Here is a 71664-nt window from a genome sequence, read left to right on the forward strand (position 1 = left end):
TCTTTTAGACAACATAAACACACCCCAGAAGTGGTCTTGAATCTGTCTGCCTTAATTTAAATCTGGGAAAGGTGAGCTCAAAAAGAATGATAATAAATCTGTCCCCAGGGGTTCATTTGTCCAAAGGAAGTGGGGGGGGCAACTCCAGTTGGATTAGGCATCTATTGATCTTTATATGGCTTAGTTAGCAATGAAAGGGATATCATCAGTGGTGGGATTCAAATATTTTACTACCGGTTCTATGGGTGTGGCTTGGTCGGTGAGGCATGGCTTGGTGTGCATGGCTTAGTGGGCATGACAGGGGAAGGATACTGTAAAATCTCCATTCCCTCCTCACTCCAGGGGAAGGTTCCTGCAAAATCCCCATTTCCTCCCAATCAGCTAGGACTAGGGAGGCAGAGAATAGATGGTGGCGAGGTCAATCAGAGGTGGTATTTACTGGTTCTCCGAACTACTTAAAGGTTCTGCTACTGGTTCTTCAGAACTGGTCAGAACCTGCTGAATACCATCTCTGGATATCATATTCAGAAGCGCCCTATTAATCTTACACAAGTTACAGAGTCAAATGAAATCCTGTTCCTCCCATTCATTTGACTCCACTCCAAAACATCTATAAGCATACTTCTCAATGTTTGTTCTCAGCTCCACCCACTGAATCTACCCACAAAAACATAAGAAAGGAAGTAGGGTGACATCAATTAAAGCTGTGGCTAGATTCTGGATGCATTTGTTGAATTTTTTTTCCTTACTAAGTTTATTTCTGAGCTGCAATTAAAATGAAAACAAGCAGTAGCATGAATTAAGTTTTTTATTTTTCACCCAAGAGCAGCTGCAGCAAGGTAGGCAGTTGTTAGGTAGGCAGTTGTAAAGCCCCCCTCCATCCAACACATGTTTTATATATGTATATGTATATGTATATGTATATGTATATGTATATGTATATGTATACGTATATGTATATTATAATCAGCCCCTCTTATAGAATACCACCCCTTACGCATCTCAGCATCCTTCCTTCCTTCCATCGGCTTACAACTTTTCTGAAAACATATTTAGCTAAAGAGAAGCTGTCCCTGGAATGTAGAGCTTATCTCACTTCCCTGGACAGACTACTTTCAAGGCCTGAGAACAGTGGAGAGCAAGAAGGCCAGCAAAATCTTAAAATTCAGAAGCTTAATAAAAGCATAAATGCTTTAATAACATTTTAATACTATAGTCTATGAAATGTTCTGACAGGCCCAGCAACCCAAGCCTCAAAAACTGCAAATGTGCCTTTTGCACACCTGCAAAACTCATTGCAATCATCAAACTTTTCACCATGCTAGTAATGAATCTTTCAGAATCCTCTAGAAAATGTCAAGTGAAAGAAAAATCAAGCTCTTTGTGACTTTATAAATTACTCCGTGTAAGTGAACCTAATCTATTCCTATGCATTTATTAATTCAATAACTTATATCAGTTGGGCTCCTCAAATGTTTCTGTCGCTGGTCTCTGTTTGGTCCAAGGTCAGCCACAAGAACCCCCATTGCTGCAATCTGTCTACAGTTCCTAATTTAAGGTCTGGAGGAGCTGAGCTGTATGAGAATGATAAGACTATTCCAATGGCTGGTTTCTCAAGGAAAAGGATTTACACGACTTAAGTTAGCAATGAAAGGGGTATCTTTTGCTCATTTTCTGAAGCACATTCACACATTTTAAATGAAACCCTGTTCCTTCAATTCATTTGACTCCACTCGTAACCCTGACAGCACAATTTTCAGTGTGTTGGTTCTCAGCTGCACCCAGTGAATCTCACCACAAACACAAAAGAAAGGAAGTAAGAGTGGCCTCATTTCAGCTGTGGCTAAATTGCATACAGGATGTTGCCTATCAACCTAAACCTCAAAAACTGTGCAAATGTACATTTTGAACCCCTGTAAAAATCATTGCAGGGGGTCAAACTTTTCACCGTGTAATTATCGATTGTTGCGATCATCTGGTGGGCTGCTCATGAGGGGTCCAGATTAGAAAAGACACAGACACAGGTGTTTCTCGGGATGAGAGAGCCTCGAGCTGACTCCAGACCTCTCTTTTATTAAACAAGGGTATGGGGCGTATCAGAAGACATGATTACAGCTATACATTCTCATATTACATTCATGATTAAAAGGAAAGCATTCAGTTACTACATATTTACCCCATATATGGGCATAAATTTCATATCCTACAATCCTTACAGTAAATCACATGATTTCTAGGAAAGCAATACCTAAAGCAAAACAAAACTTAAACAGTCTAATGATTCATGATCTCCAAATTATCTCGGTGCCAGGCTCTGCATATGGGTTCCAACCAATCAGTCTGATCTACACATACACCATGGCTACCTCATTCCCACAATCGATAAGCAAGCAACTAATCTTCTATACATTCTGAGAGTTCAGGTTCACAGATTGTAAAGGGGTCATAGTTCACACACACACATACACATACACATACACACACACACACACACACACACACCTTCTCTGAAAGTATGAATGGCTTTGATTTTGGAATTGCATGTTTACACAATTGTGAAATCTTCCAGGATGCAGATAATGAATGTGCTTATAACTTCCCGTGTTGGAGGTGGGAGAACAATTAAAAAAATGTGGTTTTGATCAATTTAAGTACCCTAACAATATAGAATATTTTAGTTGTATACAAACTTCTTCTAATCTGTTTTGCGATCACCATGATTATGCAACTGCTACTACAGGTAGTTCTCAACTTACAACTGGTTGTTTAGTGACAAAAGTTACAATAGAACTAAAAAAAGTGACTTATGACCAGTCCTCACATGTAGCAGCATCCCCGTGATCATGTGATCAAAACTCAAGATGCTTGGCAACCAGCATGTACATATGACAGTTTTGGCATGCCAGAATCAATAATTGCTATTTGTGGGGGGCTTCCGGTTTGCTCTTCGTAGCCACCAGACGGTCTCTCGGGACCGCCAGCCCCTTCGCCTGTAAAGAGCCGCCTGTACAACACAAAGGCGGCTCGAAAAACCCCATTTCCAGGAGGAAATGTGGGATAGAGCAGGTGAGTGTAGGTAGAGCTCTCCGTAGCCCCCAGGGTTTTTTTTTTTACTCTTGGGGGCGGGCGGAGGAAGCTCCCTATAGCACTCGCCGCCCGCTCCGGGCGTTGGGAGACTTCTGCCTTTTTGCAGAACAAGGCTACGAAGACAAGCTTTTTAAGATATTTAACAGATTAACTAAAGATGATGAGATTTGGATCTGGACCTGTGACCCTAAATTGCAAGTATTAATACTTATTTCGCAAAGGATATTCAACAAAGTAAAAAAGACCTTTTAAAATGGCGATTGCCGAAACTGGAGCAGGGAAGCTGAAAAGAGAAAGTCCTTCCGTTTCTTATTAAGTTACAAAGTAGCAGAATAAATGCTCCTGGCTACATTTGAAGGGATATGAGCTGGACCTGTGACTCTGAATTGCAAGTATCTCATTTATTTTATAACAATTATTGAAGAAGGAAAAGGAAAAGGAAAAAAGAATCTTTAAAAAGGGCGATTGCCGAGGCTTGAGAAGGGGCTGAAAGGGAGAGTCCTTCCGTTTCCTATTGAGATACAAAGTAGCTGAATAAATATTTTTGGCTACACTTGAAAATAAAGCTCTACTTTTGTGTTTTTTCTCTTCCTGGAGATTTGATATTGATCTTGGTTGGAAAGAAGTTTTTTTTTCTCTGCTGCCTCTCTTTTCTTTTTTTTTTAAAAAAATAGTTTGTCTGTGTTGAAATATGGCATTAAAGCCAGACAAACAAGCAATGGGGGGGGGATTCCCCCATTAACAAATTACGTGACCAAGTTTTAAAGCTCCAGTCTCAGAAAACTGATTTTAATATAATTGAATTTCTTTTGGAGGAGATTGTAAGAAGGGATGAGATTGTGAATCAGAACTTTGAAAAATTTAAGCAGGAAATTAAAGAATTAGTGCAATTAAAGTTTGATATTCTGGATCGAAAGATTATAAAAATGGCTAATGGCTTTGCAGAATTTATGATTAAGTTGGATGAAAATACTAACTTATTAGAGTCTAAAGTGGAAGAAATTGAGGACAATTTGGATAATAAAATACAAAAAATTGAAAATGATTTGACAAACATTCAAGACAATAGCTCAGAAGAAAAACCTAAAATGGAGGTTGAACAAAAGTCTTGTAATGCAGAAAATTTACAACAACGGATTGAAAGAGAGGTTCTAATGGTGCATTACAATTTTACAGAATATGCGATCAGACTCAGAGGTTTGCAGGAAAATAACAGAGATGATTTAAGGAAAATATCTTCTGAAATTCTGGCTGGGATTTTAAAGGTTCAACCTGAGGAAGTGTTTTGTAGGATTGACAGAGTGTACAGAATAAACTCCTGGATTGCAAAGCAAAGGCAATTGCCTAGAGATGTGGTGATTTATTTTACAGATAAAGAAATCAGGAATAATGTTGTGCAAAATTCCTTCAATTCTACTTTGCAATTGTATGGAAGAAAGATATGGATCTACAAAGAGCTCCCCCCCAAGATGTTAACGGAAAGGAAGAAATTTGGTTTTCTGGTGACTGAGTTAAAATACAGAAATATTCCATTTAGGTGGGATGCCCCAGTTGGCATAATATTGAGATATCAAGGAGAAAGATACCAATTAGATACTGTTGAAAAAGCGGAAGAATTTTATCAAAAATTTTTGAAAATGAACTTAACATCTATAGGCACAATACAGGATAAGCAGAAGGAGTTGGAAATAAAGGGAAAACATCGAATTACAGAGGTTGCGGTAGACAAATTGCCTTTGGATTCTCTCGATACCCCAGCTGGATTATCTACAAATATGAGAGAAGCGGCATCTGATTTCAACGTGATGATTCACCAAGTTAAAGACAAGTATGGAAATCAATTAGCTGATATACAATTGGCAAAAAAGAAATATGAGATACAAAAACAAAACCAACAAGATCAACTTATAAAGCAGAATGAAAACCGATCAGTTGATATACAACTTGTAGAAAGGAAAACAGGATGGAAATTAAACCCACAAAAAGAAAAGAAAAAAAGAAATAGGTCTCATAAAAACAGAAATTTCTAAATTAAGCAACGGTGAAGCCAGTGATTTTAAAAAAATGAATGAATATGTGAAAAGATAGTGGAGGCGAAGTATTGGTTAATATCATCCTGAGGACAGTGACAGACCTCTGCAATGCCGTAATTTTGGGATGTGAAAAGAGCCTTAAACTGTTGGATTTGAATTATCTATTTTGGATTTCTTTCTCGTATTGATAAATATATTATAACTATTCTGAGCTACAAGGCAAGAGAGTTACGTTGGGGCATGCAGAAGATCTGGTTGTTACCCATTAGGATGATGGGAATTAATAATCCTGATGAAAGCCACAATTACAACTATATGGAATATAATCATAATGTCACTCGGGTGGTTGTTTTTACTTTTATATATATATGAGGATATTCATTACTGATGGGGGCAGATGATGACTGAAGACTTTGAACAAACTGTTGCACCAGGATGCTACGTTACCCAATTATGGATGAGGGACTCAACAATCCAGTGGAAAGACATCAAAGAAGATATTATATGGATTATAAATTTAAAGTTATTGTCTTTTCTTTTTTTTAAATAACGGAATATATACATATATATATATATATTTTAGCAGAGTGGGCAGTGGATTAAAGATATTAAGAATTGTTGTGCATGGTAATTTTGTAGGAAAGTGGGTGGAAATATGTTAGTCTACTGATGGATTAGCTTAAGAAAAGGGATGTTTAAGTGATATATTTAGGGCAGTGGAGGAAATGGATAGAGTTGAATAAATGGTAAATTAGGATTTATGGGGAAGGCTGCTTTGAAATGTTATATTAATATACACAAAGAATAAATGTTAAAGTAGGATCTATTATACAGTCTTAAAGTGGAAGGTTGCTTTGAAATGTTGTAATAATATATAGATATAAGTTTTGGGGAGGACAAAAAGGGCAGATTATTGCTAAATTGGGAGTTATAATAATATTATGCTAAACTAGAAGTTATCATATAATGTTATAGCAGACTGCTTTTTTTTTGAAATGTATGATAAAAGGGGAAAGTAACAATATTAATAATATTTTTAGTAAGTAAGGGTCAGTATATAGAGGAGGGAGTAAGGCGATGTTAAAATATTATGTAATCTGTTATGAATTAGGTTTTTGGTGTGAAGAAGTCACGGGGAGATGGGTGGCGAGGGGGGGTTAGGGAGGAGGGGGGGAAGGAAAAAAGGGGGAAAAATTTGTATTTGAAAACTTTTTCAATAAAAAAAATAATAATAATTGCTATTTGTGACCTTCCCAGCCGGAATTTAAAGTCAGTGTGGGAAATCAGATTCACTGAAGCACCATGTGATTCACTTAACAACCAGAATAATTCACATAGTAACAGTGGCAAAAATGGTCACAATTCACTTACGCTGTCTCACCTAGCAATGGACGTTCTTGTCCAAATTGCAGTCATAAGTCAAGAACTATCTGTATTGTGTCAATGACATGTTTTATTAATAATTTGTGTTTTAATTTTAGTAGCTGGTTTTTTATCTGCATCACATCTCCTACTTAATTCCATATTTGTCACAAAAAACAAACATCATCTAGAGTATAAACAAAATAAACAGCTTCCATCATCCACTATACAGAATATATAGTACTTCTTCATAAATACACTGATGATTTCCAGCACAAATTCTTGCTTCTTTGGAAGCATTATAACTAGGTATCCAGTAAAATAGAAGAACTTTCAAAACTTGCCCCCATTTAATGTGGTGTTTAAAGGCTATAACTGAAGAAGAAACAAGCAAGCTGGAGCACATAGTAAAGTAATATAAAATTCATTGCAAAACAAGCAAGCTGGAGCACAAAGTAAAGTAATATGAAATTCATTGCTTCTCCTGAAATCTCTTTTGCCAACAATTCTCATATTTCCTTCTTGTTTTACTGAGATTTGGTAACCACGTTATCGTAAGTCGGTGGTGGAGGAGAAGGATTTGGTTCAGCTGTGACTTCTCCACCTCCGATGACTTGGTAAGGCACATAAAGCACCGTTGGCTGTAACAGAAAAGAATAGTCAATACAAAAAATACTCAGGGACGCATCTGTTACTCTAGGTAGGAGGACTAGATTCTCCAGTTGTTAGTTTTTAACTGTGATGCTGGCAGTCTCACCAACAGGCTGAAATCCTTGATAGCTCAAAGTCCTGATAGAGAATTCTTTTTTTTTTAATTGCAAAAGTTTTACAATTACATTTTCACCCCACTTTCCCCCCCCAACCCACCCCTCCTCCCCACCCTAACCCCCCCAAACCCCCGCTGACCCACCCCCTCTGACTTCCACAGAATATAATCCCATCGAAATCCCTCTTTTTTTATAAAAAACTTGAACCCCTCAAACCCCCTATAATTTTTTCTCTCTTCACAATTCATACATTTCTATTTCTATATAACTTTCAATGAAAAACAATTTGATACTTCCTAACTTGGTATTTTTTTTGCACATAATCTATCCATTTTTTCCATTCCCATTCATAAGTCTCTTGTGAGCGATCTTTTAAATATGCTGAAATCTTCGCCATCTCCGCAAAACTGGCCATCTTGAAAGTCCATTCTTCAATAGTGGGTAAGGCTTCATTTTTCCAATATTTACCTATCAGTAATCTCGCTGCTGTTATCATGTACAATATCAACTTAGTTTCATCCAATGTAAAACCCTTTACTATACCCAATAAAAACAATTGTGGAGAAAATTGAATTTTTTTCTTCAAAACATTCTGCATAACCCACCATATTTTTATCCAAAAAGCCTTGACTTTCTTGCAATTCCACTAAACATGATAATATGTAGCATCTAGACTATCACATCTCCAACATTTTGGCTGAACATTAGGATACATACAGGATAATTTCTTGGGATCTAAATGCCATCTGTAAAACATTTTATAAAAGTTTTCCCTCAAATTCTGCGATTGCGTAAATTTAACATTCTGAACCCATATTTTCTCCCATGTTTCCAACATTACTGGTTCTGCAAAATTCTGTGCCCATTTAATCATACAATCTTTAACCAATTCAGTTTCTGAATCCCTTTCTAACAAAACATTGTATAGCCTTTTAATATGCATTGGACCTTTCTCTTTTATATGTCTAACCAATTCTTCCTCATGCAACATAATACCAGTTTTTTGGTCCTCTTTCCATCTCTGTTGAAGTTGATTATATTGTAACCAGGTTAAGTTAATCCCTTCATCCAACAGTGTCTCTAATGTCTTTAGTTGCCATCTGCCCGCATCTGTAAAAAGAACTTCTTTATATAAAAAACCCCCGAGTGACATTATATTTGTATTCCACATAATATGACCAAGATCCAACCATAGCGGTATTTTATAATCCCATTTGAATCGGTGCTTCTTCCAAACTCTCATCAAAGAGTCTCTAAGTATATGGCTTTTAAATACTTTATCCACTTTGTTGTCATAAAATAAGTAAGCATGCCATCCAAATTCAAGATCAAAACTTTCTATATTCAGTATTCCAGTCTTTTTCCTTCCAAACCAATCGCTTGCTTGAGTCAAAGCTGCTGCTTCATAATATATCTGTAGGTTTGGAAGTTTAAGGCCTCCCCTCTCTGGAGCATCTTGCATAATTTTTAGTTTCACTCTCGGTTTTTTCTCATTCCAAACAAACTTATTCACTCCACTTTGCCATTCTTTCAGTTGTTTATCACTTTTAAGCACCGGAATCATTTGAAACAAAAAAAAGAAATCTTGGCAAAATGTTCATCTTAACTGCTGCTATTCTTCCAAGTAACGAGAGCTGCAGCTTTTTCCAAGTCTCCATATCTTTTCGTACATCTCGCCATAACACCTCATAATTGTTTTGAAATAATTTCATATTTGACTCTGCCACCTGAATTCCTAAATATTTAACCTTTGGTACAATCTCAAAACCTGCCATCCTTTCAAGTTCATATTTTCGATCTTGTGTCATATTTTTAACTATCATCTTAGTTTTTTTCTGGTTCAGTCTAAATCCTGATACTGTACCATAATCTTTTATAATGTCTTTCATCTGGATTATTGATTCCATCGGCTGTGAAAGGGTAACAACCAGGTCATCTGCAAATGCCCTTAGTCTGTAATCCTCTTGCCTTATCACTATACCTTTCAAACTGTTCGAATCCCGTATTGTATTCAACAAGACTTCTAGTGTTAAAATAAATAACAAAGGGGATAACGGACAACCTTGTCTTGTTCCTTTCTCAATATTAAAATCTGTTGTTAAATTTCCATTAATAATAATCTGTGCCTTTTGCTCTTGGTAGATTGCTGATACCGCTTGTATAAATTGATCCCCAAAGTCCATCTTTTTCAAAGTCTTTAATAGAAAATTCCAATCCACTCTGTCAAAGGCCTTCTCCGCATCCAAAAAAACCAGCACTGCAGGGATCTGTTTATTCTTCTCAAGATATTCCAATAAATCTATAACTTGCCTTACATTGTCCTTCTTATATCTACCCTCTATAAATCTCGCTTGATCATCATGAATCACCTTTTGAATTACTGGCATCAACCTGTTGGCTAGTACTTTTGCATAAATTTTATAATCATTATTCAGAAGAGATATTGGTCTATAATTCTCCGGTTTTTTAGGACCTGCTTGCTCTTTTGGTATCAAAGAAATATAAGCTGTTTTCCATGATGGGGGTATTTTACCCCCTTGTTGTATATTACAAAATAAGTCTCTAAGTTGTTCCACCATTTCTGCTTGCAAAGTTTTATAATACACTGCAGTCAATCCATCTGTTCCCGGAGCTTTGGCAGTTTTCAGTTGTTTAATTGCTGCAATTATTTCCTCCACTGTTATAGGATGATTCATTCTTTCCTTTTGTTGATTAGTAACTTTTGTAACTCTTTTGTTTTCTAAATATTTTTCTATAAGTCCATTCTGTATGTCATCTTTAGCATATAATTTAATATAATAATCTACAAAAGCTTCTTTAATTAATTTTTGTTGATGAATTTCTTTCCCTCCAGTATCAATACAGTCGATAGTCCGCATACTCTGTTTCTTCCTTAATGTATAAGCCAGCCATCTGCCCGGCTTGTTGGATGTATTATGCTTTGCGTATTGTAAGTTTGTTGCAACTTGATCCGCCATAAACATTTGGAATTGATCTTTCAAAAGTTTTTATAGCTCCACGTATTCTTTCATCTGCTGGATTTTTGATAAGTAACTGTTCTTTTTTCTCTGCTTCAATTTCTAATCTTTTCTTTTGTCTATTCAGTTTATGTTTAGAATTCATATGAATGAGTACCCCTCTCATATACGCTTTACTTGCATCCCAGACAATTTCAATAGGGGTACCCTTGTTCATATTAATTTCAAAAAATTCTTTCATCTGCTTCTTAAGTTCTATTATATTTTTTTCATATCTAAATAAATTTTCATTTAATCTCCATGATCTTCTCTCAATTTTCCCAATCTCAATTTCTATCCATACTGAGCTGTGGTCAGATAAAGTTCTTGGAAAGATTTTAGTTCTTTTTGTTTTAACAAGTAAATCATTTGATAATAAAATAAAATCAATCCTTGAAAAGGATCTGTGTCTATCAGAAAAAAAAGTATAATCCAAGTCTTTTGAATTGTGTATTTTCCAAACATCTTTTAATTCCAGATCTTCTTTCATGTCAAAAAAAGTTTGTGGTAGTCTAATCCTAGACTTCGCCAGACTTATTTTATCTAGTTTAGAGTCAATTATTCCATTCCAGTCTCCCATGATCAAAATAGATCTATAATCCCACTGCAATATTTTAGTATGCAAAATTTTATAAAAGTGATCCTGTTGTTGGTTAGGAACATAAATTCCAATCACAAGAATTTGACCATGTACAGTATGCAGTTCAATTGCTACAAACCTACCACCTTCATTCACTTCTATAATTTTAGCTGATAATCTTTTGTTTGTATAAATAACCACACCATTCTTTTTTTCCAAATTTGAAGCTATAAAGTGTGATCCTAATTTGGAGTTTATCAAGTATTTTTGATCTTGCGTTCTAATATGAGTTTCTTGTAGACAAATTATATCATTATTAAATTGTTGCAGATATGTAAATATTTTCTTTCTTTTCTGTGGTGAGTTCAGTCCATTCACATTCCATGACAAAAACTTAACCATCATGCATACTTTTTTGAAGCGACAAGCAGAATTGCCGGATGTCTTCCGAGGCCACCGACTTTGCTCTCCCCATGGCTTCACTGTGTTCTGTAGTACTCTTAGCTCCTTTTTTATATTGTTGTGCCTTAGCTCTTTCTTGCAATTGTTTTTCTTTGAGTTGTTTTGAAACCGCATGAGTTATTCGCTGGTCTTTAGCTTCAGCCATACGAGCCAGAACCAAAGCCACATCTCTTGTAGTCAAAATTGGAGAGGATTCTAACAGGGGCTCCTCCAGAAAACCTCCTGTAGCACCCTGCACTTCTATTGGATCTAATTCGGCCTGCTTAAGCTGCACTTCCAACTCTTGCTGGGGTTGCTTCTCCTTATCACTCTCCTTTATCTCCAATACAGTAGATGAACGTGGAGATGGTGATCTCTCCTTAAAAACAGTATGGTAAAAATGTTCCGCCTTTTCAACAGTATTCAGTCGATATCTTTCCCCATGATACTTCAAAATTATAGCCATTGGGGCATCCCACCGAAATGGTATCTCTAATTTATTTAATTCCTTTACTAAAAAACCAAAGTCTTTTCTATCTTTCAGCATCTTTGGGGGTAATTCTTTATAAATTCCAACTTGAGTTCCCTCCACTTGCACAGAGGAAAGAAAAGATTTTTGCAAAATATCATTTCTCATTCTTCTGTCTGTAAAATATATCACCACATCTCTTGGTAATTGTCTTTGTCTGGCCACCCACGAATTCACTCTGTAAATTTTGTCTATTTTGTAAAAAATCTCATCAGAATTAATTTTTAACAGCACAGCCAAGGCATCAGCACAAACCTGTCTCAAATCTTGCCGGTCACTCTCCCTGATACCTCTAATTCTTATAGCAAATTCCATGGATCGGAATTGCATCATCGTAATCTCGTCTTCAACTCTCTGCATTTTATTATCCACATTAGCAATTTTAAAATCAGTATCCTTTATTTTGACATTAACTTCTGATTTAAAATCTTCCAATTTAGAGTCCACTTTAATAATAATTTCTGACAGGCCAGAAACCACATTTGATAATTTATCAGTCACCTTATCATAATTCTCTTTCACCAAGTTTTTCACTTCACTAATTTCCTGCTTAATTTCTTGTTGAGATTTTTGAAATTTATCATTGATTTTCTGTTGAGATTTTTGAAATTTATCATCCATTTCCTGTTGAGATTGTTGGAAATTGTCATCCAAAGCCTGAGTAATAAATTTTTTTAAATTTTCAAAGTCAAACTACTCTTCAGGCTTATGTGTGGGGGATCCCCCCCCTGCTAACTTGCTTTCCTGTTTTTTAGAAGCCATTTTGCCACGTAGGTTAGATTTTCTAAAAGGAGAAATCCTTTTTCCTTTTCCAACACCACAAAGTCCTCTAAAAAAATCCCCCAGTTTTTAAGCAAATTAGAAGTAGAATTAGACTGTAAGATCAACTTGTTTAAAAAGGGATTCCCCCCCCCCCCCTCTTCTCCTGTGCTTGCTACAAACAGCACAACAATGTAACTTGTTGGAATAGCTTTAGGAAATCACTCTCCCTTTCAGCTTGTTTTTTTTTTTATTGAAAAAGTTTTCAAATACAAATTTTTCCCCCTTTTTTTCCCCTCTCCCTCCCCCTCCCTAACCCCCCCTCCCCACCCATCCCCCCCTGTGACTTCTTCATAACAAAAAAAAACCTAATTCATAACAGATTACTTACTCCCTCCTCTAGATATTGACCTTTACTTACTAAAAATATTATTAATATTATAACATCCCCCTTTATCCATACATATCAGAAAAGAGAAAAGAAAGGGAAAAAAAAAGACATTATACTATGACATTATAGAATAACTTCTCCACTTTAAAACTATACGATAAGTCCTACTTTAACATTTAATCTTCTATATATATTACTATAACATTTCAAAGCGGCCTTCCCCATAAAATCTAGTTTAACATTTATTCCACTCTATCCATTTCCTCCACTCCCCTAAATATAACACTTAAAAATCCCTTTTCTTAGACTAATCAATCTACTAACTAGCTTATTCACCCACTATCATGCAAAATTGCCATACACAACATTTCTTAACATCTTTGATTCACTGCCCACACTACTTAAAAATATATGTCTATATTTTCCATTATATCTAAATAAAAAAAAAGAAAAGACAATGACTTTAAATTTATAATCCATATAGTATCTTCTTTGAGGTCTTTCCACTGGATTGGTAGAACCAACATCCATAATCGGGTAACATAGCTTACTGGTGCAACAGTTTATTCAGGATCTTCAATCATATCTGCCCCCATCAGTAGTAAATATCTTCTTATATGTATAAAAGTAAAAACAACCACCCGAGTGACATTATAATTATATTCCATATAGTAATAATTGTGGGTTTCATCAGGATTATTAATTCCCATCATCGTAGTGGGTAACAACCCGATCTTCTGCATGCCCCAGCATAATTCTCTTGCCTTGTGATTCAAGATAATATAATATGTTTATCAACACAAAAAGAAATTCCAAAATGGATAATTCAAATCCATCAGTTTAAGGCTCGTTTCACGTCCCCAGATTACGGCCATGCAGAGATCTGCCACAAACCTCAGGATGATATTAACCAATACGTCGCCTCTTCTGTGTTTACACATAATCGTTCATATTTTAAAATCACTGGCTTCACTGTTGCCTGATTTAGAAATTTCTATTTTTATGCCACCTATTTCTTTTTTTCTTTTCTTTTTGTGGGTTTGGTTTCCATCCTGGTTCCCTTTCTACAAAATGTGTATCATCTGGTCGGTTTTTATTCTGCTTTGTAGATTGGTCTTGTTGGTTTTGCACAACAATGTAACTTGTTGGAATAGCTTTAGGAAATCACTCTCCCTTTCAGCTTGTTAACTTGTTAACGCTGGAGCGGCGCCATCTTTTCAAGCCGCTTCCGCTCGTGTTATTTTTAGTAAAATCGGGAAATCACAAAGAGAAAGAATACTTGCAGTTCCTTGGTTTAAGGATTCAGGTTTTCTTTTAGTTGGTAAAGTTAGTTTCATTCAATTTTCGTGTTTGTTGCTGCCGGTTTGCTCTGCAGGAAGCAGAGTCGTCCCACGCCGCTCGGAGTCTTCGCAAGTTGAAAGGGAGCCGCGCCTGTTTCCCCCCCAATAGCAAACTTCTGGGGACTCACAGGGGCTCAACCTGTGCCTTGCTTGCTCTCTCCTTCAAATCCTGAAGATTCTGGAGTTTTCAAGCCGCTTCTCATGATCGAAGCGGCTCTACAAACGGCGGGGCTGGCGGTCCTTAAAAAGGCACCGTCTTCACCGGAGCTAGCAAAAACCGGAAGGCCTGATAGAGAATTCTTTAAAACTATAAATTAACATGCAAATGGTTTAGGGCTTTTAAGTGACTTTTCCTGATCGAATCTGCCAGCTTTATGCCCACATTCAGAGAACATGTCTGCTCAGGATCTCCCACCTACCAAGAGGTGAGACAGGAAGCTCCTCCCAGCCTCCACCCCAGTCAGTGTTCCCGGTATGGAATAGATGCCCTTCTGAAATAAAGATGGTACCAACTGAGATGATCCTCTGGAAAGTGGTGAGTGGTAAGAGAAGTCAACTGGCTTCTCCTGAGGACCTTTGAGGACTGACTTTATTTTGTGCATTAGTTTTTATTGCAGTTTTATATTGCTTATATTTTATGTTGCTGTTTGGTTACTCATAAGATCCAACTTTGCAAATAAGCAAATAAACAAACAAATAAACAAACAAACAAACAATATTCTTGTGATTTATTCACAAAACCTATCAGATTATTAACTGAAGAAGATGCATTTCCCTACATGGGAAGTTATTTTTTGATTTCTGAAATGGCTCCAACTGATAGTGCTGTGAATTGATACAGGTACCGATAAAGGACAATATTTGTAGCTCAGGGTTAAAATGATGGTCTCTGAGCTTGCGTGTCTTTTGCAAATGTTTTACTACCCAAATAATAAACCAGCACTGATGATGTTACTTACTTTGAGTAATGAAACATCACCACGAAAACAACCAAGCTAGAGACCACCGAGGGCTCCAAGACAGGTATCTCTGTATGATGGTTTAGCTGCTTACAGTATTTTTAGAGTTCTTCTCTTTTGTTAGATCCAATCATATTTACCCCCTTCAGTCTTTGTTCTGTCCCATTTTCTGCCTCTCCAATTAATCTAAAGCATTTCTGAAAGGTTGAGAGTAGCTTTGTTATTGGTACAAAAGGAAGCCAATTGTCGTTACTGTAGAACAGGGGTGTCAAACTCAATTTCATTGAGGGCCGCATCAGGGTTGTGTTTGACCTCGGAGGGCCAGGGGCATGGCTGGGGGCGTGGTGTGGCCAGTGTGGGCATGGTCAGGGTACATGACAGCACTCAGCCAGCCAAAACAGGGCACAGAGGTTAATTACAAAATGTGGGCTTTGCTTTGTGACATCCAGATCCAGTGAGCAAGGGGTGTGAACTGCACCAAAAATACACTTATGTTTGGGTATGAAGAAATATCCCCAAAGTCAGATGCACACTAAATGTAGACTGACTTTTAGCTACACACCTTCCCAGCAAACAGCAAATTTTGAAGCTCCGGGTTAAGAGGATTCATTTTAGGATGAGTAATCACAGTTTGCATGTTGGAGGTTCCTAAAGGAATGCTGGGAAACTCTGTATTTTAAAAAACATTTGAGGGAGGGACACAGAATAGCCCTTCTCTGCCTGAGGCTGTAGAGATCTGGCACCAATCAAAACACTTTTTGTGAAGCAACTGATCAACCCTGATGAGGTAAGCCACTAGTATATGAAAATAAGAGCAAACTCCACTCCCTTCTAGTACTGATAATGTTACCTAATTTGTTAATGAAACATCTGCAAGAAAACCATCAAGCTCAGAGTTCAGCCCTGAGTATAAATAATATCTTCTATCGATAAACACTTTTTGGTTAGAGGGACTCAGAGCCTGCCTTATATGAGATGGCTCCCAGTGGATTTCATTCTAAATTTTGATATGATTTCTGTAAATAAGGAATGTAGAATTATAATGGCTAAGACTTTGATCCTTCATACTTCAAAAAAACACAAAGCTAAGGGATAAACAAATAAAAAAGAGATTTGAAAAAAGAAAAGGCTCAGGTAAGAAAATGAGTGAAAGTGTAAGAAAGGAAAAGGAAAAGAAGGAAAACCAAAAAAGAATGACTTCCAACTTTCTTTGGTACAGATATAAGTAAAAAATATATCAAACTCTAAGATTAACATTTGTCTACATTATTTCCATAATCCCATATCTAATCATCAAAGCCCCAGATCAACTTTTAATTTCAGTTTCTCACAAAAAGTCCAGTAATGGTTCATATCACTTTAATCACTATTGTTAAGGAAACCACAACAGATTTATTTAATTGTACCAAACACTAAATAAACCAGGAATGGAAAACCCTAAACTCTCATGTAGGCCCATGTTTCTCAACTTTGGCAACTTTAAGGTGCATGGACTTCAATTCCCAGAATTCCCCAGGCAGCATGAAGTTCGCCTATCTTAAACTTGCCAAGACTGAGAAATGCTGATCTACAGATAGGGATTTTTCCATTCGTTTTACTGGTTCTTACTTAAAGTAAGTTATAATCAGGGGTGGTTCTAAAATTTTTTACTACCAGTTCTGTGGGTGTGGCTTGGCAGTCATGTGACTGGGTGGGCATGGTTAGTTGGTCATGTGACTGGGTGGCCATGGCTATGTGTATAGGGACTACTCAGAGGGCTGAAAAAAGTAATTTCTGACAGGTCCTCACATTTTTGACTGGTCCTCACACTTATGACCATCCTCACATTTATGCCCTTGCAGCATTCTTAACAACCATGTCACTCATTTCACAACTACTTCTCTTCACCATGGTGACAAGGGCAAAAAACGTAAAATGTGAGGACAATTGTAAATTCGAGGACTGGTCAAAAGTGCGAGGACCAGTCAAAAATAACTTTTTCAGCCCTCTGAGTAGTCCATATGCACAAAAGGACTACCCAGAGGGCTGAAAAAAAGTGATTTCTGACAGGTCCTCACACTTTTGACCGGTCTTCACACTTATGACTGGTCATCATTTATGCCCATTGTAGCATTCTTAACAACCGTGTCACTCATTTCACAACTGCTTCTCTTCACCATGGTGACAAGATAGGGCAAAAACATAAAATGTGAGGAAAGTCATAAGTTCGAGGACTGGTCAAAAGTGCGAGGACCAGTCAAAAATAACTTTTTCAGCCCTCTGAGTAGTCCATATGCACAAAAGGATACAGCAATAGAGAGGGATGAAGGAAGGAGAAAATCGATGGAAGAAGGAAGGAGAGAGAGGGAAGGAAGGAAGAGAAGGGAGGAAGGAAGGGAAGGGAAATTAGAGTAGGAGTGAGAGTAAGAGAGGGAGGAAGAGAGGAGGAGAAGGAGAAAGGAAGAGGAAGTAGGGAGGAGAAGAAGGGGGGATAGAAAGTAAGAAGGAAAGAAAAGAGAGAGGTGCTAGGTTTGAGGAGAAAGATTGCTGTACAATAAAAAAGATGAAAGGGAAGAAAGCCAACCCCAAACAAATATAAAGATATTAAGATAAAGAATGAATTGTTAAATTTTAAAGAATAAAAGAGAACAAATATGAATAAATAGCAATAATTAGAAACACACATACAAACATACAATGTATTTTCTTTGAACAGAGTATTTGGCCGGTTCACAAATTTAAACAGTGTTTAGTCATTTCAATTAAATTTACAATTTCTATATTTCCTTTTTGCCATATTTATTCCTCATCTATTTTTTTAAAAAACAATATTACCCTTCATCCTCATCTCTAATCTTAATCAAAATTCAATTTTTCCCTTCTATTCTATATTATACCCCTTCTCATTGTCATCTATTTTTATATCCATCCTCACATTGGTTAATTATGTAATATTACAGTTGTTTAATACAAATTCAACATTTTAATATAAATCAATTAGTTATATAACTATCTTTCTTGTATATTAATCAATATGAACATGAATATTCCAATTATTTCCATGCAATTCAATTTCTTACAAATCAATTAATTATATTTACCAATAATAATAAACCAAATAATTTCCCCCATATATTCCTCCAAACCACAACTTAACCATTTCTGCTTTCAACACAGTATACAATTAATAGTATCTCAATTATTACAATTCCCTAGTTAAATAGAGCTTTTTTTTCTTTTGTGTTTTAAAATCTTGAATTCTCCTCTTTTGTCCTAAATTTCCCATTGTTTGCATCTACCTTTTTTGGTGAGGAAAAAGAAAAAGAAATCTCTCCCTGACTCATTTTGTCACATTGCAGCAAAGAGCCGGCTTTACTTTCAGTTTTGTTTTTTCAGCATAGCTACGGGAAAAAAAATCTGCTCCAGCACTCTTTGCAGCTAGCAAAACAGCTGAGAGCAAATCAGCTGAGAGTCGGGAGGCCGATCTAATCAACTTGTGCTAATTAACCTATGCTGAAGCTGAAAGGGGCTGTTTTTTCTTGCTGTATGCTTGCAAGGAGGTAATTGCTGCGAGGCACAGACCAAAGGGGGGGCCACCCTCCTTGTCACTTAGTCCCCCTGTCACCCCCTTTTGCCTCTAGCGCCCCCCTGCCGCCCCCCTTGCCTCTTACCGCCCCCCCTAAGGCATCCCACCGTCCCCCAGGGGGCGGTACCGCCCACTTTGGCAACCACTGGCTTAACTACTTAACTACTTAACAACCGGTTTTACCGAAGTAGAATCCCACCACTGGGTCTACCCATTTATTTTTGCAAGCATCAGTCTACTCATTTGTTTTCTTTTAACACTGATCAGCTGTAGGACGGCCCTTTGAAGCCCCGCGGCAAGAGTTTAAACAGTTTTTTTCCCTCTAGCCATCAGCTGGGACTCAGGAGGCAGCAATAGATTGGGAGTGGGCGGGGTAAGCGACTAGCGACCGGGCTGGGAACCGGTTCAGGGGCATGACCAGCCAAGCTTATTACCAGTTCTCCGAACTATTAAATTTTTTTACTACCGGTTCTTTCGAACCGGTGTGAACCGGGAGCAACCCACCACTGGTTATAACTCTTACTGGGGATCCTGAGTAGCCAATCTCACTTATTCTTCAGGGTAATAGCAAAGAAACCAGCAAATGGTCAGGTTAGGTGGAGTGCATATATAAAGAAGAAAAGTGGACAATCTTTTTTACATTCTTTAACAATGAGAATGCTAAAGCTATTATCGGAGTATCAAATATTTACCTGGTCATCCCTACAGCAAGCTGCCTGGCAGCCAAAATGAGCCAGTGGAACAGCGATGCAGAATTCCAGAAGGCTGAACAAGAGCAACACACAGGAAAGGCCAAAACTGCTATTCGGTATACTCGGTCTAACATCCTGTAGACATGTGGAAAGATAGTTGTAATCTGCTGAGAAATTAATGTAATGGTATATATTTTATTTTATTTTATTTAATGTGCTACACCATTAAAAGGAAACACTGGGAAGAACAATTGTATTGGGAAAAACAGAGACACTGATAGGTAAACCTCAACTTAAAACCACGATTGGGACCAGAATTTCCACTGCTAACCAAAGTGATTGTTAAGTGAGTCGTGGGTAATTTTACCTTTTCTGCCACTGTTGTTAAGCAAATCGCTGCAGTTAAGAGACTCATATGATTGTTAACTGAATCCAACTTCCCCACCCCTACTGTCTTTGCTGATCAGAAGCTGGCTGGGAAAGTCGCAAAGGGGATGTTGCAACTGTCCTAAATAAATTGCTAGTAGCCAACACCCCCCACCCCCCAATTTTAATCAGGTGACCGTGGGGACACTGCAGTGGCCATGCATGCGAGGAGTGGTCATAGCTTTGAGTGCCACTGAAACTTTGAATGGTCACTAAATGAATAGTTGTTCATTCAGTTATAGACTGCCTGTACAGCCTCTGTGATATGAGAAAACTGCATCAAGGAACATTATTAACATCTTTTATGTTTTGCTGAGTTGTTGAGTCTAGTCAGAGCTGAAGAAGCTTCTTGGATGAGAAATGAAAAGTCTTTACGGGAAAACAAGAAAGTCCAGTTGCCTCTTGAAAAACCACCTTCGGGATGATGGAGGAGAGAGGAGATGAATAGGAAACCTCAAGAAACAAAGTGCTAAGGGAGAAGGAGAAAGAAATGGTTAAGACAAAGGCTGGCTAGTCCAAAGAGGAAAATTGACAGGCCTCCCCACTTTCCTAAGATATCCACTGTTGATCACCTGACATTTTCTCCAAGATAACAGGGGAAGGGAAAAAGATTTTACATACCTTGAGGCTGTTGTTGGATGGGCTCAGAATAAGGGGAGAGGAAAAGACTAGTTTTATACCAGTACAGCTAATGACTTACATTAGGTGTAAATCTTACTCATGGGCTGGGGATAAGGTAAAGTTAACCTCATGGGAAAATTGGCATCAACAGGGTATAGTTAAGGGCAGCAATGTGATTTAGATTCAGCCAGTCTAAGATATATTGTTTCCCCTCCTCAATAAGGATGCAGCTTGATCTATTTTATTTACCCAACTTCTTTCCAATCATCTGTCAGGCTAGAAAGGAGAAAAGCCCTGGATGTGATACTTTTATGATTTAATACTTACAAGAAAGCAAAGGACAGCACTTTACAAAAAATGCTAAAAATTCAAGCCATTGATCCCAGGTATCAGTATGGTTCTAAACTGTCCACACTTCAGAACTTACCTAAATTTCAGTTTTCTAAAACTGGGTGGAAAATGCAAAGAAGGGATGAGGAGGTGGGGGTGGCAGGAAAACCTGGTATTGATTTCAACATGTGCAGCTGTATTCTATGCTATATAGTATTCTCAAGCATTCCTTTGTGTTGTGTGAGCACCCAAGCCCTACTGTAAAACAACCAAATGTTTACACTGTACAGTGACAAAGTCAAAAGGTATGTCTAAAACATATTTACTTTTCTTTTTAATGTCCCCCTCCCCACCAAAAAGAAAGAAACTGGAGAAGAAAGAAGAAATCTACAAAGTCCTAAGCACTTTGTACCTTGATGACCAGAAGGTTGTTTGCCCTTATTTAACAAATATATGTATATTTTAAAAATTCAAATGAAATACAACACATCTCTTAGAGACTGAGACTTATTCAAGGAAAATTTTCAAACAAAAGTCAAAGGGTCTGAGATATCCTGGCTGCGTATATAATCTCCTTCCGGATTCTGCACATGAAGCCAAAATTTAAGACCAGATTGTTTTACTTACAAGTACATTTTCAGTGTCATATACCTGGTGATATGTAATAAAAGCAGGATTGATGATCAGCTCGCATAGGTACAGGATGATACCAATTAATGCCATTACAGCACTTGTGATGTTCAGTCCTACACTAGATTTCACCTGAAACAGCAATACACCAGAAAGAGAGAAAATACAGTTACAGTGTCACTGTGTTGCAGCATAGATTTATGCAAAGCATTAAAAAAATTGGCCCCAACTATGGTAAAAACAGTGGCAAAGAAATTCTCTGTGGGTGTTAATGACACATAACCTGTCAGTGGTGGAACCAGACAACATCCACGGAGATCATAGGAATCAAACAGCAGCAGCAACACATTTTCCCACAGTGGAAATGCAAAGCCCACAACTCCATACGAAGGGTTTTCTAAAACTGTCAAATTCCTTCTTTTTCTTTCTGGATGACAGTCTCCATTGAAGACCAGGTAGTTAAAACTGACAGGAAAAATGGTACAACTTTTTCATCCCTTAACACTTTGCTTAAAGAAATCCCACACTATTTATTGTAAGACATGACATACTCTAAGCATTCATTGTTAATGTTAAATGTTCTTTTAGCTATAAAACATTACAGAGAGTCTACCAGAGAGATGGGACTGGAGAACCCTTGGAGCCAGTAGTAAGAATACTGAAAAATTTAAAATTGCTCTTTCAGTTCTCCCCTTTCAGGAATGTAGTATTTTTCTATCAAGATGGCCGTTTTTCTTCTTTTGAATCTATACTTTGTTCCTTTAAAAGACAAAAACATGTCTATGTTGCTATGAATACTCTTTAAATCAAAGAGAAACAGAGGAGAAGAATACAAGCTCTTTGCAGGAGGGCTACCATCAGCTCTCTCTTCCCTTTGATTCCCACAATGATTCTCACTCTAGTTCCACACTTTTACTCCTAACATGCTGGGCTTCTTTCTAATGTTGCTTTCATGTAGCAATACTTCTGAAACTGGACCCTCTATTGAGGAGGAGGAGGAGGAGGAATAATGTTGGAGGTCTGGTTCAAGACTAGAGCATGCAAGAAGACACCTCTGCTCAGGACTATATATACCGCTTCACAGTGCTTTACAGCCCTCTCTAAGTGGTTTACAGAATCAGCATATTGTATCCAACCATCTGGGTCGCAAAATTGAGACCAGGGGAGGCTCAAATTCTGGATGGTTGAACATTCTCTACTGTTGACCTAGAACTTTCAATGGAAGCAGGACTTGGAAGCAAAAGTTGATCAAAGAAGGAAGATTGGGGGGGGCACTTTTGAGTTTGCTTTTCTTTCCTAAATGTTGATTTAAAACTGAACAGTATCTGAAGAGAATTGACACAGTAAAAGGTCCTGAGGGCTTACAATGAAACAGCATAAAATAAATTCAAATGCTACACAGGTTTCTCACCAAACCACGATTCGAATTGTTTGCAGCTGCTACACAAAGTGATCCAGAAGAAATAAACTATGGAAAACGAAAAAGAAAAACAAATGATTGTAGTTCACTGGAAATAAAAGGGGGAAAATGTCAGAAAAATCTGGCGCCCATGAGAAGCCAGATAGACTCCAATGCAAACAAGACTTTTATAAGAATCCATTAGCCATTATTACAATGGTGCATGACTCAACAAAAATTTGCACATACTTACAAATATCCCTCCCCAAAAGGGATAACCTCCAACTGAAGAAAGGGGGGAAAAAAAGTCTGAAGAAAAGAGTGAAGAAAGCGAGACAGCGCCAAAGCCAATGTGGATCAGCCCAATCAATATTTGGACAGCCTGCGGAAGGAAAACACACAAAATGAGACAACTTCATTTGCTGAATCTGAGAAAAACATTTTAATTTGTTAGCACCCCAGGAAAGGCATCACTTTCTATCCATCTTTGAAAGGTCCTTCAAAGGAGTTGGGAGTTTCTAAATTTCCATTGCAGGTATTGACCCAAGGCCTGGTTTCCTATGGTGAAAAATCCAAATGGGGAGAAGGGGCAGTTTGAGACACCACTGTCACTATGTAGCAGACATTTCCTCCAGATTATGATCTAGTTTGACCCTCAGTGGTCAAACTCAGTGGATTTTGTCAGGAAGAAGGTCTGTAAGAATATCAAGATAAGCCTTTAAGAGAAAAATGACACCTCTCACTACAGACTTCTCTGCAGCAGGAACAGGGGTGGGTTCTATATTTTTTTTACTACCGGTTCTGTGGGCATGGCTTATTTGGTGGGTGTGGCTTGGTAGTCATCTGACTGTGTGGGCATGGCTTGGTCATCATGTGACTGGGCGTGGCTTGATGGTCACGTGTCTGGGTATGGCTTGGTGGTCATGTGACTGGGTGGGCGTAACTGGGTGGTCATGTGACTGGGTAGGCGTGGCCAGCTTGACGTCACTCATGTCAAGGGTTACGGTTAGGGTGCCTGGCCTCTCCTCGCCTCAAAGAGATACAATTTCCCTGTCTCTTCATTTACTACTACTGAACATCCAAAATATACTATTTAATCTTATGTACATATGCCATATGTGTACATACATATTACATAGTATAGTGTATAGGCACACAAAAAGATACATTATTTACTATATATACTGTATGTGTATGTACACATACACACACACACACACACATCTCTTCTAAAACTATACATATTCAACCTCACTTACTACATTTGGAAAAACATACCCAGATTCCACTTTCTGCCACACTTTTAACTATAACTTCTACACATTTAGAACATTACACACACCTTCAGATGTTCTTCCCTAACTTGCACATCACTGTTAGAGCCAGGAGAGATCATGGATTGAGTAAAATGTGGTGAAACTCACTTAACAACGCTCTTGCTTAGCAATCAAAATTTTAGGCTCAATTCTGTTCATAAATCAAGGACTATTTCTGCCTTTCTCTGCATGGCAGCCTTGTCCTAGTAAACTCCTTCTCCTTTCTGACAATTTTCCTCTCTGTTAGAGGCACCAAAATAATCCAGTAAAGTTTCCTGCTGGAGCAGGGGGTTGGACTAGATGGCCTCTAAGATCCCTTCCAGCCCTAGATTGCTGTCCTGTTTCAAAGAGTCTTCTGAAACCACGTCTAGTGCCAGGGTTTGTGTTCCTTCCTTCCTCTTCTTCCTTTCTTTCTTTCTCTCTCTCTCTTTCTCCCCCTCCCTTCCTCTTCTTTCCTTCTTTCTCTCTTTCTTCTCTCCCTTCCTCTTTCTTTTTCTCTTTTTCTTTTTTCTTTATTTTTGCTCTCTCGCCCTTCCTTTTTCCTTCTTTCTCTTTCTTTGTTTTTTCTGTCTCTTTTTCGTTCATTCTTTCTTTTCTCTCTTTCTCCTTTCCTTTCATTCTTTCTTTCTTTTTCCTTCTTGTCTCTCCCTTCCTCTTTCTTTTTTTATCTTTCTTTCATTTTATTTGTCTCTCTCTCTCTCTCTCTCTTTCTTTCACTCTCTCTTTCCCTCCCTCCCTCCTTCAAAGTCTAGGAGACTGAGACTGGGAGGCCCAAGAGAAAATGCCTGGCTGCAGTGGCGGCGGCGGCACCCAAAACAGGAGCTTCAGGCCATGGCAGGTGGAGGCAGGGCAGGGGTCGAAACGGGAGCTTCAGTGCCCCAAAACTTTTCCTGCGCAGCTTTTACCGCTGCCTGAAAGCATCGGTGGCGGCAGCAGCAGGGAGTCTTGGAACTCCCGGGGACTTTTCCTGCGCAGTTTTTGCTGCTGCAGGCATCAGTGGCGCGGGGCCAGCGGAGAGGTGTCCCGGAAATCCCCATGGCCAGGCCCACTTGCCCGCTTTCCTCCCCCACCTCCGCCTCCTTGTTTAGGGTGCTTATCTTCCACGCCTGGTCCACAGTCCGGAAGGCAAGCTGACTGTAGTTTTTGGCAGCCCCCAGCCAGCCGCAACTGCTGGAAAGCGGCTGGCAAAAAAGCCTGGGAAAAGGCTTCTTTGCCACTTGCTTTCTCTGCAGGCCGCCAAAACATACTGGCAGAAAAAGCTGCTGCTGTTGCCGCCATGTTCTTCGCGCATGTGCATCCCATTGGACTTGCAAGCTAATGGGATGCACGAGCGTGAAGAACATGGCGGCAATGAGCATAGCAGCCGGGGCAAGTGACCAGAGACTGGGGGAATGGTTTGGGGGCATGGCCAGCTGGCCACCGTTACCAATTCTGCGACCTTGGCCAAATTTTCGCCAACGGTTCACACGACCTCGTCCGAACCGGTAGCAACCCACCACTGAGCAAGAAGTTAATCACGGTCATAAGCACAAAGTGACTTCAACTGGTTTTGGCTGGAGCCAATCCATGATCAGGTTCTTCTGGAGAAATGCCCAAAAACTACACTTCTCAGAGGAAAGGGAGAAAAAGAGATCTGGCTGAAACCATGGCTGAGCTCCATTTTCTCAGTTAAAATCCAAAGCAAAAGAATGAATATAGAGTCAGAATGTTTTGCAGCAACACAAATGGAACTACCAGGAAGAACAGAGGTTTATATTCCAGAACCAGAGTATATTCCAGAACCAGACAACAGCCAAGCCAAGTTCCAGAACTTCAACATGGGGCTCTCAAGTGTCCATAGCTCTAAAACCTTAATGGATTCAAACAGGCACATAGCAATGCATGCGTACCCCAAGCACTTTGGATTCAGCATTGAGGAATGTCTCCAAAGGACCCTTTTGTGGGACTTGTTGAGGAGCACTGGTGGAAATTCTAAGTTGCTGAGCTACATACTGAGGATATGGAGTTGCTCCAGATGCCTGAAGAGCAACACTGGGCAATCCAGCAGCCGTTTGGATCATGTTTGCTCCATTAGAGGGGAGGAAAAGTGTGGTTTCACTGGCCATTCTTGCTTAGAAGTGTTGCCACAGTTAAATTACCTGCAAACAAACAAGTAAGGAAAAGTTAATAGCTTAACATCAAGGAGGCAAATTCTGGTCCTTCTTAATCTCACTTTATGAGATAACATTTGCCTGCAGTAAAACTGCAAAGATTTCCAGAAGGGTTCAGGGAACAGGGTAGTACAAAACATACACCTTTCTCAGGGATAGAAATCCTTCTTTTCCCCACCATTCAGTCAGAACCAAAGAAGCTTCTTTGTTGAGAAGTGAAATGTTTTCAAGGAAAAAACCAAGAAAGTCCAGATGCCTTTTGAAAATCACCTTTGGGACAACCATGACCTGGATGACTGTGAATCTCCATGGACATCAGTTGAGAAAAAATCAATCAGAATACAGAGAACAAAACATTTTTGAATGCAAAAGGTCTCTTTCTAATCTTAGCACCAGCTCGGATCCCCCAGTTAAATGGCATTTCCATTTGGGCAAGGTTTTATTCTACTTGCCCTCCTGTCCTGTTACTGGTAGATGGATCTAAAAGCATCAAGCATGGATGAGCATGTTGATCGTGATCTTCCAGAAAGGTCATACCAATTGGGACAGAACAAGTTACTGTGAAGGACACAAGAGCAGGATCTGTATCCCACCTTTATTTCACTGATGTGTGGAGGTCTCTTATCAGAACACAATTGGACAATTAGCCTGGGCTTACTAACAAAACTCCGGACAACCCCAGAAAAAAGTAAAATGATTCAGTAAAATCCCAACTGCCACCGACATCTAATAACGCTCCGGATTTTTAAAACTCTGACCCAATAGCCCGAATGAATGAATTTGTACAGGACGCGATTTCCTTTTTAAACTGTATTAATTGGAAGTCAAAGTTAAGCGAAAATCGACCCATCCACCCTCCTTTGAACGGTGAACTTGAAATGTTGAATTCTTGTAATTTTACACAGCGCCTTTGCGCCTATTGGGCACTTCTATCATCGCAAAACTGATTGCAAACTCTTCCCTGTCCGCTAATTCTCCCCTGAGATCCTCCCGTCTAGAAGACCTGCGGTGGCTGCGTGGCTGAGAAGACCGCGGGTGGATGGCTGCAGGGGAGAACCGGCAGGCACGGGATGGGCCACATATTCATTCCATTTTTTAAAACAAGTAATCAGAAACTACTCACGAGAACCGCTCAAGACGAGATACACCTAAACCTCAGGGGAAACGAACGCAATTTAACGGGAACAAGTGGAGGGCGGGGCTCCCCCACCTACTAAAAGGGGGGATTTACTCATAGCTTAACCAAGGACGCCTAAAAAAAAATCTTTCTTGACCCTTTAATTGTTGCAACAAATAACAGTTTGGGGCCAGAAACTTTCTGGTTGTTCAGAGATGAGAGGGAAACTGTCCAAGTTTATAAAGTCCTGTTATTCCCAGACTAAAACGAATCACTGAAATCAACCTCATCCCTCCGCATCTCTTTCGCTTCCCTCTTTCTCCCAAAGTACACAAGTCCCGCGCTTGGAGGGGCTCATTTTCAACCCCTCGGAGGCTTCCACAATCTTTGCAGGAATCTCCAGAAATAAAAAAAGGGGGGACGGGCATTGCAATCACAGCCTCCCCATCTCCCCCGCCCCACCCCCAGCTCTTTAAGTAGACCTCGTCCAGCGGAGGATTCTTTTTTTCTCTCTTTTCCCACCACCGGCGCTTTCTGTAGCTTTCGAGTTGCTTTTTTTTAGCTCTTGAACTGGCAAAGCCGCAGCGGCGTGAAGGGGAGACCGGAGGAAGTCCATCCCAGCCTCCGATTGCGCTCCTTGCGAAACTCTCCCTGGAAAAACTTCCAAGGACCTGAGAAGCCGCTGAAACATCTGGACCAAACCGTTTTGTCCAGAAACAGATGCTAAAGAAGTCCCCTCCGCCTATTGGCAGTTATATTGGGTCAATCTATTATGTTTCCTTTTGCAGTAATTTTGCACTGAACTTTGCTTTTTGGTTGACTCCTCCCCAGTATAGAGAGAATTTTCTCTTTATTAGATAATTTATAACAGAATTCACCTTCATCGGCGAGTTCTTCACTATGTATGTTACACGGGAGCGCCCTCTAGAGTCCTGATCCTCCTATTGCTGTTTTTTATTGGCCTGTTTTTCGAACGTCTATGGGGGTGATAGGATTTGCTCCCTGTGCATAATCCTAACGGTGTATTGCAGAGGAATATACTCCCAATTGTTCCCTCTAACCTGGGTGCAAGGAGGGAGGAGGAGGAGGAGGAGGAGGAGGAGGAGGAGAGTTTTGAAAGTGGGCTGGAGTGACTGATTTAACTATCTTTCAACTTTAGTGATCTTGGAATAACTTGCCTGTCCATCCATTGCAAAAACTAATGGCCCAACAAGCAGATCCCTTCATGGAGTGCTGTGTCTACAGAGGTCTGGCTCTACTACTTTTTCTGACTCTAACAAAAAGACCACTGAGCAGAAACCTGGTCACAAGGAACGCCTCACAGGGTGACCTGCCTATTAGGCCTTTTCCCCCTACCCAGGCTGACAGAAAGGTCATTTTAGAGAGGGCTTGACCTATCACTAGCACAACCTCAAGAGTGGTAGAGAAAGCAGTAAAGAATTCCCTTCCTAGAGCGACCTGCCTGTCAGTCAGACAGAAACAGAGCCAATCCACAGAGCAACTGAGAAACTAAAACTGATCTCCCCACCAGTTCTGGGTTATGCTTTTCTGCAGTCTTGGTGGGGCTGCTCTTCTTCTGGGATCATGTCTGTTCAGCTTCACAACCCCAGGTGCCCCTGGAGGGAAGTCAGCAGCCATCCTATCAGGGAAGCAATGCAAATTGTGCATATAAAAAGGGTTGTGATAAGGGAAGATGGAAAACATGATTTCCACATTGAATCAGAGAAAGCCAGTGGTAGCTGCCCTCAGCTATGGACTGGAAATGAGAGGGAGGCTGTATCATAATAATAAAATACATTCATCATATATCATAAGATACAACATTCAGTGATAATGCTAATAGCCTTTATTGTCATTGTACATCATGTATACAATGAAATTGGTTTAGCCTCTACTGGTGTAATCCATAACAAAAATACAAGACAACATGAATAGTATAGAGAATAATCCTTATACAAGTAATTGGGGGAAAACTAGTCATATGTTCCCATATGTACATGGAGTGATTGTGATTACGTTTAGGAATCTGACAGCCCATGGGTAGAAGCTATTTTTAAACCTGTTTGTCCGGCTAGCTATACTTCTGTGTCTGCTGCCCGATGGTAAAAGTGAAAAGAGACACTGGCCAGGGTGTGAATCTGTTGCCGTAATTCGAGGATCGGACTCAATAAAGAATTCAAAATTATAGTATTCAAACAAAGTATTGTTTATTTACAGCAGGCATTTTATATTCACTGAATGATTGTAGATAGAAGCGAGTAGGAGGAGTATGCATCCCCTTTTATATCACTGAGGCGGGGTTAGAAGGTAGGAGTGGTTACAGAGGAATACATTAAGGAAGGAAGAATAAATTAACCCTTAGTACTCTATGATCATATGTCTCTTTCATTTGAGAATAAGGCATTTATCCATGACAGAATCATCCCTAAGTATCTTCCTTACTCTGCTGAAACAGCGAGACCTGGCAAAGTCATCCAGTGGTGTTAGGGGGCAACCAATGGTTTCTTGGGCCAAATTAATCACTCTGCAGTGCCTTCCTGTCAGAAGCTGTTAATCCAATGTACCACACTGTTATACACTTTCTATCATGGACCGATAGAAAGAAGTCATCAGCTGTTGTTCCACCTGATTTTTCCATAGGATTCTAAGAAAATGAAGTCTGTTGAGTGTCAGCCCACATTGTTGGGGCTGTCATTCTGGTGGGAACGGAGGTAGACAGAGTATGCAGCCCACGTTCCTGCCCAGATATCTTGCCTTGCCGTCACTTGCCTCCTCCTGCATACAGACGGTGGAATCCTCTTCCTTCAGCCGTTCACAGGGCCTCCAGCTGAGTGCGGATAGGACTGCACTTGCATGGATGAGGTTAGCCAGCATTAATGGAGGCTTACCAAACCTATCCCGATCGGAACGGCCCCAATGAACCAGGACTAATTGCACTGAATTACTGGCCGGAGGAAGGCAGCTGGAGCCCTCCAATCAGCACAGGTCTTTGGGGTGGATTCTGGGGGAGGAGTAACGGGGTGAGGCACCCTAGGTTTAAAACGGGAAGGGAAAGCACGATAAGGTTAGAGCTGACAATATTTCACTGTAATTGCACTGGGTGATTGTCGGAGCGTGCCAAATTTAGGAAGATAAAACCTTAGAACATCACCCACCCTGTTGTCTGCGATTTATTTTCTTATCCTGATACGGAACCTGACATTGAGCCTTACTAACCACCAGGGACGTGTTCTTTTTCCAGGTGAGGTCTTCACTAATGAGCACTCCCAAGTATTTAAAAGAGGAAACCCTCTCCACATGCCCCCCCCCGCCCTTGATATACAGTGAGGCAGGTTCCTCTCTGTGCTTCCGGAAATCCAGCACCATCTCCTTTGTCTTGAACACCATGTGGATAACTTCTGGACTTCTTCCCTGTATGCTGATTCGTCCCCTCCAGTTAAGAGTCCCAGCACCGCTGTGTCTTCTGCAAACTTTATTATGACGTTGGATGGATTCGAGGATATGCAGTCATGTGTATACAGCGAGTACGGTTAGGGGCTGAGCACACAGACTTGAGGGGTGCCTGTGCTGAGCTTCAGGGTGGAAGATGTAAAGGACCCAACCCTTACTGTTTTTATAGTCATAAAATACTAAATAAGCAACCAACAAATCCTACTAGGATACTAAATAAAACAATGTAATTAATATAAGTAATATAAGATACAAGCAATAGTTAGTCATAAAAATATAAAATACCGTGTTTCCCTAGCCTGAGCTTTCTGAGTTGGCCAGGAAGAACATTCTTTGTTTTGCTTTTTTTTTTTTTTGACATTTTTAATAATATGTGTCCATTTTAAGTCTTGAGATACTATAGAACCTAGGAAATAGAAGGTTTCTACTGTTGATACTATGTTGTCTAGTATTGTAAGAGGTGATAGGAGGACTTTTTCTAAAATCTGTTATCATTTCTACAATTATGAGTGTGTTCAGTTCAAAATTGTTCCGGAGGCACCACAAGGCTAGTTGTTCAACTTCTCATCTGTATGCAGATTCATCAAAGAAAAGATGTAAGAGTGACATCATTTCAACTGAGCTACATTATATGCAGGATACTGCCTATTAACTCAAACCTCAAAAACTGTGCTAATGTACATTTTGTACACCTATAGAATCATTGCAGGAATCAAACTTTTCACCGTGTAATTATGGACAAGGAAGCAATGAATCTTCTCTACGTTCCTGAGTCAGTCATGCTGGCTCAGGAACTCTGAGAGCTGAAGTTCACCTGTCATAAATGGGCCATAATTGCCCCCCCCCCAGTATACCCTCCCTAAAAGTAGGAATGGCTTTGATTTTGGAATTGCATGTTTACACAATTGTGAAATCTTCCAGGATGCAGATAATGAATGTGCTTATCACTTCCCCTGTTGGAGGTGGGAGAACAATAAAAAAAAAAATGTGGCTTTTTTACCCTAACAATATGGAATATTTTAGTTATATACAAACTTCTTCTAATCTGTTTTGTGATCACAGTGATTATACAAATGCTAGTACAGGTAGTTCTCAAGTTACAACTTGTCATTTAATGACCATTCAAAGTTACAACAGAACTGAAAAAAGTGACTTGTAACCATTCCTCACAGGTAGCAGCCTCCCCATGGTCATGGGATCAAAACTCAAGATGCTTGGCAACCAGCATGAATGTATGACAGTTCTGGTATGCCACTAATTGCTATTTGTGACTTTCCCAGCTGGATTTTAAAGTGTGGGAAATCAGATTCACTTAAGCACCATGTGAGTCACTTAACAACCAGAATAATTCACTTAACAACAGTGGTAAAAATGGCACAATTCACTTATACTGCCTCATTTACCCTGTTTTCCCCAAAATAAGACATCCCCTGATAATAAGCCCATTTGGGCTTTTGAGGGCATGGCAATAAGGCCGAGCGTTTATTTCAGGGTTCAAAAAAATATAAGACAGGGTCTTATTTTCGGGAAAACATGGTAGCAATGGACGTTCTAGTCCAAATTGCAGTTGTAAGTTGAGAACTATCTGTATTGTGTCAATGATATATTTTATTAATAATTTGTGCGTTAATGTTGGTAGCTGTTTTTCTTTTCTGTAGCATCAGACCTCCTACTTAATTCCATATTTGTCACACACACAAAAAACAACCAAACATCATCTAGAGTATGAACAAAATAAACAGCCACCATCATCCACTGTAAGGAGTGTACAGTACTTCCGCATAAATATGCTGATGATTTGCAGCACAATTTCTTGCTTCTAGGGAAGTGTTATAACTATTAAGTAAAACAGAAGAACTTTTAAAACTTGCCACTATTTAATGAGGTGATTAAAGGCTATAACTGAAGAAACAAGCAATCTGGAGCACAAAGTAAAGTAATATGAAATGCATTGCTTCTTCTGAAATCTCTTTTGCCAACAATTCTCATATTTCCTTCTTGTTTTACTGAGATTTGGTAACCACGTTATCATAAGTCGGTGGTGGAGGAGGAGGATTTGGTTCAGCTGCGACTGCTCCACCTCTGATGATTTGGTAAGGCACAAAAACCATGGTTGGCTATAACAGAAAAGAATAGTGAACACAAAAAGTACTCAGTTAAGTATCTGTTACTCTAGGTAGGAGGAATAGATTCTCCAGTTGTGTGTTTTTAATTGCAATGCTAGCAGTGTCCTAACAGGTTGAAATCCTTGATAGCTCAAAGTCCTTGTTAAGGATATTATTGTTATTTGATAAACCAAACTGGTTTATCAAAAGTTTACATATCTCTTATTCATTGCTCTCAGCAACGTTTCTCTGTGTATCTACTCTGCTGGTTGGTAACACAATAACAATATCCTTAACACTGGTTATGGGCCCAGAGCCAACCATAACTAACAAGGATTGTTAAAAGCTAAAACTGAGAGTTAATGTGAATAGTACAAACTGTGTTTGTGATATAAACAATCCAAGTGAAGATGGCACTAGAACAAGCAGCAAATTTTTCCATGATAACGCGGCTGGATGGAACAAACTATGTATCCTGGTCTGCAAAACGTAATCTACTTTTGTGTAGAGAAGGACTGTGGGATATAGTTAATAATCCACCGGATGTAACAGCATGGAATCCTGCTGATGAGGAAGATGCGAAGAAATTAGCAAAGTTTAACAGAGACAATGAACGAGCTCTTTGCATTATTGGACTAACACTGGGTGACCAGCAGCTTGTCCATATTCGTGGCGAAGAGTCTGCTGCTAGGTGTTGGACCAAGTTGAAGAGACTATATGTTTGTGACTCTGTGGGTGCTCATATCTATCTCACATGGAGATTATTTAAACAACATCTTCTTAAAGGTGGAGATATGATGGCTCATTTGGAATCCATGATCAGAATTTTCCAGGAGCTGCATGAAAAAGAACTTATTTTTTCAGAACTACAACAAGTTTATATAATTCTTTCTTCCTTGAACGATAGTTATGACAACTATGTTTCTTCGTTAAAGGTTTTGTCCAGAGATGAACTGACATTGGCTGGCATAACCGGTAGGTTATTGGAAGAATCCAAAAGAAGACAAGAAAGGGATCAGTTGAGAGTGCAACAACCAAAAGAAGAAAAAATGTATTCAACTGCCTATTTTGTAAAACGTTGTTTTGCTTGTGAGGCTAAAGGGCATATAGCTAAGTATTGTAAGAATAAGAAAATATCTGTTAAGTACAATACTAGACCCAAGAAGGGTTGTAATTTAGGTATATTCAGTTCAACTACTGATGTTAACCAGGATTGTTGGGTTGTTGACAGGGATAACCCAGTATTGATGGCTAAATCTAAGTCTGTTTATAAGAATGTTAAACCACATGATGAATGTATTCATCTGTTACACCGGAGACTTGGGCATTTAAATTTCAGAACGTTAAAGAAAACAGTTCAGTTATCTGAAGGGATAAAACTACAAGCATGTAGTAAATATCTGAATTGCAATGCCTGTAGTCAGCAAAAAAGTAGGGTAACACCAGCAAACCGTGTTAATGGTTTTAAAACCAAAAATCCATTAGAGGTAGTGTTTGTAGACCTAATTGGACCCAAAAAACCTAGCATAGGAGGTGCCTGCTATATTCTGAGCATAGTAGACCATTATTCAAGATACGGATTCTGTTATCTTATGAAAACAAAAAGTGAAACATTCCAGCATATTAACAACTGGCTGCATTTTGTGGAAAGGAAACAGAAATTTAAGGTTAAATGCTTAGTGACTGATAATAGTACAGAATTTACCAACCAAAAATTGGAAAAGTTTTTGCAGGATGCAGGGATCCAGCATAAACGGTCTGCGCCGTACAGACCACAGCACAATTCGTATATCAGAGAAGAGGTCAAACATTACAAGCCATGACTAGAACTATGATGGCAGATTCTGATTTGCCTGAAAAGTTATGGGGTGAGGCTGTTATGTGTGCTAACCATGTGTTAAACAACGTGGTTCATTCCTCTACAGGAGAAATACCATTCACCTTATGGCATGGGAGGAAACCAAATCTTGGTTACTTACACACATTTGGAGCCCCAGCTTGGGTACATATTCCATCTAGTTTAAGGAGAAAGGATCAACAGAGAGCCAGAAAAATGTTTTTCGTTGGCTATGAATCAAATCATAGATCTTTTAGATTTTGGGCACAGGGAACTACTAGTGTTTATTGTAGTGCAAGTGCTAAATTTCTAGAGCACGAAGGATGGGATAAACTAGAGTGTGCAGATTATAGACATGATAACAATACTGTTAGTGTAGAGCATCATATTCCTGATGATATTCCTGAGGATTTAGATGATGTAAAATTCTCTATCAAGGATGAAGAACAGGAAGTAGGTTTAGAGGAGGTAGTTTTAGGGGAGGAGTCAGATGAACCATCTGCTGTAAGTCCTCTTTTACCTAGGAGATCTACTAGGGAAAGGCATCCACCTGATCGATACAAAGCAACCGTAGTTTGCCAGGTTAACATTGAACCTTCAAGTTATGAGGATATAAGGCTTTATCCTGAAAAGGAGCAGAATGCTTGGAAGGAGGCAATGAGTAAGGAAATTAATTCTTTAACTAAGTTAGGTGTTTACATAACTGTGAAATTGCCACCTGGTGAACAATTAATAGGTTGTAGATGGGTTTACAAAATTAAGAAAAGCATAGATGGGACAGTAACCCATAAAGCTCGTCTTGTAGCTCAAGGTTTTTCTCAGACTGAAAAGGATTTCGATGAGGTTTTTGCTCATAGTGCTAGTACTACGTGCTAGTACTTTAAGGACAATGCTAGTGTGGGCGGCTAAGCATAAATATAGTATTAACCATATAGATGTAGAGACAGCATATTTGCATGCTCCATTGAGACACACCATCTATATGAGGAAGCCTTTAGGAGTTGAAACACAAAACCACATTGATTGTTGGAAGTTAAATAAAAGCCTTTATGGTTTGAGACAATCAGGGTTTGAGTGGAACCAATGTATAGTTAAAGAGCTAAATAAGATCGGTTTTCATGAAGGTGTAGCGGAAAAGAGAAAATAATGGCATAGTATCATTTTTGTTATTGTTTACAGATGACATAGCCATAATAACCAAAACTGACAAAGAAGCCATAGATATTGTTAAACAGTTACAAACCAAATTTAAGATCAGAAATTTAGGAAATATTAGGCATTATTTGGGTTTAGATATCAATCAAACAGCTAGAGGTTATAAAATATCTCAATCTAGCAAAATAAGCCAAATGCTAAAACGTTACGGCATGGAACTATGTAAGCCAGCTAAAACGCCTATGGCAGAGGATTTTCAACAAGGTGAAATCCAAAGTCCTAAATTTAGTAAGGAGATCTACCAGTCTCTTATAGGTAGTTTATCTTATATAAGCAATTGGTCAAGACCTGATATTTCATTTGGAGTAAACCAATTAGCGAGATAAAATGCAGAGCCAACTGATAGGCATTTGTAGGCCACAAAGCGTATATTAAGATATCTGAAAATGACGATGCATTATGCATTGTATCTAGAACCTAACAATGATTTAGTATTGAGTGCATATGCTGATGCCAGTTTTGTTACTGATGTGACCACCAGAAAGTCCACATCGGGTATAGCTATCATGTTAGACAATTGTTTGATTGGCTGGAAATCAATTCGTCAAAAACATATTAGCCTATCGACGATGGAGGCAGAATTCTCATGTTTGTCACTAGTTTGTACAGATTTGATTTATTACAAGCAATTAATGATGGATATTGGTTTAAAGATGGATTATCCAATTGTAATACATGAGGACAACCAAGCTGCTATAAAAATGGCAACAAATTTAGCAGTTAAAACTAGATCTAAGTATACTGACATTAGGTATCTGAATGTTCGACAGTGTATTCAAAGCAACATGGTTAAGTTAGAATATTGTATGTCGGAAGCCAATATTGCTGATAATTTTACCAAAGCGTAAGGTGCTATAAAACATAAAATGTGTTGTGAAAGCTATGGATTAAGAATCTAAACTGTATATATTGACCTGTCCAAAGGGGAGAATGTTAGGATATGGTTTGAGCCTAACAAGTTGTTCAGGCAATATATGTGTACTGTAACTTTAATCTGAATATGTATTATGTGACTTTAAAGTTTTCCTGCTGATTCATTGTAATGCTGAGTCATGCTGTAATTAGATAATTACTGGTTGTAAACGTATTTAAGAAAGGTACTGTAAAGTCTGCAGTTGATGATATGCTACCATTGTGTGTGGAGCTTATGATATGCTACCATTGTGTGAGGAGTTGCTATCATTGTGCTATCATCGTTGGATGGATCTGCTACCATCGTGGTTTGTGAACCAGAGTGAGTTTGTTATTCTACCAACTACTGTTTGTTTGGTAAGAAGATATCTGTAACTACTGGACTGATTTAACTGGCAAAGACTTGGAATTTGTTTAAAGACTATGAGACTGTTTTTTCACTATAAAGTAAACTTTTGATAAACCAGTTTGCGTATCTCTTATTCATTGCTCTCAGCAACGTTTCTCTGTGCATCTACTCTGCTAGTTGGTAACACAACAACAATATCCTTAACAGTCCTGATAGAGAATTCTTTAAATCTATATATTAACATGCAAATGGTTTAGGGCCTGGACAATTAAAGTATCCTTTCCTGATCAAATTTGCCAGTTTTATCCACACATTCAGAGAATATCTGCTCAGGATCTCCCACCTACCTACCAAGAGGTGTGAGAGGAAGACCCTCATCCACCCAATCAGTGTTCTCTGTATGGAGTAGATGATCTTCTGAAAGATGGTACCAACTGGGATGGTCCTCTAGAAAGTGGTAAGAGAACTGAACTGGCTTCTCCTGAGGACCTTTGGGGACTGATTTTATTTTGTTATTTTTTATTCCAGTTATATATTGCTTATATTTTATGTTCTGTATTTGTATACTACTGTATTGTTGTAAACCTCCAAGGCTCCAGCTTAATTGAGGAGCAAATAAATAAATAATATTCTCATGATTTATTCACAAAAGCTATCAGATTATTAACTTATTTTAACTATTTAAAGGCCTGAAGAAGATGCATTTCCCTCCGGGGGGGGGGGTTATTTTTTTAATTTCTGAAATGGCTTCAAATGACAGTGCTGTGACCTGATACAGGTACTGATAAAGGAGAATATTTGTAGCTCAGGGTTGTTTTTTTGCAGATGTTTTATTATCCAAATAATAAAGTGGCGCTGATGATCTAATGGTGTTTTTTCAAGAGGCAACTGGACGTTCTGGTTTTTCTTTGAAGACATTTCATTCTCATTCAAGAAGCTTCTTCAGCTCCTTTGGGACAACCAGGACCTGGATGACTGAGAATCTCCATAGGCATTGCACTGATGATGTTACCTAATTTGAGTAATGAAACATCTGCAAGAAAGCAACCAAACTAGAGAGCACCATTTTTTAAAAAACGAAAAAACCCTCTTTTTTTTCCAAAAAATGATAGAATTTTGGAAAAATGTGATCAAGTGACAGAACCTTTACATTAATGTAAAGAGCCGAGGTGGTGCAGTGGTTAGAGTGCAGTACTGCAGCTACTTCACCTGACTGCTAGTTCAGCAGATCAGTGGATCAAATCTCACCAGCTCAAGGTTGACTCAGCCTTCCATCCTTTCGAGGTGGGTAAAATGAGGACCCAGATTGTTAGGGGGCAATATGCTATTTAGTATACTGTCTTTGGTGTAAGCCGCCCAGAGTCCTCAGAGAGTGGGCGGCATAGAAATATGACAAATAAAAAAATAAATAATTAATAAATAAATAAATAAATAAATAAATAAATAAATAAATATAGTCACACTACTAAAGTAAATATATGCATTTAGAACTTAGCCCTCTTAAATGAGGACATGAATTTCTGCATCACTGAATTATAAAGGGACAATACAAGGTGTGTTGTATTCATGACATTCATTCTCTAACAAAACAGAAGCTGGGGAAAAAATGCGTCATCTAATTGTCCATATGCAGAAGCCATTAAGCACTGGGTTTTTGATCAAAATTCAAGCCTCTCCTAGTTATAAATATTACTGGGTAACCTGAGTAACCAATCTTACCTATCGTTCAGGGTAATAGCAAAGAAACAAAAGCAAAAGGTGAGGTTAGGTAGAGTGTAAATATAAAGAAGAAAAATAGACAATATTCTTTACATTCCTTAACAGTGAGAATGCTATGCAATGATGCTAAAGCTATTATCAGAGTATCAAATATTTACCTGGTCAGCACTACAGCAAGTTGCCTGGCACCCGAAGTGAGCCAGGGAAACAGCGATGCAAAACTCCAGCAGGCTGAACAAGAGCAGCACACAGGAAAGGCCATAACTGATATTCTTTAGAGTAGAAAGACAAATGGAAAGATAGTTGTAATTTGCTAAGAAAATAAGGTAGTGGTATGTATTTTATTTTATTTAAAGTGCTACACCGTTAAAAGGGACTCCCAGCTGCTCCCTTGGGAAACACTGGGAGGAACAAGTGTATTGGGAAAAACAGAGACTGTACAGGTAACCCTCAACTTACAACCACAATTGGGACCAGAATTTTCATTGTTAAGCAAGGAGGTTATAAAGTGAGTCATGTGTAATTTTACCTTTTCTGCCACTGTTGATTTTATTTATTTATTTATTAATGGAACTTGTATTCCGCCCTATTTCCAATGGACTCAGGGCGGCTCACAACAATTAAAACAAAGCAAACAAAACCATTAAAACAAAAATCCAGGTTAAAATTAACAGAAATTCAATAAAACCCAGTTAAAATTCTTTTTAAAACCCCCATCAGTCCAGGGTGGCCAGGTGAAATAGCCATGTTTTCAGGCCACGGCGGAAAGAGCAAAGAGTGATAAGCAAATCACTACAGTTAAGAGACTCATATAGTTGTTAAGTGAATTTCCCACCCCCACTGTCTTTGCTGATCAGAAGCTGGCTGAGAAAGTCGCAAAGGGGATGTTGCAACTGTCCTAAATAAATTGCTAGTAGCAACCCCCCCCCCAATTTTGATTATGTGACTCTGGGGACGCTGCAATGGTCATAAATGCAAGGAGCGGTCATAGCTTTGAGTGCCACTGAAAGTTTGAATGGTAACCATTCTTATTCTTATTCAAGTTATGATGACCTAAACACAGTAGAACATTTTGGGTGTATGTTCTCCTAAATTACCCCAAGAGTCACAAGGGACAGAACCCACAGCAGTGAAAGCAAACTAATTCATTCTGCACCTGCACATTTTCCTTATTTGGGAAATATACCATCTCCGTTCCTGTAACCCAGAACCACTTACAAGCATTCAGATAGATTCTGATTTGCACCGGTTGCTTTGGAAGAGCCCTGTTTCAATGTGTGGTTTCTCCTGAATCTAATCAACTGGGGTGCATAATTTATCTTTGAGTCAACACCATAAATAACGAAGGCATCAAGTACCTAGTCCCTGTTGCAAGTCCCTTTCCTGCCCATTGTTGCCCCTGTTCTGATTTATTCTTGAATGCTATTGCCCTGCCTTCTAAAAATCCCACCTGTTACAGACTGGTTTTCTCCTCTGACTTTGCTGCCATCTATTTTCAGCATATCATCAGTCAATAAGGAAAACATCCATCACTCAGGGTACTACAACAGAAATGGGGTATCTGCTGTACCTTTCTTCCACCTTCAGTTTGGGCATCTCTCAAGTTAAATTTAAGATACATATCAAAAGACAATGGGTACTAATAGCACAAGCACTACTAATCTTCTAAAATGAGGAAGACAGCTCATGCCACAATTAGATGTATCCTGCAAGACAGAAGATCTGAAACAGACTATCATCTTCTCTGCCAGGGATGGGCAGAGAGATTAAACAATATTGTAAAGAGATTTATTTTGCTTATTTATCAAATGTAGATACTACCTATCTCACTGTCAAAGTAAATATGGTAGATGTAATTTGCTTGCCCTCCATTTCCCAATAGGAAATTTAGAGGGTCTGTTTTCTTGGTGCCTGGAGAGAAGTAAATGGGGAGAGTGAGATTCTCAGCCATCAAGGTCATGGTTGTCCCAAAGGTGCTTTTTCAAGAGAAACTGGACTTTCTTGTTTTCCTGTGGAGAAGTTTCACTTCTCATCCAAGAAGCTTCTTCAGCTCTGACTGGATGGTGAGGAATGGAAGGATTTATACTCCTTGCAGACAGCTGGTCATTTCCATCCTTTTAGAGAGTTGTTGAGGCCACCATTTAGTCAGAGCTGAAGAGGCTTTTTGGATGAGAAGTGAAACTTCTTCACAGAAAAACAAAGTCCAGTTGCAACTTGAATAAGCACCTTTGGGATGATGGAGGAGAGAGCGGATGGATAGGAAACTTCAAGAAACAAAGTGCTGAAGGGAGAAGGAGAAAGAAATAGTTAAGACAGAGGCTGGCTAGTCCAAAGAGGAAAATCGATAGGCCTCCCCACTGTCCTAAGATATCTACTCTTGGTCACCCGACTTTATCTCCAAGATAATGGGGGAAGGGAAATAGATTTTACATACCTTGAGGCTGTTGTTGGATGGGCTCAGAATAGGAGGAGAGGAAAAGATTAGTTTTATAGCAATAGAGCTAATAATGACTTACATCAGGTGTAAATCTTACTCATGGGCTGAGGATAAGGTAAAGCTAATCTCATGGGAAAATTGGCATCAACAAAGTATAGTTAAGGGCAGCAATGTGATTTAGATTCAGCCAGTCTAAGATATATTGTTTCTACTCCTCAATAAGGATGCAGCTAGATCTATTTTCTTTACCCCCTAATCATTAGTAAATCTAAATAAAAAATAATGGTGTTTAGAAAACATAATCAGAGACATAGGTGGCAATTAGATGGTGAACCAATTGAACAGGTTAACACCTTCTTTTCCAAGACTGAATTTTGGGCTTGCCATCATCAACTGAGTACACTTAGAGCAAACACCTGTTTGAATTTACTGCTTAAACTAAAGAACCATAGTTACCCAGAGTCCCTGGCCCCATTAATTAAAGTATACAAAGCTAAGGTTACCCCTATGCTCTTGTATGGAGCAGAGGTTTGGGGTCCATATTCCACCACAGTCCCAGAATAAACACAGTCCCAGCATTTGAGATGTATTTTAGGTGTAGATCCAAGAACATTTACTGCAGTAGTTAGAGCTGAATTGGGAATTCATACAATTCAGGCACTATCCAAAATCAGAGCATATAACAACTGGTGCAAAGTCAATGAAATGGAGACTAATAGACTCCCCAAGTTATGTCTACTAGAGCAAATAAAATTACAATCACGAATCTCCTGGATCACCAAACTAACAAATTTTATAAGAAGCTGTGGCTTTCTTGTCTCTTGCATAACAGGAGAACTATTCAAAAAAAAGAGCTGCCCAAACAATTAAGGCTATAGAAGCACAAAATGATATAGCTATCTTTAGTAAGCTGGGTAACTTGAAATGGCTGAGCAAATACAAACATACTTTTCAAGTAGACAGCTATTTGAAGTTACAAGTGCCAAAACATCTTAGGGAGATATTTACGCGAGCGAGATTCAAACACCTTGACACAATGGTCAGATATGGGAGATTCCATTCTATACCGTACAATGAGCATCTCTGCATTTGCGGAGCGGCAGAGGTAGAAGACCTGACTCACATCCTATTTGACTGTTGCTTGTATAGGGGGGTGAGAGACAGGTACCTTGGTCCATATACCAAACAAATGACCCATTCGGATCCCCATATCAAAACAACTTATTATGTGCAGCCAGAACCTGAAAATAACATTTAACACAGCACAGTACTCAAACAAAATGGTTCGGATGAGATCTGCATACGTGGGACTGATTAGGGTAGGTTGTAAGGGTAACACCGAAATATAACTTTATGTCATTTTATTCTATTTTATATATTTATGTATTAATTATATTGTATCTTATCCTATAACTATTGTATTTTACCTTACTCTTATTTTAACTTGTTTGTATACGATTTTATTGGTGATATGTATTTGCACCTTGTGCTTTCATATGGCCTACAGGCTAATCAATAAAGATATATCATATTTTATTTACCCAACTTCTTTCCAATCATCTGTCAGGCTGGAAAGGAAAAAACCCTCGATGTGATACTATTATGGTTTAACTCTTAGAAGAAAGCTAAGTACAGCACTTTACAAAATTCAAGCCATTGATCCCAGGTATCAGTATGGTTCTAAACTGTCCACAGAACTTCAGAACATACCTAAATTTCAGTTTTCTAAAATTGGGTGGCAAATGCAAAGAAAAGGAATGAGGACATGGGGGTGGCAGGAAAACCTGGTATAGATTTCAACATGTACAGCTGTATTCTATGCTATATAGAATTTTGCTACCGGTTCTCCGAACCGCCTGCCACCATTGCTACTGGATCAGGCGATCCGGTCTGAACCAGGAGCATTTCACCCCTGTGCTTGCCCCTTTTTAACACATATGTATATTTTAAAAATTCAAATGAAATAGAACACATCTCTTTGGGACTGAGACTTATTCAAGGAAAAACTTTCAAACAAAAGTCAAAGGGTCTGAGATATCCCAGCTGCATATATAATCTCCTTCTGGATTTTGCACATGAAGCCAAAATGTAAGACAAGATTGGTTTACTTACAGGTAAAAAGTAAGTGATATACAGTGTGTTATATGTGAAAAAAGTTTTGTAGATTATCAGCTCGCATAGATACAGGATGATACCACTAAGTGACATTATGGCACTTGTGATGTTCAGTCCTACACTGGATTTCACCTGAAACAGCAATACAGCAGAAGGAGAGAAATTACAATTACAGTGTCAGCGTAAGTCTTATTAAATGCAAAGCATAAAACCAATTAGCCCCAACTATGGTAAAATCAGTGACAAAGAAATTCTCTGTGGGTGTTAATGACACATAGCCAGTCAGTGGTGGAACCAGACAACATCCACTAAGATCATGAGTACCAAAGAGCAGCAACAAGACATTTTCCCACAGTGGAAATGCAAAGCCCACAACTCCATACGAAGGGTTTTCTAAAACTGTCAAATTCCTTCTTTTTCTTTCTGGATGACAGTCTCCATTGAAGACCAGGTAGTTAAAAGTGACAGGAAAAATGGTACAACTTTTTCATCCCTTAACACTTTGCTTAAAGAAATCCCACACTATTTATTGTAAGACATGACATACTCTAAGCATTAAATGTTAATGTTAAATAAAACACAGAGAGATGGGAATGGAGAACCCTTGGAGCCAACAGTGAGAATACTGAACATTTAAAAATTGCTCTGTCTTTAGTTCTCCCCTGTCAGGAATGTAGTATTTTTCTATCAAGATGGTCATTTTTCTTTTCTTGAATCCACACTGTGTTCCTTTGCAAGACAAAAACATTTCTTTCTTTCTTTCTTTTAAAATAATTTTAAAACAATACAAAAAACAATCACACATATATAAAAAGAAAACATGTCAAAACGTAACATATTGAACATTACATAACATTAATGGTAATTTTACAGCATTTCGTATCAACTTACGTACTTTGCTTTTGTAGTTCTCTATTCTATCATTTCTATTTACTACTCAATAGTAGAATAATCACATTACTCCAACAAATATATATATATATATATATATATATATATATATATATATATATATATATATATATATATATATATATATACATACACACACACATTATAATATTCATTTGTTCTTATCTACACATTTATATTCGTTTATATTTACCTCTCTTTATTTAATGTTGTTCAGTTACTTTAAGTTTCATCAATATTAAGTTAAACATTTCTTGTTCTGATTTCTATTTTCGAGCCAACTGTACATTTTATTTCATATTTCATAATAGTCCGAATCCTCTCTCTCTTTCAACTCCATAGTCATTTTATCCATCTCTGCGCATTCTAGAATTTTCCTTATTACAGTTTCGTCTGACAGTATATTTTTTGGTTTCCAATTTTTTGCAAATGTGATTTTTGCTGCACTAAGTATGTGCAATATAATGTATTGAAGGTTTTTATTCATTTTCAGGTACAGTATTCCTAATAAAAACAACTTATCACCTAATTGTTCTTATCACCTAAACATTCTACCATATGTGTGGACGTGCCCCATCACAAGGAAGTATTGGTGTCAAATTCAAAAATGGTTAGAAGAAATTACAAAGCAAAAAATAGATATGAAACCTGGTTTGTTTTTATTAGGACAAAAACATTTCTATGTTGCCATGAACACACTTTAAATCAAGGGGAGTGGGAGGAGAGAAAGCAAGCTCTTTGTAGGAGGGCTACCATCAGCTCTCTCCTCCCTTTGATTTCCACCATGATTATCACTCTAGTTCCATACTTTTACTCCTAACATTCTGGGTTTCTTTCTAATGTTGCTTTCATGTAGCAATACTTCTGAAACTGGACCCTCTGTCAAGGAGGAGGAGGAGGAGGAGGAGGAGGAGGAGGAGGAGGAGGAGGAAGAAGAAGAAGAAGAAGAAGAAGAAGAAGAAGAAGAAGAAGAATATACCTCTGCTCAGAACTCACAATAGTAATAGCACTTAGACTTACAGCATATACCGCTTCACAGTGCTTTATAGCCCTCTCTAAACGGTTTACAGGCTATTGCCCCCAACAATCTGGGTCCTCATTTTACCCACCTCAGAAGGATGGAAGGCTGAGTCAACCTTGAGCCTGGTGAGATTCAATCTGCCACATTGCAGGAAGCCTGCAGTACTGCTTTCTAATCACTGTGCCACTGAGGCTCACCATTACTAGTAGCAATTAAGGAAGCTCTGGTAGAACAAGCACCCACATCATGGTCATTGACTCTCTCAGGCTTTTCTCATTTTCATCATGGTACTGACAGGACCTGGAGTGTTGCAGGTTGCACATCAGGAAGGGAACTTGGCAAGATGCCCATCGCAAAATGGGAACTGTGTTGTTAACACTTGGAACAGAACAGGGACCAGGGGAGGTTCAAATTCTGGATGGTTGAACATTTCCTACTGTTGACATAGAACTTTCAATGGAAGCAGGACTTGGAAGCAAAAGTTGAGCAAAGAAAGAAGATTGGGGGAGGGGGAGCTTTTGAGTTTGCTTTTCTTTCCGAAATGTTGATTTAAGACTGAGCATTATCTGAAGGCAATAGACAATATAAAAGGTCCTGAGCGCTTACAAAGAAACAGCATAAAAGATATTCAAATTATACAAAAGTTTCTCACCAAAGTACGATTTGAATTGTTCGCAGCTGCTACACAAAGTGATCCAGAAGAAATAAACTATGGAAAAGAAAAAGAAAAACAAATGATTGTAGTCCACTGGAAATAAAAGGAGAAAATTGTCCGAAAAATCTGGCACTCATGAGAAGCCAGATAGGCTCCAATGCAAACAAGACTTTTATAAGTATCCATTAGCCATTACTACCATGGTGCATGACTCAACAAAAATTTGCACATACTTACAAATATCCCTCCCCAAAAGGGGTAACCTCCAAGTGCAGTTAAGGAGAAAAAAAAAAAGAATGGATAAAAGAGTGAAGAAAATGAGACAGCGCCAAAGCCAATGTGGATCAGCCCAATCAATATTTGGACAGCCTGCGGAAGGAAAACACAAAAAATGAGACAACTTCATTTGCTGAATCTGAGAAAAACATTCTAATTTGTTAGCACCCCAGGAAAGGCATCACTTTATATCCATCTTTGAAAAATCCTTCAAAGGGATTGGGGCTTCTAAGCTTGCAGTGCAGGTGTTGACCCAAGGCCTGGTTTCCTATGGTGAAAAATCCAAATGGGGAAAAGGGAGAGATTGAGACACTGTTGTCACTATGTACTGGACATTTACTCTAGATTAAAGCAAAAGAACGCATATCTGAGTCAGAATGTTTTGTAGAAACACAAATGGAACTACCAGGAAGAACCGAGGTTTCCGGAGTATATTCCAGAACCAGACAACAGCCAAGCTAAATTCCAGGACTTCAACATGGGGCTCTCAGGTCTCTACATAGCTCTAAAACCTTAAGGGATTCAAACAGGCACATAGCAATGCATGCGTACCCCAAGCACTTTGGGCTCAGCCTTGAGGAATGTCTCCAAAGGACCCTTTTGTGGGACTTGTTGAGGAGCACTGGTGGGAATTCCAAGTTGCTGAGCTCCATACTGAGGATATGGAATTGCTCCAGATGCCTGAGGAGCAACACTGGGCAATCCAGCAGCCGTTTGGATCATGTTTGCTTCATTAGAGGGGGTGACAACTGTGGTTTCACTGGCCATTCTTGCTGGAAGTGTTGCCACAGCTAAGTTACCTACAAACAAACAAGTGAGGAAAAGTTAATGTCTTAACATCAAGGAGGCAAATTCTGGTCCTTCTCCTTAATTTCACTTTATGAGATAATATTTGCCTGCAGTAAAACTGAAGAAAATTGCCAGAAGGGTTCAGGGAACAAAGTAGTAAAAACATACAACTTTCTCAGGGATAAAAAAAACCTTCCTTTCCCAACAGTTCACCAGAACCAAAGAAGCTTCTTTGTTGAGAAGTGAAATGTTTTCAAGGAAAAAACCAAGAAAGTCCAGATGCCTTTTGAAAATCACCTTTGGGACAACCATGACCTGGATGACTGTGAATCTCCATGGACATCAGTTGAGAAAACGTTAATCAGAATATACACAATATAACATTTTTGAATGCAAAAGGTCTCTTTCTAATCTTAGCACCAGCTCGGATCCCCCAGTTAAAAGGCATTTCCATTTGGGCAAGGTTTTATTCTACTTGCTCTCCTGTCCTGTTACTGGTAGATGGATCTAAAGGCATCAAGCATGGATGAGCATGTTGATCGTGATCTTCCAGAAAGGTCATACCAATTGGGACAGAACAAGTTACTGTGAAGGGCACAAGAGCCAGGATCTGTATCCCACCTTTACTTCACTGATGCGGGGAGGTCTCTTATCAGAACACAATTGGACAATTAGCCTGGGCTTACTAACAAAACTCCGGACAATCCCAGAAAAAAGTAAAGTGATTCAGTAAAATCCCAACTGCCACCGACATCTAATAACGCTCCGGATTTTTAAAACTCTGACCCAATAGCCCGAATGAATGAATTTGTACAGGACGCTACTTCCTCTTTAAACTGTATTAATTGGAAGTCAAAGTTAAGCGAAAATCGACCCATCCACCCTCCTTTGAACGGTGAACTTGGAATGTTGAATTCTTGTAATTTTACACAGCGCCTTTGCGCCTATTGGGCACTTCTATCCCGGCAAGATTCATTGCAAACTCTTCCCTGTCCGCTAATTCTCCCCTGAGATCCTCCCGTCTAGAAGACCTGCGGTGGCTGCGTGGCTGAGAAGACCGCGGGTGGATGGCTGCAGGGGACAACCGGCAGGCACGGGATGGGCCACATATTCATTCCATTTTTTAAAACAAGTAATCAGAAACTACTCACGAGAACCGCTCAAGACGAGATACACCTAAACCTCAGGGGAAACGAACGCAATTTAACGGGAACAAGTGGAGGGCGGGGCTCCCCCACCTACTAAAAGGAGGGATTTACTCACCTTAATCGAGGACTCTAGAAAAAAAAACATCTTTACTGACCCTTTAACTGTAGCAACAAATAACAGTCTGGGGCCAGAAACTTTCTGCTTGTTCAGAGATGAGAGGGAAACTGTCCAAGTTTATAAAGTCCTGTTATTCCCAGGCTAAAACGAATCACTGAAATCAACCTCATCCCTCCGCATCTCTTTCGCTTCCCTCTTTCTCCTAAAGTACACAAGTCCCGCGCTTGGAGGGGCTCATTTTAATCCCTCGGAGGCTTCCACAATCTTTGCAGGAATCTCCAGAAATAAAAAGAAGAGGACATGAATTACGATCACAGCCTTTCCGTCTATCCGTCGTCCCCCACCCCACCCCCACCCCACCGTATCTCTTTAAGTGTCCAGCGGAGAGGATTCTTTTTCTCTCCTTTCCCTCCACCGGCGCTCCTTACAGCTTCGGGTTTCCTCTTTTAGGCGTTTGAACAGGTAAAACCGCAACGGCGAGAAGGTGAGGCTGGTGGGAGTCGATCCCAGCCTCCGATTGCGCTCCTTGCGAAAAGTTCCCTGGAAAAGCCGCTGAAACATCTGCACCAGATCGTTTTGCCAAGAAGCAGATGCTAAGGAAGTCCCCTCCGTGCATTGGCAAAATTATATTGGGTTAACCTATCATGTTTCCTTTTGCACTAATTTTGCACTGAATTTTTGCTTTTTTGGTTGACTCCTCCCTAGTATAGAGAGAATTTTCTCTTTATAAGATAATTTATAACAGAATTCGCCTTCCTTGGTGAGATAAATTTTTGCTCTGTTGGATAGTCCCTCATTCCTTCCCTATGTATGTTACACGGGAGCGCCCTCTAGAGTCCTGATCCTCCTATTGCTGTTTTTTATTGGCCTGTTCTTCGAACGTCTATGGGGGTGATAGGATTTGCTCCCTGTGCATAATCCTAACGGTGTATTGCAGAGGAAAACTCCCAATTGTTCCCTCTAACCTGGGTGCAAGGAGGGAAGGGGAGGAGGAGGAGAGTTTTGAAAGAGGGCTGGAGTGACTGATTTAACTATCTTTCAACTTTAGTGATCTTGGAATAACTTGCCTGGCCATCCATTACAAAAACTAATGGCCCATCAGGCAGATCCCTTCATGGAGTGCTGTGTCTACAGAGGTCCGGCTCTACTATTATTTTTTTGTGACTCTAACAAAAAGACCACTGAGCAGAAACCTGGTCACAAGGAATGCCTCACAGGGTGACTTGCCTGTTGGGCCTTTTCCCCCTACCCAGGCTGACAGAAAGGTCATTGTAGAGAGAGTTTGACCTATCACTAGCACAACCTCAAGAGTGGTAGAGAAAGCAGTAAAGAATTCCCTTCCTAGAGCGGCCTGTCTGTCAGTCACATAGAAACAGAACCAACCCACAGAGCAACTACTCTGCCGGGAAACTAAAACTGATCTGACTGGGAAGTGGCTCCCCACCAGTTCTGATTTTTGCTTTTCTACGGTCTTGGTGGGGCTGCTCTTCCTCTGGGATCATGTCTGTCCAGCATCACAACCCCAGATGCTCCTGGAGGGAAGTCAGCAGCCATCCTATCAGAGAAACAATACAAATTATGCCTATAACAAGAGCTGTGTTAACCTGATTTCCACATTGAAAGCCAATGGTAGCTGCCCTCAGCTATGGACTGGAAATGTAAGGGAGGCTCTATCATGCAGATGAGTCCTTAAAGAATGATTTCAAGAGGCAAAGTCAGGAGGCTGTGTGGATGTGCTCATTCTCTCCTTAAGCAATCGCCTTGTGCTCAGGGTGAGATAGAATGTCTTCCAGCAGTCCTCATTTAACAAGAATTCACAGTTACATCAGTGGTGGAAAAGCAACCAAGTCTCACATTTACGGCCTTTAAAGGTCTATAAAGTAAGGAAAGTTGAAAAACATAAACACAGTTGTGGTTTCACTTAGAAGCTGCTTTGCGTAATGTAAAATATAAGACAGGGTCTTATTTTCGGGGAAACACGGTAGCAATGGACGTTCTGGTCCAAATTGCAGTTGTAAGTTGAGAATTATCTGTATTGCATCAATGACATGTTTTATTAATAATTTGTGCGTTAATTTTGGTAGCTGTTTTTCTTTTCTGTAGCATCAGACCTCTTACTTAATTCCATATTTATCACCAAAAAAACTCCATCATCTAGAGTATAAACAAAATAAACAGCCTCCATCATCCACTGTATGGATTGTCTTTGGCAGAACCATGACCTGGATGATTGTGAATCTCCATAGACATCAGTTGAGAAAACATTAATCAGAACACGGAGAACATAATATTTTTCAATGCAAAAGGTCTCTTTCTAATCTTAGCATCTCTTCAGATCCCCCAGTTAAATGGCATTTCCATTTGGGCAAGGTTTTATTGTACTTGCTCTCCTGTCCTGTTACTGGTAGATGGATCTAAAGGCATCAAAGTGTGTGTGTGAAGAGAAACACCGGTTGGAACCCACCACTGCTCATGCCTTAATGGAGGACTCCAGAAAAAAACTTCTTTCTTGACCCTTTCACTGTAGCAACAAATAATAATTTGGGGCCAAGAACCTTCTGTTTGTTGACTTCCGGTGGCTCCGCGTTCCCCGATTCCTTTAGGAGCTCCAGCCCCGTGATTCCGTTTGCCGCTAGAACAGCGAAAATCAGCTGTTCTAGTGGCTTGAAACTCTCCCCCAGGGAAAAAGGGGGAGAGAAGAGCAGAAGGGTCTGGGTAGAGCTCCACTACACCCCCAGGCTTTTTTTTTTAAGCTTGGGGTTTGCAGGGTGAGAGCTCCCTGAAAGCCCTTCAGTGCTCCGGATCCGGGACGATTCTGCTTTATGCAGAACAAGGGGTCGCGACCACACCAGCAGTGCAATTTTAAGGATTAAAATTTGAATCTGGATGCTGGCAGAGCAAAATCAGGAGAACAGAAAATGCAAGTATTAAACTTTAACTCCATTTAAAACAAAGAAAAAAAGATGGCGCTTAAGGGCGGCAAAAACGAAACTTATAAGTGAAAGTGATCATTAAAGCTGCAACATTGTAAAAGCTACTGGATTACCTGGCAAGAAAAAGATTTAAAGTGCTAGTGAAATGAAAAAGACTATGGTATTGACCTTAACTACTTTATACCTCTAAATTGAGTGGAAAATTATTGGATTTATTGACCTGATAGCTGAACAAACTTAAACTGGGAATTGAAATATGGCTGACATCAAGGATGGAGGATCATTACTATATGAGCCAGCAAATTCACAAGTTGGGACTGTAGAGGTTTTACAAGAACTTTTAAATTTCTATACATCTGCCATACTGGAATCAATTGAAAGGACTTTTCAAAATTATAATCTGGAGAACAAAAATGATTTGCTGGCTGGAAAAGAGGAAGGAAATCAAATTAACTTGTCTTTGGAGCAGGGAAAAGAGTCTGTCAGGGACACAATGGAAGTTACCACATTGAAAACAGAAGTTTTGGCAGAGGCTTCTATGCAGTTAATTGAAAAGCAGCAAATAGACTCTTTCCTGCAGACTGATAAACTTTATCGCAACAATTCTTGATTTTACAGACAGAATCAATTTTTAAGAGAGGAAGTGACTGATTATATGAGCAGGAAGAGTCGAAATGGAGGTTTCAAAATGAAGGAGATAACTTTTAGGAGAGAGCGATCTTCAAAGATGCATCAGTCTCAAATCTACATTAAAAAATTTTCAAAAATAAAAGCAGGGGGAGGAGCAATGCTGAAGGAGAAAGTATTATTGAAAATAATTTTACAAAAACTTTCAAAGAGACATCAACCTCAAATCCAAATTTTAAAATTTTTGAAAATAAAAGCAGGAGGAGGAGCAAAGCTGAAGAAGAAAGAATTATCGAAGAAAAAGGACTGGAAAAAATACAGAAAGAAGGGAAGAATTGAAGATTAATTTTTTGGGGGGAGGATTTTGGCTATAGGTTGAGAAGCTTAATTAAATTTGTATTTTTAAAGTTTATTCTAAGATAATATAGTGTGTTATTACAATTGGTTTTGGATATAAAAATGATAGCTTTTAAAGAGTTATCAAGGTAAAAATGATAGCTTTTTAAGAGGTATCGAGGTATTAAAATGGCTAATTAAAAATTTGAGGGATATTTTTCTGAAGGGCTTGGAATTTATATTTTGAGAAATGACTTAATGTCTTATTGATGTATTAAGAGATTTTTAAAATGTTTAATATAAGATTATAGTATTTTAAGAAGGTATATGAGATAAAATGTTTAAAGTTTTAAAATGTTTAATTTTATGAAGGATTAAAGAGGATAAATGTCTAATTTAGAACTTTATTAGGGAGGAATGTTGATTGAGGAAGAAGGACTGGAAAAAATATAGAAATGGTTAATTAAAAATTTAAGAGATAGTTTCCTGAAGGTTTTGGAATTTATATTTTGAGAAATGAATTAAGAAGGTCTTATTGATGCATTAAGAGGTTTTTAAAATGTTTAATATAAGATTATGTTATTTTAAAAGGTATAGGTGATAAAATGTTTAAAGTTTTAAAATGTTTAATTTAGAATTTTTAATGCTGAATAGTTAGAAATTGATAATTGGTTTATGAAAGAATAAAGAAGATAAAGGTTTAATTTAGAATCTTATTAGGGAGCAATGTTGAAAAAGAAAGGTGTTTGAGGGATGAAAATGAAACTTATCAGTGTTTGTTAATGCTTGTAATATTGGTAAAGTTACTGGATTATATACCAAGAAAAAGGCTTTTATATTCAGGAAGAAAGAATTTAACCCAATTGATTTTGATAATTTACAAAAGGGAGGTTGATGAATTTGTAAAAGAGGAGTTCAAGAGTGTGAGGGAGTTTTAAACTTTGTAGTAGGTTAGTATATTTTAGCTTTTGCTTGTTAAATGTTATACCCTGTTTTTGCTCTGGGAAGTGGGGGGGGGGTAGGGGGGGGAGTGTTGGGTTGGGATAAAATTGTTGAATAGATAAAGGTACAAATATAAAAGTAAATGTGGGGAAAATGTTACAACAAATGAAATGATAATATTAAGATATGATAAATATTGGAGGAGTAAGAGGAAAAAAGATGTATTCAGATGATACACTGATTGATTGATTCATTATATATTGTATGCATGTTTGTTTATAAAAAAATTAAAACTTTTCAATAAAAAAAAAGAACCTTCTGTTTGTTCAGAGATGAGAGGAAAATTATCTATGTTTATAAAGTCCTGTTATACCCAGGCTAAAATGAATCACTGAACTCAAATCTCATCCCTCGGCGTCTCTTTCGCTTCTCTCTTTCTCCCAAAGTACGCAAGTCCCGCGCTTGGAGAGTCTCATTTTCAACCCCTCGGAGGCTTCCACAATCTTTGCAGGAATCGCCAAAAAGAAAAAGAAAAAAAGAGGACAGGAATTGCGATCACACAGCCTTCCGTCCGTCCGTCCGTCCCCGCATCTCTTTAAGTGGCCCTTGTCCAGCGGAGAGGATTTTTTTTCTCTCCTTTTCCTCCACCGGCGCTCCTTAGAGCTTTCGGTTTCCTCTTTTAGGCGTTTGAACAGGAAAAACCGCAACGGCGTGAAGAGGAGGCTGGAGGGGAGTGGATCCCAGCCTCCGATCGCGCTCCTTGCGAAACTCTCCCTGGAAAAACTTCCAAGGACCTCAGAAGCCGCTGAAAATCTGGACCAGATCGTTTTAGGAGATGCTAAAGAAGTCCCCTCCGTCTATTGGCAGTTATATTGGGTTAATCTATTATGTTTCCTTTTGCAGTTCTTTTGCACTGAACTTTTGCTTTTTGGTTGACTCCTCCCTAGTAGAGAGAATTTTCACTTTAGAAGATAATTTATAACAGAATTTGCCTTCATTGGTGAGATAAATTTCTGCTCTATTGGCGAGTTCTTCTTCACTATCTATGTTACACGAGAGCGCCCTCTAGAGTCCTGATCGTCCTATTGCTGTTTTGCACTGGGCTTCTTCGAACGTCTATGGGTGTGTGGAGAACAGGTCGCTTCAATGCTATAATAGTGTTTTAGAAGAGGAGACGGCTTCTGCCCCCCTCCCCCTCTAGATGAGCTACGCTATTCCCAGAATTCATCTTTTTATAAAGCAGCTTCCCTTTATCTTTTCTAGGTCTCTTCTAGATGCCAAAATAATTTCCCTATATTATGATATTGGCTTTTCAGTCTTTAGTTCAATACCAGTTCATTTCAAGGGGAAACTAGACAGGTGTTTCAATCAATGGGATGATATAACCAGCTGTGAATGTGGCAGGTCCAGTTAGCTGACACACTATAATTCTGAATTTAAGAAAAGGCAACAGGAAACCCAAAATGTTTTGGACAAAATACAAATATGAGTTAAAGAATTCACTAGGGAACATATATTTGTCAAAAAATTAAGATTGATAGTAACAGTTATCCATGTTAACCATAAGAGAACTGGAAATGCAAAACAGACATTTTCAATTCATGAATAAACCAGGGAAATGGTTATAGTATAAGCTGCAAAGTGAAAGGAAAATTTGAAAATACAAAAGGGAGATAATGTGGGTATATAAAAAAATATCAATATTTAATTTATATAAAGGACATGTTATTCTATTGGAGAAAACAGCTGAATATCAGAAGTACTAATGCAGAGTAAAGAAAACAAAGAGAGAAAAAGTTAAAGGCAAAAGTGCAGAAAAAAAAAGACAAAAATAGAAAACAAAAGCTTCCTATGTCCTTAGCTTTGAATACAAATATAATTCCAAAATTATCTGTGATTACAAAAATGATCTTTTTTTTATTATCTATTTTTTTTCTAATCATCAAAAAGTCTAGTTACAAATACTTTTTTTTTTCTGTTTCATGCAAAAAAATCTCTAAGGGGTTTCCAGTCAGTCCAGTCTTTTCTCTAATCAAGGAAGTCAATTTAGCCTTGTCTGCAAGTTCCATCATTTTCACCAACCGTGTCTTTATTCTTGGTTACGTTAAGCCTTCCCACTTTTGAGCATTTTGTAATCTCCCTGCAACAGTCATATATAAAAAACAGAATTCCATGACTTTTTTTCTCACTCTCTGTCCATTCATCCTGAAGCCTCCGGTTTTAATCGTACCTGAGTCTTGTGAATTTGTCTAGGTATTTGTATCCTAGATTTTTGGAGCTTTTGTTTTTCCAAATAGCCAGATGATCAGAACTGCAGATTCTACCAATAAAGTTAATGTTTCAATTAAGGCTGGTATGGAGGCATCAGGAAGGAGGTTATAAAAGCTTTGTTATGGTTTTTGATCCTCCTTCTCCATAACTTGTCTTCTAAATTCATCTTCTAGGGGACGAAGGATATTTGAAAATGGAATTGGGGCATTCTTTCAATTAGTGGGTAGCCAATTTCATACAGACACATTTCATTAGCATTAGTCATTCAGGTTTATTGTACATGTACAGGAAATAACAGTATCACAAACCTATAGTGTTGGTTTTAATTATATACAAACTTTTACAAATTTCTTTGGGCTCAGAGTGATTAAGTAACCTCTACTATTGTGCCAATGGCACATTTTATTAATAATTTCTGCTTTAATTTTACTGCTTTTCTTTTCTGTAGCCTCAGCCTCCTACTCAATTCAATATTTGCCATAAAAATTAAATGCCATCCAGAATATAAACGAAGGACTAACAAGGACTCAACCATTGTAGAGATTCTTCTTCAGAAAGATGCCAATGATCTACAGTGCAAATTCTTGCTTCTTGGTAAGCATTATAACTTATCAAGAAGCATCACTTTTAAAACTTGCCACCATTTAACTTGGTACTTAAAGGCTTTTAATGGAAAAACAAACAAGCTGGAGGGCAAAAATAAAACAACATGAAATTCATTGCTTCTCATGAGACATCTGGTGCAACACTTCTCACAATTTCTTCCTGGTGTTGGTGTGATTTTTTTCCCCTCGTTATGGCTCAGTAACCACATTATTATAGGCTGGTGGAAAACGTTGATTGGGTTCACATGTGACTGTTGCATCTCTGTTGACTTGGTAAGGCACAAAAACCAAGGTTGGCTGTAACAGAAAACAATACTTATGCACAAAAATACGGATTGTGTCTTTGGGGGTATCTTACTCCAGGGAGGAGGAATAGTTTCCCCAGTTGTATATTTTTAACTTGAGCACTGTGCTTGCCTGGAATAAGCTGGGGGCCACAACTTGTTCTGCCCCAGCTATGGACCCCAAAGAATGCAGCACACACAAAGTCCGTACAAACCTTAATTTATTAATTAAGGACTACTAATGAGCTTTCTTAGTAGTTGTTCGGACACAAGTAAAGTTTAAATCAGTCTTTTCTGAACAAGAGCTGTTAATTTAACTTCATTAACAGCCGACAAGAATCCAAAGAATAATAACTCAATTCTGAGGCACAGTATTTCAGATAACCGTAATCTTACTGTGGTTGGCAGAATGCCCAGAAGCAATTTGCAGGAAAACTAACAAGAGAGAAACAAGAGCCGAATCAAACGTTTCTGGAATCAAGACACGAAGAAATATGAATGAAGTTGTTTCCTGCAAATTGCAGGAAATTTGCAGGAAATGTCCTGTCCTTCCTTAAATAGGCTAGGGGAATGGCCAATTAGCCCCAAGCCTTACTCTTGAGGAGACCACCTCCTAAGGAGCCACTCCTGCCTTTTAACAGCTCTGCGCACTCGTGCATCGAGAAGAGGCTCCTCCTCTTCTTCCTCTTCACTTATGGGAGCTTCTGGAGGTTCTGAAGGCCCTGGCTCAATCCATGCCTCTGGCACCACATCTTCTCCAGCCTCCTCATTGTCTGACTCGAGCGCCAGCTGCACAGGCTGCTGGCGCAGCACCACACCAGCCTCCTCGCTGTTGTAATCAGCTACTAACTGCACAGGCCACTGACGGGCCACAACACAACTATAGATTGAAACCTTTGAGAGCTCAAAACCCTGATAGAGAATTTCTTAAAACTATGAATTAATATCCAAAAGATATAGCTTCTAGCCATTTAAGCATCTCTGTCTGATCAAATCTGCCCACCTGGTCCAGACATAATAAGAACTGCTAAAACTATTATCCAAGGATCAAATATTTACCTGGTTATTAGCACAGCAATTTGTCTGGCACCCAAAGTGTGCGAATGAAACAGTGATACAAAATTCCAGCAGGCTGAACAAGAGCAGTACAGCAGAGAGGCCAGCGTCAATGGCATTCTGTGGAGTATAGAGACATGTGCAAAGATACAGTTGTTATTTGCTGAGAAATTAGTCCATGTATGTGTTACAGTTGCACCATTAAAAGAATCTTCCAGCTGCTTTCTTGGATTCACTGGGAGGAAGAACTGTACTAGGAAAAATCGGGACAATATACAGAGGATCAGGGAATACTAGCATCTTTATGTTTTACGGTATCCCAAAGGAAAATTACAGATATCGCTGAGAATCAAATGTGAATTAGCTGCTTATAAATATTTGCACAAGAGCACACCTTTTGAGCCTACACACACCACAAAAATCTGTTCATGTGGGATAAAGTAGAGAAGAACAGTAATTCTTAAATTGTTAGTTCTATAGATGCAGAAATTCACAGCTGCCCAAAGTCATTTGCCCAGATATGCATAGAATCAAGGAGCTTCCTCGATGACAGATGTTTAAGACAATCAGAAAACCATGATCCTCATTCAGAGGTGATCAGATGGGACTCCCTCATTTGAAATTTAGGGATATAAAATTCTTTCTACTCATAGAAATATATGAATTTTGGCAAGTTTTTATAAAAACAAGCAAACCAGACTTAAATCGCCCATTTGGTCTTTCCAATGTCAGTAGCTCTATCTAACATGCCAAAAACCAGGATAATTTTGCCTGCCGTGTAATTATTAAATACGAGGGACCCAATTCAATTGAACTCAAATAAACTTAGACTTTTAATATCATCTCAATAAGGTTGTGCTTCATTTATTGCTACAATCTTAACTTCTATGAGTTAGCTCAGGATTTTGCAACTTTGGCCTGTTTAAGTCATGTGGAGTTCAACTCCCAGATTTCCCTAGATAGCACGGATAGGAAAAATTCTGGGTGATGTTAAACAGCTATAGTACCTCAGAACAGCACGGGACAACTTGCTGTGGCCAACTCGGGGGAGACAACTTGCTGTGGCCAAATTGCAGTGACCAAATTCACCATGGCCAACTTGCTGTGGCCATAGCTAACTCACCATGGGACAATTTGCTGCAAGATTCATGTAAATCCTTTTATTTTCATTGACCATGTTTTCATCAAAATTATTTGATCTCTTGTTATCAAAGGAAATCATAACTATCAGCTTTTGTAATGCTTTGATGATGAATAATAAAAGGAAGTAGTCCCATAGTGAATTATCCTGTGTGAATTGTTACACAGTTCCTGAACACTCCTGTCAAAAGCCTTGCATTATGGGGAAATGTTAAAAGGGCAGTTAGACTAATGAGCATATGTGCTAGTTTGGTGTTTGCAAGTTATTATTAGACGTATATTTTGCCTTGTTTTTTATACAGCATGCGTTGGTATGCATCAGGCCCTTACTTCTGTTTTCCCACAGCAGCAACCTTGGTAGGTGGGTTGGGCTGAGAGGAGAAGTACATGCCTCTGGGAGAACTAGAACTCACAGCCTCCTGGCTTCTAGTCCAGCACCTTAAACACTACAATAAAGATGTCAGCCGCGCTTTATCTCTAGGCTACACTTTTATTGGGAGTGTAGCACTCCCGTAGCTCTTTATCCAGAGTTGTTGAAGCTTTACAACCAGTGCAAGATTTAAACCTGGGATATGTATCGTAATTCATTTTTCAGTAAGAATAGAGATGTACAATGAGGCTTAAGAAAAAAAGAAAGGATCTTTAGTATTGAGTTTTGTTTAAGATGGAGCCATTGCCTAGTTCTGGAGTGCAGCTCATTAATGAGTTTTTGAAAAGTGGGTAGGTCAAGGCTTCATCAACATTTAAATCTCTCTATCTATTTTGATTCGTTGCCCAACACCTAATCCTTTTTCCAAAGCCCAATGTAGTTTCCCTACCATTGGCTAAAGGCTAAAAACAATAAATGGGACCAGGTCAATAAGTAAGCTTTATGAGGGAGCAGGGATTTGAACCTTGGAGTGAGCAGGACTATGAACCATCCCTATGATCAATAAGAGAGGGCTGGCTTTCTCATGCCCAGCAACTCGGTGGTGCATTTCAGCACTGGTATGCAGCTTTTCCCTTCTCATTAAATAATCAGAATTCATAGCCATCTTTTGTATCTCAATCTTGAGGAAATAAGGGATTTTTGTAGCCTGTGAATATAAAGAATTACGCTTAATAGAAGGACTATGTCTAATATCCACACATTTTCACTTATCAGACCACTTTGCAGCCAATTCTATTCTAGAGAATCTCATCCTTAGGAAATCTCAACCTCTCTGTAAAATCCATGCATCCAGAATTTGTTGCCTTTCTGGTGTTTTCATCTTTGTTTTGAAATGGATTCAAAAGAACAAGAGGCAACAGCTTTATCATAGTTTCTCCTTCCTCTCTCCCTCCTTCCCTCTGCACCCAGGAAGGGATGAGAGGAGGGGGAGAAGATGGCAGCCCTGCCGGTGGACATAGCTTTCCCATGCAGGAGTGGGTCAGGGGCCATCCTGGTGAAAGGGAAGTGCTCACAGGCTGCAGAGGCAGCAGGCCATAGAGGCAGTGGAAGCACTGGTGAGGTGCCCAGGCTGGCTGGCACGCAGCTGACCTTTGATGAGCACTGTCTTGCCCCAGCAGCAGCACTGTTCCCACCACCAGCACCCGGCTGGGATGGGATGGGCCAGGGTCAGGGCTGAGGTGGTGGCAGCTGCCTCCTTGGTGTCTCCAGGGAGGCCCTGCAGGCCAGATCTAACCAGGGGTGAAATGTTACCAGTTCACACCAGTTCAGGCGAACCAGTAGCGGCAGGTGGTTCAGAGAACCAGTAGCGATGGCAGTGCAAGGCTCTGCCCACCCACCTGGATGTCATTACTTCCTAGTTTTAACCATGAAGTAACCTATTTTTTACCCAAAAGTCCAAAATTGCACATGATGCATGCACGCACTTCCGAACTGGTAGGGAAGGTAAATAGGATCTAACCACATCATGGGCCAGATGTGACCCACCGGCCTTGAGTTTGACATGTCTGGCTTGGAAGAATCACTACATATACAGATGACATGTAGTGATTTTTCTAAGCAGATGTATTATTTTACAGGGAGAATCTTGCCAAACTGCAAACTACCTATATGAAGCATATAAATTTGGTACTCTTAGGGAGGGGTTGTCTTCATCCTCTTTCTCTCACATGTAAGTTTCTTATTCCTCTGGAATGCAACTCCTCCCACCTCGAAATCAGGCCCAGTACATTCCATCAACGCTTATTCAAGCAAGGTTAAAAGATATAGAATTTTCCCTCATTAAATCTTATTGGTTTTTCTTTTTATTACAACAGGACTGAATGATGAGGTTTTAAGGATTTGTTAATAGATACAATAGGAAAGAAGAGAATTTTGTTTGTGTCTTTTTAGAGAAAATGATAATCTATGATGTTAAAATTCAAAGAAAGTTTTTAAACTTGGCCCCTGATTAAGGTTACAATATTGATGCTATTTTTAATATATATTAAACTTATAAAGGAGTTTGACAGGAAGCAAACAGAAAATGATTAGAAATTAATTCTTTGAGATACTATTTGAAAGGATTAAAAATAATGGTTTTAGTATGTAATTGCTTCTCATAGTTCTTAATGGAATTTTGAATGATGACTAAGTTTGAAATATGAGACTTTAAAAATTTATAACTAAGAGATAATATATGAGAAAAAAAATTGTTGTATGTTTAAAGAAAGTTATAAGTTACTGGTAAAGAAAGTAAAGGAAGATGAAGTTGATTTGTTTAATGTTAAAATATATTTTATTCAGTGGTGGGATTCAGCCGGTTCACACCAGTTCAGGAGAACCGGTAGCTAACTTTCTGAGCAGTTTGGCGAACCACCTGTTGGAAGAAATCTTCTTCCAACAGCCTTTTGTTTTTCCCACCTCACGGGGTTAATCCTGTCAGGAAGGCAGGAAGGAGGCATTTTGTTGTGTCTGTGTGTGTTGTTTCTAGCCTAATCCTGCTTATCTTTATTGCCCTGCTTAAGTGTTTTCCAAAACTGCCTCTGCGGTTAAATCTTGTTACATTGTAACAGCCATTAGTGGTTATTGGCAGTACACCCAGATTTTCTATAGCCTGAGTGGCTTCTCTGGAATTTTTTTCCCCTTGCTGGTACTTTTATTCCAGGGCTTGACTTTTTTAAAGGGAAAGGATTGTTTTAAGTTTTTTACACTGCTTTAGTGGTTTCTGGCACTGTTCTTTTGGGGTGTATTTCCAACATGGCTGAATCCCCTCCCAGCCACTCCTTGCCTCCTTTGTCCCCTATTAAGGGTGGGAGAGGGAGATCGGGGGCCTCTTTCTTCCCTGGATCAGTAATCTTCTCTAAATGAAGTGATCTGGCTAGTCTTTGGCTTCTTTGTCTGTTTGTTACCCAAAACAAGGGCTTCTGGAGGTCTTCTCCCCTCCCTCCACTGATGGGAAAGCGATGAGTTAATATTTTCAGACCCCCATTGCTTGCCTGATCAAATTAAGCAATGGCTGAGAGGCAGGATGCAAGCTTGGCACTCTGATTTTTTTACTGCCTTTCTGGGGGCATGTGATCTTTCCTTAAATCTGGATGATTTCCTCAGGATATCATGTGAAGTGAATGAGACCAGCCGGTATCTTTAAGTTGTGCAAATGGATCTAAAGACTGCTTCTCCTGGGTGGGAAAGGGTGCTTTGTCAGTTCACTGAGCACAGGAGTCTCTTCTCTATGGGGATTCTTCAGTCATCCAGGTCATGGTTATCCCAAAGTTGCTTTTTCAAGAGGCAACTGGACTTTCTTGGTTTCGAGAAAGTCCAGTTGCCTCTTGAAAAAGCACCTTTGGGACAGGAGTCTCTTGCATTGCTTTGGAGTGGCCAAGGCACATGATTGCTCACTGATAGTAAGATTTTAAAAATATAGGAGGTAGGGGTATGGATCCTCCCTCCAATTCATTTTAGTTTTCTCTCATGATAATAAGGCTTAGAAACAAGGCACTAGGCTTGAAGTTTATTTAGATATCTGTGACATGTTCTAATTTTATTGTGATACTGACAAGCTTGGGAGGGCAGAGACTTGAACCTGGTTCCCTATATACTTTGTTAATTGGTCTCTTTAGCTCAGCATTTTGTAGCCCAAATATGCCCACCCACTTTCTGGAAAGTTTAAATGACCTCTGTGCTAAAGACTTTCACTTTGTGAGCAAGAGTTGGCTGCTGATAGTTATCATTGCATTTTAATTATTTTAATACCTTAAGGTGCTCTGGCAACCTGCCTGATTTGTAATTCCAGGTATTACAAATCAGGTATTACAAATTGCAGGTATTGCTGATGAAAAAGAAGGTATTCGAACAGAATGGTTTAGGTTTCCATGATGGCTGTGACTGTCATTGATTTTCAATGTGTATTCCCCCATTTATAACCTAATGATTGGTATTTAGGGCAGCTTTTTGCAAGCAAAGAAGCTTTTTGTATTTTTGTACAGGTAACCCTTGACTTATAACAGTTCATCAGTGACCATTCAAAGTTACAATGGCACTAAAAGAGTGATTGATGATTGTTTTTCACACGACCGTTGCAGCATCCCCATGGTCATATGATCAAAATTCAGATGGTGGACTGATCTGTCCACCATCTAACTGTCACACATTTATGATGGTTGTCATCTCCCAGGGTCGTGTGATCCCTTTTGCAACCTTCTAATAAGCAAAGTGAATGGGGAGGCCAGATTCACTTAACAGCTGTGTTACTAACTTAAAAAGTGCAGTGACTCACTTAACAAATGTGGCAAGAAAAGTCGTAAAATGGGGCAAAATTCACTTAATAAATTTCTCACTTAGCAACATAAATTTTGGGCTCAATTGTGGTTGAAAGTCGAGGAGAGGTCAGGCAAAGCGAGGCAGGCATGACAAGGAGGAGTGGCTGGGAGGGGAGGGGAGGGGAGGGGAGGGGTGAGGCGGGGCTGGGCTGGGCATGGTGAGAAGAGGAGAGGCCAGGCAAGGCAAGGTGCCCCTCGACATGAGTGACATTGAGTTGGTCACACCCACCCAGTCACATGACCACCCAGCCATGCCTACCCAGCCAGTCATTAGGGCAGAGAACCGGTTGTTAAATTATTTGAATCCCACCACTGATCTTATTCCTTGTAAATTCTTCATGGATTTTTGCTAATTAAGATTGAACGATGAGGATTTATAAATTGTCATAGATTAAAAGATAAAATATGGGAAGAAGAGGTCTTTCTTCAAAATGTTACAGAATATAGTTATTAATAACTTTTTGAATGTACTTGTCTTAAGTGATTTTTTTTCTTAATATTTTTTTCTTTCCTTGTAGTTTTACTTTTTCATTTTATATTTTTCTTAATTGGTATTATTTTTATATTTTAAATTTTTAATAAAGTTATTATAAAAAAACATCCAAATGAAATAGCTCTCATGTCCTTAGAACTGAAACCTATTCAATGGAAGATTTCAAGCAACACACAAGAAGTCCCATATACTTCTCCTGCATATATAAACATTTGCATGATGCACATGAAGCCAAAATTTTGGAGCAGATTGGTTTACTTACTTTTAACCTGTAAACTTCATATGAACTCTGATCTACATAAGGAGTTATAGCCAGGTCAGTTATACATATCAGGATACCAGATAATGCCATGATAGCACTTGTGATGTTCATTCCTATACTGGATTTCACCTGAAACAACAATAAATCAAAAGGAGAGAAATTAGTGTCAACCTAGATAAAGATTATTACACCCAACTATGGTAAAATCTATCTATGTATGTGCTTAATGGTGCCTAATACATCAGTGGTGAAACCAGACAACTTCCCTTAGACTCTCCCTCCCTCCCTCCCTCCCTCCCTCTTTCCCTCCCCTCTTCCCTGTGTCCCTACTTCTCATTCCCATCTCCTTCCTTCCTTCCTTCCTTCCTTCCTTCCTTCCTTCCTTCCTTCCTTCCTTCCTTCCTTCCTTCCTTCCTTCTTCCCCCTCTAACTCTGCTATCTCACCAAAAAGTGATTTCCCACTGATTTCTGGGAATAAAGCTCCCTGCTCTATAATTTCTGAGCTGAAAGGAGGCATTCCAAGTAAGAATTAGTATGAAAGTGCCTGATTTTCTCAGAGAACTACTTCACACTCTTTGTAGCAAGGAAGAGGGAAGAGAAAGAGAGAGAGAATCAGAGTTGATGATGTTACACAGCTACAGTACCACAGAATAGCATGGGACAACTAGCTGTGGCCAACCCAAGGTAGCCAACTTGCTGTGGCAAAATTCACCACAGCCAACTATTATTAGACGTATATTTTGCCTTGTTTTTTATACAGCACGCGTTGGTATGCATCAGGCCCCTACTTCTGTTTTCCCACAGCAGCAACCTTGGTAGGTGGGTTGGGCTGACAGGAGAAGTACATGCCTCTGGGAGAACTAGAACTCACAGCCTCCTGGCTTCTAGTCCAGCACCTTAAACACTACAATAAAGATGTCAGCCACGCTTTATCTCTAGGCTACACTTTTATTGGGAGTGTAGCACTCCCATAGCTCTTTATCCAGAGTTGTTGAAGCTTTACAACCAGTGCAAGATTTAGACCTGGGATATGTATCGTAATTCATTTTTCAGTAAGAATAGAGATGTACAATGAGGCTTAAGAAAAAAGGAAAGGATCTTTAGTGTTGAGTGTTGTTTAAGATGGAGCCATTGCCTAGTTCTGGAGTGCAGCTCATTAATGAGTTTTTGAAAAGTGGGTAGGTCAAGGCTTCATCAACATTTAAATCTCTCTATCTATTTTGATTTGTTGCCCAACACCTAATCCTTTTTCCAAAGTCCAATGTAGTTTCCCTACCATTGGCTAAAGGCTAAAAACAATAAATGGGACCAGGTCAATAAGTAAGCTTTATGAGGGAGCAGGGATTTGAACCTTGGAGTGAGCAGGACTGTGAACCGTCCCTATGATTAATAAGAGAGGGCTGGTCCTCTCATGCCCAGCAACTCGGTGGTGCATTTCAGCATTGGTACAGAGCTTTTCCTTTCTCATTAAATAACCAGAATTCATAGCCATCTTTTGTATCTCAATCTTGAGGAAATAAGGGATTTTTTTGTAGCCTGTGAATATAAAGAATTACGCTTAATAGAAGGACTATGTCTAATATCCACACATTTTCACTTATCAGACCACTTTGCAGCCAATTCTATTCTAGAAAATCTCATCCTTGGGAAGTCTCAACCTCTCTGTAAAATCCATGCACCCAGAGTTTGTTGTCTTTCTGGCCTTTTCAGCTTTGTTTTGAAATGGATTCAAAAGAACAAGAGGCAAAAGCTCTATTATAGTTTCTCCTTTCTTCCTTCCATCCTTCCTCCCTCCCTCCCTTCCTTCGCACCCAGGAAATGACGAGGAGAGGGGGAGAAGGTGGTAGCGCTGCCAGTGGATGTAGCTTTCCCACACAGGGGTGGGATGGGAGGTTGGGTCAGGGGCTATCCTGGTGAAAGGGAAGTGCTTACAGGTTGTAACAGTAACAGGATTGAAAGGGACCTTGGAGGTCATCTAGTCCAACCCCCTGCTCACGCAGGGGACCTATACTAGGGATTCGAACCACCGAACTTTGGGGGCAGTGGGCCATGGAGGCGGTGAAGGCACTGGTGGCGCACCCACTGCATGGCTGGCATGCAGCTGACCTTTGATAAGCACCGTCTTGCCCCAGCAGCAGCACTGTGCCCACCACCAGTGCCCGGCTGGGATGGGACGGAATGAGATCGGGCTAAGGTGGTGGCGGCTGCCACCTTGGTGTCTCCAGGGCAGCCCTGTAGGCCAGGGATGGGTTCTAAATTATTTTACTACCGGTTCTGTGGGTGTGGCTTATTTTGTGGGCATGGCTTGGTGGTCATGTGACAATTCTTTAGGATTTAGCAGAAGTACTGGTCTACCAGGCTTTTAACTGCTTGCAGAGCTGTACCCATCTACCCATTTATTTTTGCAGGCACTGGTCTACCCATTTATTTTTGCAGGCAGTGGTCTACCCATTTATTTTTGCAGGCACCGGTCTACTCATGTATTTTTGCAGGCACTGGTCTATCCATTTATTTTTGCAGGCGCTGGTCTACTCATTTGTTTTCTTTTAACACTGATCAGCTGTAAGGCGGCCCTTTGAAGCCCCGCGGCAAGGGTTTAAACAGTTTTTCCCCCTCTAGCCGATCAGCTGGGACTCAGGAGGCAGCAATAGATTGGGGGTGGGGCCAAATAAAAGGTAAGAATAACGTGGGGGAGGTGGGGGGTGGGGGGCAGAACCGGTTCAGTGACATCATATCGTCACCACTACCAGCTCGGCGGAACCGGGCCAAACCAGGAGGAACCCACCACTGCCGCAGGCCAGATCTAAACACACCGCAAGCTGGATCTGGCCCATAAGCCTTGAGTTTGACATGTCTGCACTACTGACAGGCCCTGCAGTACTGCAGGTTGCACATCAGGAAGGGAACTTAGGTAGAAGCCCATTGCAAAAAGGCAGGTTCTAATTCTAACAGTATGAGGGTCTTGAATGCTTTTGAAAAAACAACATAAAAGAAATTCAGACACCATATACTTTCTCACCAAAACACGATTTTGACTATTTGCAGCTGTTATACATAATGATCCAGAAGAAATGAACTATGGAAAAAGAAAAAGAAAAATAAATTATTGTAATCCACTGTAAAAAGATCAGAAAAATCTGGGACCCAAGGCAATGTATTATTTTATATATGGTTATTTTTTTTAACTTTGTGAAGTCAGCCTGAATTGTTTTGGATTGGGCAGCCTAGAATATTAATAAATATTTCCTCCAACCCCTGCAAAAAGAGACCTGTATCATCCTTAAAAGAGTTTAAGACTCACAGGAAAAAGAACTTGGATGTCAGGAACTTGTAGAAAACCCATAGCAAAATGGCACTCTTTGTCTTAAATGCACCAGCCACTCTCAACAGGTTGGGCAGGGAACCCGAATACTGGAGGAACTATGCCAAGGGGAAAAGAGGGAGGAGAGAAAACTCCAAAACAGTCTGATGAAGGTGAGTATAATCAATCCTTAGGGAACGCTGGAATGAAGCAAAGTGAGGAAAATTCTGGAGCTGGTTGCTAGGATTCCATATTAGAGAAAGTCCTTCAGCTTCCACTCAGATATGCCAACTGAGAACTTGGATGCAGCCCCTGAGACACTAGAAGAGACCTCAATATTTCTGCAGCTTATTTTTTTTTAAGGAAATCAGATCACTATGTTTCCAAAGAAGGGACACCGTGGCTCAGTGGCTAAGACACTGAGCTTGTCGATTGAAAGGTTGTTAGCAGTTTGAAAGCACATAAAAAATGCAAGTAGAAAAATAGGGACCACCTTTGGTGGGAAGATAAGAGCATTCCGTGTGCCTTTGGCGTTTAGTCATGCCGGCCACATGACCACAGAGATGTCTTCAGACAGCACTGGCTCTTTGGCTTTGTAACAGAGATTAGCACCACCCCCTAGAGTTGGGAATGACTTGCACATATGTGCGAGGGGAATCTTTACCTTTATGTTTCCAAAATATGGCTTCCAAATATTATTTCAGTCTTCAGATTCATTAAAATATTTTCCTAATTTCTTTAGGCAACATTTGAGAGCCTAATATATTCTTGTGGGATAGTAATGAGTTCTCATCGGTTACTCAGATGTCTTTTTTTCATCCCCTTGGGCCATCTCTCATAATGGCCCCCCCTCTTGGGATTTCAATGAAACATGAGGAAGTCAGGAAGGCTGCAGTGCAGACAGGACTTTGATAGGTACCCTCAATAAATAAATACATTGGAAAAGTCCTTGAGACATGAATCTGCATCATAGGTACCTTTGTGTGTGACTTCATCCAAACAACATTTCTTAAAGAATGTTTACTGTCAATATGTCGATGAAGATTCTCAGTCATTCAGGTAGAGTTGCCTGGAAGTTGAATCATGGAAACTGGACTTTTTTAAAAAAAATAAATAAAAATTACATCATTCATACTGAAGAAGCTACTTGGATCAGCAGCAAAACATTTCAAATCAAAAGTTCAGTTACGACTCAACTTCCAGACATTAATGTCAATAAGTTAACTAAGAAAGTTAACATATTCACATTATGTATGTATGTATGTATGTATGTATGTATGTATGTATGTATGTATACCACACAGAAATTGTGCATGACTGAACAGGAATTTGCACATACTTACAAATATCCCTCCCCAAAAAGGGTAACCTCCAACTGTAGTCACGCCAGGACCGGGAGGAGGAAGACTAATTACGACAGCCCCAAAGGCAATGTGCAGCAACCCAATCATAATTTGGACGGCCTATGGAAGGAAAAAGTAAAAAATAAGGCAATTTTGTTCCCGTAATCCGAGAAAGACAATCATTCTAATCTGTTAGCAACCCAGGAAAGGCATCATTTTCTATCCATCTTTGAAAGGTCCTTCAAAGGGGTTGGAGCTTCTAAGTTTGCAGTGCAGGTGTTGACTGGTTTCCTATGGTGGAAAAATCCAACTGGGGAGAAGGGACAGTTTGAGACACCGACAACAATATATGATGGACAATGATTCCAGATTATGATTGACAATGGGACTGCTCTTGTCAGGAAGAAGGCCTGTAAGAATATTAAGATGGGCCTTTGAGAGAGGAATGTCACTTACAAGTCATTTCTCTACATACTCCTATGCAGGAGGAAGTTAAGCACAGTTGCAAGCACAAAGCCACTTCAACTGGCTTGGGCTGGAACCAGTCTATGACCAAGAATTCTTTCCCAAGAATTGTACTTCTAAGAGCGAAAGGAGAAAAAGAGATCTGGCTGACACTGTGGCTGAGCTCCATATTCTTAATTAAACAGCAAAGAAAAGAAATGCATATTTAAGTTAGAATTTTTGGTAGAAACACAAATGAAACTACCAGGAAGAACAGAGGTTTCTGGATTATACTCTAGAATCATACAATGCTCAAGCCAAGATCTAGAATTTGAGGATGGGGCTCACAGGTCTCAGCACAGCTTGAAAAATATTGATATTATATTGGATTTCAAACAGGCACATAACAAGCATACATACCCCAAATACTTTGGTCTCAGCATTGAGGAAATCCTGCAAAGGATTCTTTTGGAGGACTTGCTGAGGAACACTGGTGGAAGCACCAAGTTGTTGAGCTCCAAGCTGAGGATATGGAGTTGCTCCAGATGCCTGAAGAGCAACACTGGGCAACCCAGAGGGTGTTTGGATGTTTGCTCCTTTAGAGGGCATGACAACTGTGTTTCCACTGGCCATTTTTGCTGGAAGTATTGCCACAACTAAGTTACCTACAAACAAACAAGCAAGGATAAGTTAAAGGAAACAAAGTCTGGTCCTTTGCCTTAATCTCAGTTTACGAGCTAACATTTGCCTGCAGTAAAACTGCAGAAGACTGGCAGAAGGTTTCAGAAAGCAGGGAAGTAAATGCACAGAACTGTCTCAGGAAGGAAAAATTAATCATGAGGATGAAGGATTGTCTTCTTGCTTACATGCCAACATTCAACGCAAAAGGTGTCTGTTTCATTCTAGCACCACCTCAGATCCACCCAGATAAATGGCATCTCTCACACTGGCAAAGTTTTATTGTGATTGCTTTCCTGTGCTTTTAATAGCAGGTGAATCTAAAAGCATCAGGTGTGGATAATCATGTTGATTACCATCTTCCAGCAAGCTCTTACAGATTTGGATAGAATAAGTAACTGTGAATGACAGTATCCGTATCCCAGTTTTGCTTCTTGGATGTGGGGGAGTTTCTTACCAGAAGTCAACTGGAGCATCAGCCTAGGTTTCCTAACAAAAAATGTGGACAACCCCAGAAATTAGTGAAGTGATACAGTAAAGTCCCAGCTGCTCTCAACATCTAGCAGCCCTCCAGATGTTTAAAACCCAGACCCAATAGCCTGAATTAGGATTTGTACATCCCTTAAGGCTTAAGAGGAAGCGGCTTCCCATTCTTGAGCTGTACAAAATTAATTGGAAAGCGACCCACCCACCTCTGAATGGTGGACTTCAAATATTGTACCCTTATAGGTTTACCCAGTGCCTGTGTGTGTATTGGGTGCTTCCATCACACAAAGACTGACTGCAAACTCTTTTCTGTCCACTGATTCTCCTCTAAAAGGCTCCCATCTAGAAGACCTGCCTGACTGGGAAGATCACGGATGGATGGCTGCAGGGGAGAACCGACAATCACAGCATTGGATAATCAATCACAGAATTAATTCTATATTATTATTTTTAAAAAAACGTAATCAGAATCTACTTACCACAACCATCGAAAATGAGGCACACTGAAGCATCTGGGAAAATGAAAGTAATGTACGGGAACAAAAGATGGGTGGGACTGCCTCACCTAATAAAAAAGGAGGACTTTAATCAGACAGTATCTGCTTTTGCCTCTTCAACTAGTGCAGCAAAGAACAGTTCCGGGCCAGGAACCTTCTGTTTGCTCAGGGATGAGAGGAAAACTTTCCAAGTTTACAATGCCCTATTATTCCCAGGGTAAAACAAAACACTGAAATCAAACGCACCACTCAACATCTCTTCGGTTTCTCCCAAAGTACGCAAGTCCTGCACTTGGTGGGACTCATTTTCAAGCCTTCGGAGTCTTCTACAATCTTTGCAGGAACCACCAGAAATAAAAAGGAGAGGACGCACAACTGCCATCACACCCTCCAAGTCCGTCCGTCCATCCGTCCCCATCTCCCCCCCCATTCCCCCTGAGCTCTTTATCTAGACCAGAGGTCGCCAATCTTGGCAACTTTAAGCCTGGGGGACTTCAACTCTCAGAATTCCCCAACCACCAAAGCTGGGAGTTAAGTCCCTCAGGCTTAAAGTTGCCAAGATTAGCAACTGATCTAGACCTGACCTAGACCTCATAACAGCGAGATTTTTTCTTTCTTTCCCCTTTGCCCGCTCTTTAGCTTTCGGCTTGCTGGTAGATCCCCACTTCA

General features: G+C 39.4%; 3 protein-coding genes across 5 annotated transcripts; all 3 read right to left on the reverse strand.

Annotated features, from left to right (window-relative positions):
* Positions 1 to 6555: 6555 nt before the first annotated feature.
* Positions 6556 to 28116, reverse strand: LOC117667065 (membrane-spanning 4-domains subfamily A member 8-like). 2 transcript variants are annotated; one of them, XM_087881488.1, is made up of 7 exons: positions 27994 to 28116; positions 26134 to 26382; positions 23182 to 23310; positions 22941 to 22997; positions 21551 to 21661; positions 19523 to 19657; positions 6556 to 7123 (listed from the first exon to the last, which is right to left on the reverse strand). In XM_087881488.1, the coding sequence occupies exons 2-7, from the start codon at positions 26347 to 26349 to the stop codon at positions 7010 to 7012; spliced, it is 762 nt and encodes a 253-aa protein (XP_087737614.1). In that variant the 5' UTR covers positions 26350 to 26382; positions 27994 to 28116; the 3' UTR covers positions 6556 to 7009. The 2 variants fall into 2 exon arrangements, with proteins under 2 accessions (XP_087737614.1, XP_087737615.1); XM_087881489.1 differs by lacking the exon at positions 27994 to 28116 and adding an exon at positions 27518 to 27558.
* A 4703-nt stretch (positions 28117 to 32819) lies between these two features.
* Positions 32820 to 48530, reverse strand: LOC148116525 (membrane-spanning 4-domains subfamily A member 8-like). Of its 2 annotated transcripts, none has more exons than XM_087881486.1 (7): positions 48455 to 48530; positions 47067 to 47314; positions 46476 to 46607; positions 46236 to 46292; positions 43648 to 43782; positions 39257 to 39370; positions 32820 to 33078 (listed from the first exon to the last, which is right to left on the reverse strand). In XM_087881486.1, exons 2-7 carry the CDS (start codon positions 47280 to 47282, stop codon positions 32965 to 32967), a joined length of 768 nt encoding a protein of 255 aa, XP_087737612.1. In that variant the 5' UTR covers positions 47283 to 47314; positions 48455 to 48530; the 3' UTR covers positions 32820 to 32964. The 2 variants fall into 2 exon arrangements, with proteins under 2 accessions (XP_087737612.1, XP_087737613.1); XM_087881487.1 differs by lacking the exon at positions 32820 to 33078 and adding an exon at positions 38185 to 38412.
* A 7358-nt stretch (positions 48531 to 55888) lies between these two features.
* Positions 55889 to 71038, reverse strand: LOC117667188 (membrane-spanning 4-domains subfamily A member 15-like). The gene is made up of 7 exons (XM_087881490.1): positions 70978 to 71038; positions 69755 to 69999; positions 68891 to 69010; positions 67266 to 67322; positions 64247 to 64375; positions 57627 to 57743; positions 55889 to 56580 (listed from the first exon to the last, which is right to left on the reverse strand). The coding sequence occupies exons 2-7, from the start codon at positions 69965 to 69967 to the stop codon at positions 56473 to 56475; spliced, it is 744 nt and encodes a 247-aa protein (XP_087737616.1). The 5' UTR covers positions 69968 to 69999; positions 70978 to 71038; the 3' UTR covers positions 55889 to 56472.
* Positions 71039 to 71664: the final 626 nt, after the last annotated feature.

The sequence above is a fragment of the Pantherophis guttatus genome, chromosome 1 (genome assembly GCF_059756535.1).
Source record: "Pantherophis guttatus breed Tessera chromosome 1, ASM5975653v1, whole genome shotgun sequence".
Lineage (NCBI taxonomy): Eukaryota > Metazoa > Chordata > Lepidosauria > Squamata > Colubridae > Pantherophis > Pantherophis guttatus.

Excerpts from the sequence above, each read along its gene's own strand:
- LOC148116525 (XM_087881486.1), bottom strand. The coding sequence starts at position 47,282 with ATGGCCAGTGAAACCACAGTTGTCACCCCCTCTAATGAAGCAAACATG. Across the intron at positions 46,608-47,066 it reads CTGAGCCCAAAGTGCTTGGG|GCTGTCCAAATATTGATTGG; the intron begins GTACGCATGCAT and ends TTCCTTCCGCAG. Across the intron at positions 33,079-39,256 it reads CTTGCTGTAGTGCTGACCAG|CCAACCATGGTTTTTGTGCC; the intron begins GTAAATATTTGA and ends TTTCTGTTATAG.
- LOC117667188 (XM_087881490.1), bottom strand. The coding sequence starts at position 69,967 with ATGGCCAGTGGAAACACAGTTGTCATGCCCTCTAAAGGAGCAAACATC. Across the intron at positions 64,376-67,265 it reads ATAGTCAAAATCGTGTTTTG|GTGAAATCCAGTATAGGAAT; the intron begins GTGAGAAAGTAT and ends TTGTTGTTTCAG. Across the intron at positions 56,581-57,626 it reads ATTGCTGTGCTAATAACCAG|CCAACCTTGGTTTTTGTGCC; the intron begins GTAAATATTTGA and ends TTTCTGTTACAG.
- LOC117667065 (XM_087881488.1), bottom strand. The coding sequence starts at position 26,349 with ATGGCCAGTGAAACCACACTTTTCCTCCCCTCTAATGGAGCAAACATG. Across the intron at positions 21,662-22,940 it reads ACAATTCGAATCGTGGTTTG|GTGAAATCTAGTGTAGGACT; the intron begins GTGAGAAACCTG and ends TTGCTGTTTCAG. Across the intron at positions 19,658-21,550 it reads CTTTTATTACATATCACCAG|GATGTTAGACCGAGTATACC; the intron begins GTATATGACACT and ends ACATGTCTACAG.